General features: G+C 59.2%; 5 protein-coding genes across 14 annotated transcripts in view; 2 read left to right on the plus strand and 3 right to left on the minus strand.

Annotated features, from left to right (window-relative positions):
• Positions 1–6,413: 6,413 nt before the first annotated feature.
• Positions 6,414–34,622, plus strand: PDZD4 (PDZ domain containing 4). Of its 3 annotated transcripts, none has more exons than XM_036120459.2 (8): positions 6,414–6,751; positions 28,192–28,445; positions 29,464–29,554; positions 30,002–30,100; positions 31,006–31,068; positions 31,383–31,484; positions 31,792–31,902; positions 32,054–34,622. In XM_036120459.2, the coding sequence occupies exons 1-8, from the start codon at positions 6,692–6,694 to the stop codon at positions 33,569–33,571; spliced, it is 2,298 nt and encodes a 765-aa protein (XP_035976352.1). In that variant the 5' UTR covers positions 6,414–6,691; the 3' UTR covers positions 33,572–34,622. The 3 variants fall into 3 exon arrangements, with proteins under 3 accessions (XP_035976352.1, XP_035976353.1, XP_035976354.1); XM_036120460.2 differs by having other exon boundaries at positions 28,192–28,427; XM_036120461.2 differs by lacking the exons at positions 28,192–28,445; positions 29,464–29,554 and having other exon boundaries at positions 6,416–6,751.
• Positions 34,623–36,941: 2,319 nt separating this feature from the next.
• SSR4 (signal sequence receptor subunit 4) lies at positions 36,942–41,156 on the minus strand. Of its 3 annotated transcripts, XM_078064238.1 has the most exons (7): positions 41,074–41,156; positions 40,724–40,800; positions 38,714–38,832; positions 37,899–37,973; positions 37,643–37,732; positions 37,271–37,336; positions 36,942–37,111 (listed from the first exon to the last, which is right to left on the minus strand). In XM_078064238.1, the coding sequence occupies exons 1-7, from the start codon at positions 41,154–41,156 to the stop codon at positions 37,007–37,009; spliced, it is 615 nt and encodes a 204-aa protein (XP_077920364.1). In that variant the 3' UTR covers positions 36,942–37,006. The 3 variants fall into 3 exon arrangements, with proteins under 3 accessions (XP_077920364.1, XP_035976372.1, XP_035976371.1); XM_036120479.2 differs by lacking the exon at positions 41,074–41,156 and having other exon boundaries at positions 38,714–38,829; positions 40,724–40,967; XM_036120478.2 differs by lacking the exon at positions 41,074–41,156 and having other exon boundaries at positions 40,724–40,960.
• On the plus strand, positions 41,080–50,944 carry IDH3G (isocitrate dehydrogenase (NAD(+)) 3 non-catalytic subunit gamma). Its single transcript, XM_078064239.1, has 13 exons — positions 41,080–41,235; positions 45,111–45,167; positions 45,473–45,484; positions 45,716–45,813; positions 46,242–46,354; positions 47,554–47,614; positions 47,713–47,845; positions 47,986–48,119; positions 48,454–48,556; positions 48,646–48,792; positions 50,240–50,334; positions 50,418–50,478; positions 50,743–50,944. The coding sequence occupies exons 1-13, from the start codon at positions 41,155–41,157 to the stop codon at positions 50,842–50,844; spliced, it is 1,197 nt and encodes a 398-aa protein (XP_077920365.1). The 5' UTR covers positions 41,080–41,154; the 3' UTR covers positions 50,845–50,944.
• A 41-nt stretch (positions 50,945–50,985) lies between these two features.
• SRPK3 (SRSF protein kinase 3) lies at positions 50,986–55,812 on the minus strand. 2 transcript variants are annotated; one of them, XM_036120466.2, is made up of 15 exons: positions 55,676–55,812; positions 55,463–55,593; positions 55,154–55,262; positions 54,933–55,020; positions 54,646–54,733; positions 54,142–54,248; positions 53,895–54,060; positions 53,766–53,791; positions 52,927–53,056; positions 52,600–52,845; positions 52,382–52,482; positions 51,898–52,005; positions 51,759–51,828; positions 51,586–51,678; positions 50,986–51,445 (listed from the first exon to the last, which is right to left on the minus strand). In XM_036120466.2, the coding sequence occupies exons 1-15, from the start codon at positions 55,798–55,800 to the stop codon at positions 51,261–51,263; spliced, it is 1,773 nt and encodes a 590-aa protein (XP_035976359.2). In that variant the 5' UTR covers positions 55,801–55,812; the 3' UTR covers positions 50,986–51,260. The 2 variants fall into 2 exon arrangements, with proteins under 2 accessions (XP_035976359.2, XP_035976358.2); XM_036120465.2 differs by having other exon boundaries at positions 51,586–51,828.
• Positions 55,813–57,350: 1,538 nt separating this feature from the next.
• The window catches only part of PLXNB3 (plexin B3), a 12,697-nt gene continuing 4,992 nt past the window's right edge, over positions 57,351–65,055 (minus strand). For 2 of the 5 annotated variants that reach the window (XM_078064237.1, XM_078064233.1), the window contains 23 exons: positions 65,013–65,055; positions 64,660–64,811; positions 64,260–64,386; positions 63,608–63,738; positions 63,175–63,351; positions 62,871–63,066; positions 62,500–62,739; positions 62,253–62,414; positions 62,018–62,169; positions 61,790–61,890; positions 61,487–61,710; positions 61,171–61,349; positions 60,805–60,871; positions 60,282–60,609; positions 60,001–60,104; positions 59,824–59,917; positions 59,333–59,511; positions 59,013–59,173; positions 58,674–58,821; positions 58,403–58,488; positions 58,259–58,334; positions 58,067–58,141; positions 57,351–57,776 (listed from right to left, as the gene is read on the minus strand). The exon at positions 65,013–65,055 is cut by the window's right edge and continues 127 nt beyond it. In XM_078064237.1, the coding sequence (XP_077920363.1) occupies positions 57,672–57,776; positions 58,067–58,141; positions 58,259–58,334; positions 58,403–58,488; positions 58,674–58,821; positions 59,013–59,173; positions 59,333–59,511; positions 59,824–59,917; positions 60,001–60,104; positions 60,282–60,609; positions 60,805–60,871; positions 61,171–61,349; positions 61,487–61,710; positions 61,790–61,890; positions 62,018–62,169; positions 62,253–62,414; positions 62,500–62,739; positions 62,871–63,066; positions 63,175–63,351; positions 63,608–63,738; positions 64,260–64,386; positions 64,660–64,811; positions 65,013–65,055 (3,307 nt within the window). In that variant the 3' untranslated portion in view covers positions 57,351–57,671. The remainder of the gene's footprint in view (positions 57,777–58,066; positions 58,142–58,258; positions 58,335–58,402; positions 58,489–58,673; positions 58,822–59,012; positions 59,174–59,332; positions 59,512–59,823; positions 59,918–60,000; positions 60,105–60,281; positions 60,610–60,804; positions 60,872–61,170; positions 61,350–61,486; positions 61,711–61,789; positions 61,891–62,017; positions 62,170–62,252; positions 62,415–62,499; positions 62,740–62,870; positions 63,067–63,174; positions 63,352–63,607; positions 63,739–64,259; positions 64,387–64,659; positions 64,812–65,012) is intronic. The other 3 variants (XM_078064235.1, XM_078064236.1, XM_078064234.1) reach the window with 3 other exon arrangements.

Below are 65,055 nucleotides of genomic sequence, written 5' to 3' on the forward strand. Positions count from 1 at the left end.
TCTGGGAAGGCTTTGTATTTGTTAGGATTTTCTTCTTCTTTTTTTTAAATTGAAGTGTTTTTATTTTATGTATAAAGAGTTAGCATTAAGGTACATATCTTGGATATCTGCAGTTAAGGTAGGTCTCTTGGATGACCCATTCAAGGAAGTTCACTTAATCCAATTTAATGAAGCCTGTATCCTTTGTGTGCTGATGGAAATATTGACCGCACACATTGAGGCTGTATTTCCAGATCAGATGGTGCTGGGTTGAGCAGACGTGGCAAGACCCTGGCCACATTTCCTCAGATGGCTTCAGTAGAGTTGCTGGTGACCCATTTTGCTCTCGGATGCAAAGAGGAAAAAGGCTGTTAGGATTTTCTTTTTCTTTTTCTTTCTTTCTTTCTTTCTTTCTTTCTTTCTTTCTTTCTTTCTTTCTTTCTTTCTTTCTTTTTCTCAAAGATTTTATTTATTTATTTGAGAGACAGAATGAGGGCGAGAGAGCATGAGAGGGGGGAGGGTCAGAGGGAGAAGCAGACTCCCCGCTGAGCAGGGAGCCCAATGCCGGACTCGATCCCGGGACTCCAGGATCATGACCTGAGCTGAAGGCAGTCGCTTAACCTACTGAGCCACTGAGGCGCCCTTTTTCTTTTTCTTTTTTTTAAGGATTTTCTCTCTTTTTTTGACTTTTTAAAAAATTTTTTATTTAAATTCAATTTAGTTAACATATAGTGTATTATTAGTTTCAGGAATAGAATTTACTGATTCATCAGTTACATGTAACACCCAGTGTTCATTAGATCAAGTGTCCCTCTTAATGTCCATCACCCAGTTACCCCTTCTCTTCACCCACCTCCCCTCCAGCAACCCTCGTTTGTTTCCTATAATTGAGAGTCTCTTATGGTTTGCCAATTTTTTTTAGGATTTTCTGATTGCAAAAAGAAACTGACATTAACTCAGGCAAGAAGAGGGGTGTATTTGGCATGATGCTGAGCAGATCACTGAAATGGTGGAATGTTTGATCAAACAGGTCTTGGGATGCACAGGTGTGACATGTTTGGAGTGTGGCCCAGAGCAAGAAAGGATCCTGCAGAAGGTCTGGTCTGCAGTGCAAGCTGCTCGGCCGTTAAGACACAGCCAACCTAGAGCCTCAAGAGGATCTGTCCATGGTAGATAATGATGCTGTGAAGAGTCTGTGGGAAGCCTCAATAGAAGGATCCAAGCACAGATCCATAAAGGTCTGGAGCAAGGCCCTGTCTTCGGTGGCAGAGCTACTTACTATTCAAAAGGCAGCTTCTGTCATGCTACTGGGCTCTGGTACAGACTTAGACGCCGACCATGGGACATCTAGTACCTATGTGACTGGAGCTGCCCATCGTGAGCTAAGTATTGGCAGACTCACCAAGTCATGTGGCCAGGCAGGCACAGAAGCAAGATGGTGAAGATGGCACCTTCAGGACCAGGCCCAACTGGAATCAGAGGCTCAAGTCAGGTACGTGGTCCCGTAGTCCAGACCCCAGGTCTTCTGCCTCCATCACACTGGTCCTCCCCCCTCAGCTAGTTCACACCTATGCACTCATGAGTGGTGGGGGCGGGAGTCAGGACGACTGACTGATGACAGGGAAACATTTAGACCTGGTTTATTGGAGGGTCATCTTATCATGTCGGTACTAGTAAAAACAGACTGCTGCCTAGCTACAGTTCCATTCAGGGTGGCCCTAGGGACAGTGATGAGGAGAAATCCTCCCAGTGAGCAGTACACTTGGTTTTCTACTTGGTAGAGAGAGAGAAATGGCCTGAGATAAAGATGTCCATGAAAAATGACTTGGAAGATTGGTCAGGGACCTAGGAGGAATAAAATTGGAAGGTCAGTAAAAAACATTCTGTACCCAATTCCAATGTGTGGTGGGAGTTTTTCCAGAGCACCAAGCAATTCTTATCCACCATGTGGTGTCCTATAATTTAGCTTAATTCTGACTATATCTACCTGGAGACAGCATCAGATCCCACTAGTTGAGCATTCACTCTTTTAAGACCTCACCCCACTTCAGACACCAGTCTCAAATGTAGGTTTTTTTTTTTTTTTTAAGATTTTATACTTATTTGACACACAGAGAGAAAGCACACAAGCAGGGGAGAGGCAGAAGGAGAAGGAGAAGCAGGCTCCCTGCTGAGCAGGAAGCCCGACCATGGAGGACGATGCAGGACTGGATCCCAGGACCCTGAGACCATGATCTGAGCCAAAGGCAGACGCTCAACCGACGGAGCCACCCAGGCACCCGTCAAATCCAGGTTGTTACTTGGACTTCCTACGGACTGGCTATAAATCAGAGGTCCCAAGACTCCCTCTGCGGGTTGGATTAATTTGCTGGAGCAGCTCACAGGATGCTTACTAGATCACCAGTTTATTATAACTCAGGAACAGCCTGACTGACAAGGTATGGGGAAAAAGCACAGAGCTTCCATGTTCTTTCCAGGCATGCCACTCTCCCGTACCTCCAACTCAGGTCTTCAAACACTGTTCCTTTTGGGTTTTAAAGGAGGCTTCATTACAAAGACATAATTGTTTTTAAAAGATTTTATTTATTTATTTGAGAGAGAGAGTGAGCAAGCGAGAGCACACGCGAGCAGGGGCAGAGGGAGAGGGAGAAGCAAACTTCCCACTGAGCAGGGAGCCTGCCCCGGAGCTTGATCCCAGGACCCCAGAATCATGAGCTGAGCCGAAAGCAGATGCTTAACTGACTGAGTCACCCAGGTGCCCCTACAAAGACATGATTGATCAGATCACTGGCCACTGGCCATTGATTCAACCTCCAGCCCCTCTTCCCTCTGTGGAGGTCAGGGAAGGAGGACTGAAAGTTCCAACCCTCTAATTATTCATTTGGTTCTCCTGGCAACCAGCCCCCATCCTTTGTGTGGTCCCAAAGTCACCTCATTCACATAACAAAAGACACCTTTATTGCTCTCCTCACAGGAAATTCCAAGCGTTTTAGGAGCTCTGGGCCAAAAACAGGGACAAAGACCAAATATATATATTTTTCATTATAAATCACAATGTTACAATCAGAGACCAGAAGGTTTGGAGGAGAGGTGTGTGGTGATATCTAATGTACCTAGGGGAGTGCATAAGAAGGGTACGTGGATTCCTGTGTCTCTGCCAATGGCCCCCAGCAGAATGGGAACTCAAACTCAACCACCAGGCAAATAGAGGAAACCTTGTGGTGGAGGTCAGCCAGCTTCTCTCCATGGTGCGATGGATCCATGAAGGCAGTGGTCTTGGTGCAAGGGCTGGAGGTTCTGCACAGGTCGAAAAGGAAGGGTTTTCTCTCACCAAGGATGATCTTGATACTGCCACTACTGAATGCCCAACCCACCGGCAGCAGAGATCAATGGTGATCTCTTGGTATGATGCCATTTCTCAAAAGGACCAGCCAGCCATTTGGTAGCAGGAAGGTTACATCAGGATTCCTCCTATGTTGGAGGGGGCAGTAATTAGTCACACTTCGGATTTGGATTTGCCTTCCCTATGCACAGCATCTCTGCTGGCAGTCCATCTGAGGGCTTACACAACACTTGATCTATTGACATGGTATGCCACACAATACTTCAGAGCAAGGGACTCTTTTTCCAAGAAAGGGGGTGTGACAATAAGCACACGTGCATGGGAGCCACTGGCCCCGCCCTACACTGCATCACTCAAGCACCCAGAGCCTATTGAAGGCTCAGCAAAGATTCTGCCTCGGGAAAGCACCCTGTGGTGTTGGGGGATGTTACTCCATAATGTGACAAATGCAGTGAATTAATAGTCAATACATGGTGCTATGAACCAAGAAGTGGGAGTAGGATTGGCTGCTCTCCCCATCATTTCCAGTGACCCATTTGAGGAATTGGTGTTTCCTATTTCTGAAACCTTAGGCCTTCCTGGGCTAGAGGTCCTGGTTCCTGGGATAGGGGCACTGCTTCTGTCAGGGGTCATGGTAAGTGTTCTGTTGAACTTGAAACAAAAGTTACCATCTGGTCAACGTAGGCTCCTCATGCCCATGGACCATCCAGCCACGAAAAGATTGTCATATTGGTCGGGCAATTGATCCTGTGTCCATTAGGAGCTAGCATTGCTGCTCTCTAAGGAGAGCAAGAAGAATGCCTGCAACTGAGAACATTCAATAGAGTGTCTCTGTGTTTCGTAAATAGACAATTGCACAACTATGGCCTGACAAGGAGGAAACCAATGAAAGGTTCAGACCTATGTAGGATGAAGATCCGGTTGAGCCCTCCAGGAAAAAAACCTAGACTGGCAGTGATGCTTTCCAGGGATGGGGGAAATCTAGAACGGGTGATGGAGGTATGGTCAATAGTAAAATGGCCACAGAGTCTTCCCATTCGTGTATTCGCAGACATTTACATTCCTATGCAATGTGACTTTGTCACTCCTCCCATCAAGAAGCAATCTATGCGGTCCTTGAATCTGGACTTCGCTATGTGTGGTAGGTAGAATTATGTCCTCCAAAAAGTTCAAGTCCCAATCCCTCGTATCTGTGAATGTGATCTTATTTGGAATTAGAGTCCTTGTAGATGCAACCAAGTTAAGAGGAGGTCATGCTGGAGTAGGGTGAGCCCTAAATCCAATGACCGGTGTCCTTATAAGAAAAGGGAAAGTTGGAGACACAGAGGAGACCCAAGGGTTAGAAGGCCACGTGAGGACAGATGCAAACACTGGAGTGATGCAGCTACAAGCCAAAGAACAGCAAAGATTGCTGGGAGCCACCAAGAAGCTAGGAAGAGGCAAAGAAGGATCCTCCCCCAGAGCCTTCAGAGGGAGCATGGCCCTACCAACACCTTGATTTTGGACGTGGAACCTCCAGAACTGTAAAAAACACATTTCTGTTGTTTTAAGCCACCAGCTCTGTGGTCCTTCATGGTATGGCAGTACCCTCTTTGGGCTTGGGGCAGACAATTCTGAGATGCACTCTATCCACCTCCTAGCAAGGTCAAGTCCCAGCGGCTCTGAGTGCCCACCAACTTGAGAATGCACCCTTGTACTGGCTTTCATCCCGAGACCACCGTCCAACATAAGCAACCTGTACACCAGCCCTTGTCTCAAGGTCTGCTTTTCCAGACACTCCTATCTCTTCTCCAGACTCGGAGCGGGCCCACCATTCCGGATTCCTAGCTTCTAACCCAGGAGTCAGGGAGGAAGAAGGGCTTTGGAGGGGCCTTCCCCAACCGCTGCCGTGGAATCCAACAGCTCTGTGTGGTTAATGATTCTGTCACTTGCCAAAGCCTGGAAATGAAGCGTGCGGCAATTTAATCAAGCGATCTTCTGCAGCCAGGGGGCTTGGGCTCAGCAACTCTCCCGGGCACCCCATGGGGAGCCACCCCGATGCTGCTTTCCAGGCAAAGGCCTTCTCTCCCCAGGCTTGTCCAAGAAGAGAGGGCAGGCTGTGGGAGAGAAGAGGAAGAGATGGAGGGAACGTCAAAGCCGTGGGCTGGGGCTGAGACACAGGTAGGCAGGGGACTCAGGTGGGCCAGCTCTGTGCGCGCGCTAGGGTCCCAGGGCATCCCAAGCCATGTGGCGGGCTCTCCACCACCTCTCGTTTCCCCATTCTTTTTATCTTATTTTAACAAAGGTGTCCATTTAAACGACAGCGAGGGAACGGCTGAGTTGAAGGAGAGAAGCGGTCATTAAAGGGAAGTCGGAGGAAGGGGTAGAGGTATTCGGCCTGCAGCGTGGAGGCCCCGGGAACTGGGCCGAGACTGCGCCCCCCTCCCGAGGCCCCGAGCTCTCTGGGCGATCCCGGGAGGCGCTTTTCCAAACAGGACCCCTGTCTCCCGGGCCCGCCCCGCGTCGGCCGCGCGTCCGGAGCCGAGAGCCGGGAGACCCGACGCCTGCGGGAGCGGGGAGCCAGGACGCCCCTACCACCCCAGCCAAGGCCCCGCCCCCGGCTTGGCGCGCCGGCTCCCGCGGCCCCCGCCGCTCGCGCTTCCACCCCGCCCAGCTCCCCTCCCCCGCGCGCGTGCGCCCCGTCCCCGCGCCCCTCCCCCCCACCCCCGCCGCCGCCGCCGCCGCCGCGGGCGCGCGCGCGTGCTCGTCGTCCCGGGCGGGAGCCGGAGACTGCGGGGCCGACTGCGGGCCAGGGAGCGGGCGCCGGGAGCGCCGTGAGCGCGGCCGGGCGAGGCGGGAGCGTGGGCGCGGGCCTGGCCGCGGGCGGGGGCCGCCGCCGCGCCGCCGCCCCCCAGTCGGCGGGCCGGGCCGCGGCGCCGAGGGCGAGGGCCGGGCTCCCGGGGCCGGTGGCCATGGGTGGGAGCCGGAGGCGGCAGCGGCAGCGGCAGCGGCAGCGGCAGCGGCGGGCCCCGCGGGCGGGGAGGCGCGCGGCCCACGGCCCCTGACGGCCCCCGGCGGCCCGGCGCGCCCCCGCGCCTCCTGGGGGGCCGTCGCCCAGCAACGCCCGGCGCGCCCGCCCATCCCCCGCTGCCCTTTTTTTCCTGGCCGGGTGCGAGGGAGCATGCCCGCGCCTGGCCTCAGCCGGCGGAGTTAACCCGAGGGGCGTGGAGCTGCCCCTCCCTCGGGGGCGTCCTCCCCTCCCCCGCTCAGCGGCCCGCCCCCTGCACTAGGGTATGGCCCCCGGCCCCGGCCCGGGACCCGAGGTCCCGCACTCCGGCCGGTGAAAGGCGTTTTCCCGTTCCCGCCCTCCTCCCCTCGCTGGCCAGCACCATGGGATGTAATATGTGTGTGGTTCAGAAACCGGAGGAGCAGTACAAAGTGATGCTTCAGGTAGGGGCCGCTGGGGCGGGGGGCGTGGGCGCCACCTGGGGAAGAAGCTGGTCGCAAACCCGGGAGGGCTGAAGGGCTCGAAGAGGAAGAGGTAGGGAGCCATTCCTGCCCTCAATTTCTGGGGCTGCTGGGTGTTGGCGCTCCGTGGGAAGCAGTCACAGATGGGGGGAGCTGCGTGGGGATGGGGTGTAGGGCGCATCCCTTGGGCGCCCGGAGTAGATGGGGACGTGAACCCTGGGTCCAGATCGGCCTGGGTCCGGAAGTTGGGCTCGGCCCGGTCCGGCGCGCTTGCACCCCGGGCCCGGGAGCCCGGAGGCGCGGTGTTGCCGGCGCCCGCGCGGGATGGAGGTTGCATAGCAACGGGCTCCGTTCCCTGCACACGCTCGCCCCGCTGGACCCAGGGCGGGGGAGGGAGCTGGGCACCCGCGGCGCTGGGGGCGGCCAAATCCAGGGCCCGGAGGGCCAGGGGCGCAGGAGCGCGCGGGCGGTCTGGGGCTGGGGTGCTTATCCCGGCACCCACTCCCCGCTCCGGCCCTGCCCAAATGGTGGGCTCCCAGGCTGGGGTACCGCGGGCTCAGCGAGGGGAGGGCTGTCTGCAAGCAGCGGTGCCCGGCTCGCTCCCTGCCCTGCGGGGCCTCGGGTCCAGAGCCGCGGGGGGCGTGGACCGGGCGGTGTTCGGCGGGGCAGGCGGGGAGACGCCCGGCCGCGCGCTCGGAGCCCAAGCCCAGCCCGGTGGCCCGGAGCCGGGCTTCCTTGCTTGTGCGTGGCGTGACTTCGTGAGTGCGTGCTTGTGCCCCGTCTGTGTGTGCGCGGAGGCTCCTCGGGCCCCGCGTGTGTGTACTTTCTGTGTGCGCTCAGAGAGGTGTGTCTAGGGAAATGGCCCGCATGGTGTGGCCTGAGACGCCCCCGGGGCTCAGGGGAGGGAGTTCAAGGTCGGAGGGAGTCGGGACCCAGGGGCAGACCCGGCGCAGACAGGTATGCACTTCAACTCCGGGCTTATGGGTCAGGACTGGGGAGCAGGCGCTGGTCCGTGCGGTGTTGGCTGGGGGCAGTGGAGTCTCCTTAGAAGAATAGGGGGAACTCCTGTAAGCACCCGCGGGGGCGCGGTGTGTGGGGGGGGGGGTGGGGGAGGAATCGGCGTCTCGGGGGGGGGTGGGGAGGCCGCGGGAGCCCAGCTTCGGTGCTGTGAGCCTGGTTCTGGCCACTGTGAGCGGGAGGGGGCACGACGGGGACTCTTGCTCTGCCCTGGCCGCGCCGCTCCCTCCTCTCTGAGGCTCTGGGTGCCGGGGCGCGCCCTGCGCCTTTCCCGCTCGCTGCCCCTCGCCTTTCTTCCGTTCTCGCCGTGCGCCCCCGGGCTGTGCCGCTCGGCTTGTTCCCGCTGTCTGGAAGCCGTGCCTGGCCATTGTCATTGCCCGCTCGTGGAATCGGGCTCGGTAATCACTCGCGCTGGGACCGAAAGGCAGTCCCTTGGAATCCCAGCGGCGGGCACCGGGGCTGCAGGCGGAAGGTCGCGCTGCCCTGGTTGGTTGGTGACGCCGTGGGATCCCACCCTCACGCCTTCCTTTCTTGGAATTATTCCACCAAATGTCAAGCGATTCCAAAGCTCTTGGCTCTTGACTTCCTCACAGAGGGACTGAGGTAGTATTTCATTTAAGGCCGACCTCATGGGGGTGTGTGGAAAGCGGAGGGCGACCTGCGCTGCCTACAGGCTTGAAATGAGCCGGGTCGAGGGGCGACACTGAGGTGACCCTTCTGGCTCCCCCTGGCAGTGAGTGAGGGGAGGCTGCCACAGTCGGGGCTGGGACTGCCTTCAGGGAGGCTCCATGGTGGAAGAGGGCTTGAGATGAACCTCGGCAGGAAAGTTCAGAGCCAGGCTTTCCTTGAGAGAGAGCCCCAAGCCCTGGGGAGATAGGTCCCCAGGAGGAGGGGTCCGCATGCCAGCTGCCCTCTCTGGGGACACCGCTCCCTTTTAAAGCTCCTGCCGAAGTTTGGGCAGAATCAGAGCCTGGGTGCGCTTTTAAAAGAGGAGTGATCCTTTAAAATGAAGGGGAGGGGCGCCTGGGTGGCTCAGTCCCTTAAGCCACTGACTCGATTCTGGCTCAGGTCCTGATCTCAGGGTGGTGAGATCGAGCCCCAGCGTGGGGCTTGTGTGCTGGGTGTGGAGCCTGCTTGAGATTCTCTCTCTCTCTCTCCCTCTGCACCCCCCCCAAAATAAATAAGTAAATAAAATAAAATTAAGGGGAGACAAAAGAAGATTGAATAAAAAGGAGCTGGAAAGCAGGGAAAACCATTAGTGGTCCCAGATGACCCCGTTTCTGGGGGCTGGAGTCCCGGGCACAGCGGGGTGAGCATTTCCTGGCCCAGTCCGGCCTCTTCTCAGAGCAGAAAGAAGCTTTTGTCCCAAAAGACCAGTCAGACCCCTTGCCTGGCTCCCGTACTCCCCTAAACACTGGTACTCCCCTAGCCTAAATGGTGCTTCTCGCAGTCCAGTCTGTACCTGCCTGTGGCCTCCGCACCTCACGAGAGTAAGGGACCCGGGTGGGGCACGGTGCAGCCCAGAGAAATGCACATGCACACCTACACCACTTGCCAGGGGACTTCCTCGTGCCTTACGTTCTCCAACCCCCAGGTTAAGAACTCCCAAGTGTCTGTCCTACCCTTGAGTTCCAGGCCCTTTTCTCCTGATGGCACAAAACAAACTACAGCTTTATCGAGCATACCCTGATAAAGTGTGCAATCGGTGGTTTGTCATATATTCAGGGAGTTGTGCAACCATCACCACTATCTCATTCCAGAACATTGTCATCACTCCAAAAAGAAACCCTGTCTTTAGCAGTCATGTACCCATTTCCCCCAACACCTCCTAGCCCCTGGCAACCACTAATCTCTGTATGGATTTGCCTGTTCCAGACATTTCATCTTAATGACCATAGGAACCATACAATACATGATTTATTTTATGTGCGGCTTCTTTCATTTATCATGTTTTCTTTTTTTAAAATGTTTTTTTTTTTTTAAGTACTCTCTACCCATCCAATGTGGGACTCAAACCCATGACCTGAGATCAAGAGTTGCACGCTCTTCTGACTGAGCCAGCCAGGCACCCCCTAAATTTCTTTTTATTGCTGAGTAATATCCTATTGTGTGGCTATACCACATAGTATTTATCCATTTACCCATTGATGAACACTGGGGTTGCTTCCACCTTTTGACTATTGTGAATAATGTGGTTGTGAACATGGGTATATAAATATCTGTTTGAGTCCCTGCTTTTATTTTATTTTTAAAGAGATTTTATTTAATTTTTTTATTTTTATTTTTTAAAGATTTTATTTTATTTTATTTTTTAAAGATTTTATTTATTTATTTGACAGAGAGAGAGAGACAGCTAGAGAGGGAACACGAGCAGGGGGAGTGGAAGAGGGAGAAGCAGGCTCCCGGCCGAGCAGGGAGCCCGATGTGGGGCTCGATCCCAGGACCCTGGGATCATGACCTGAGCCGAAGGCAGACTCTTAACAACTGAGTCACCCAGGCGCCCCTAAAGATTTTATTTTTAAGTAATCTCTACACCCAACGTGGCGCTCAAATCCACAATCCTGAGATCAAGAGTCACGTGCTCTGCGGACTGAGCCAGCCAGGCACCCTCAGTCCCTTTTAATTTAATAGTTAAATTAAAAATAATTTAATTTTTTTGGGTATATACCCTGAAATGGAATTGCTGGATTATATGGTAATTCTGTTTCATTTTTTGAGGAGCTGCCGAACTCTTTTCCACAGGGGCTGAGCCACTTTACATTCCTACCAGGAATGTAAGAGGGTTCCACTTTCTCCACATGCCCCCAGTGCATGTTTTTGATTATAGACATCCTACTGTGCATGACGTGGTATGATTGTGGTTTTGATTCGCAGTTCCTGAGTGATGTTGAGTATCTCTTCATACATTGTCCATTAGTATGTCTTTTCTGGAGAAATGTCTATCTTTATGCCAGTACCACTCTGCTTTTACTATAGCTTTGTAAGTAAATTTTATTTTCTTTAATTTTTAAAATATTTATTTATTTGAGGGAGAGAGATAGCGCGCATGAGCAGGGGGAGGGACAGAGGGAGAGGGAGAAAGAATCTCAAGCAGACTCTGTGCTAGGCAAGGAGCCTGATGCAGGGCTCAATCTCATGACCCTGAGATCATGACCTGAGCCGAAACCAAGAGTCCAACATTTTAACCAACTGAGCCACCCAGGTGCCCGTTATTTTTTTAAAGATTTTTTGGGGGGCGCCTGGGTGGCTCAGTCAGTTAAGCGTCTGCCTTTGGCTCGGGTCGTGATCCCGGGGTCCTGGGATCGAGCCCCGGGTCCGGCTCCCTGCTCGGTGGGAAGCCTGCTTTCTCCCCCTCCCACTCCCCCTGCTTGTGTTCCCGCCCTTGCTATCTCTCTCTGTCAAATAAATAAATAAAATCTTTAAAATTTTATTAGATTTTATTTATTTATTTGATAGAGCACAAGCGGGGCGGGGGGAGCAGCAGAGGGAGAGGGAGAAGCAGGCTCCCCGCTGAGCAGGGAGCCTAATGCTTGGGCTCGATCCCAGGATTCCGGGATCATGGCACGAGCCGAAAACAAGAGTCAGATGCTTAACCAGCTGAGCCACCCAGACGTCCTGGGAATTGTTTTCTTAACTTCCTTTTCGTCTTTCTCATTGCCACTGTGTAGAAATGCAGTTGATTTTTATATATTGATCCTGAATGCTGCAACCTTACTCAACTCATTTATTAGCTCTCATTGTTTCTTAGTGGATTCTTGAGGATCTTCTATATGTGGGATTATGTCATGAGCAAATAGAGATACTTTTACGTCTGCCATTCCAATCTGGATACCTTTTATTTCTTGTTCTTGCCTATTTGCTCGGGCTAGAATCTCCAGTACCGTGTTGGAAAGAAGTGAGAGCAGACATCTTTGCCTTGCTCCTGATCTAAGAGGGGAAGCTTCCAGTCTATCACCAGTGAGTTAGAAGTTAGCTGTAGGTTTCTCATAAATGCTCTTTATCAAGTCAAGGAAGTTCCCTTCTATTCGTAGTTTGGGTGTTTTTATGATGAAGTGTTGTTAGACGTTGTCAAATGTTTTCTGGGTGGCTATTGGGACGCTCCGTGGCTTGGGCCCCTTATGCTACTGACGTGGCCCAGCACCGCGCGCTAAGTGCAGCCCCGCAGAGCCCCAGCCCCACTTCCGTCCCATCAGTATTGAACCAGGCCAGTATTGAACCGGGCGGGCGCTGGGGTGGGGGCGGGGTGCCACACACCAACAAGCTCGACAAGCTCAGAAAGGTAGAAGGATCTTGGGGGTGGGCGGTCTTGCACGTTGAGTTAGGAAGAGGCAGCAACCAGGTGCCAGAGGGTGAAAGGTGGGCAGGAAGCGGAGTCAGCACCAAGGCGCACGATGCCTGCTGAGAGCCCTTCCTGGTGCCCTTGCAGGCTGGGGGCGCTGTCCTGCCCTGGGGCACCTTGACCCCTTTGTCGTGGATCTAATCACACCCCACTCTGTTGGGCTTCTCTCTGCCTCTTTGTCTTTCCCCTGCCACCCCAGTCTTCTAGATCTTGGTGCCCCCTCTCTGACACCATCACATGCTTGCTGGCCGGCCTGGTGCACAGGAGACCTATGTGACAAAGGAGACTAGCCCCTGGCCCACTGCACCCATTCCCTACAGGGCTTGGCCAGACCTCTGCTCTTCTCCCTTCTTTCAGCCTCGAGTGACTCAGGACCACCATCCGGCTCCCCTCTGTCCACATCCAGAGAGGTCAAAGGACAGCCCTCCAGGTCTCCTTGTGATGCCCCCCCCCCAGGTCTTTTTTCCTCAGGCTCCTGCTGGCGTAGCCCCCGCCCCCACCCCGCTGTGCCAGCCATCCTTCCTTGTGCTGAGGATCACAGACCCCCCCCCCCCCCCCCCCGGGCCTTTTTGTAATGGGAGAGACTGGCGGGGAACAAAGAGGCAACAGTTGGGGAGAGAAGGGCCCAGTGTGCTGCAAGAGCAGGGTGGAGGGCAGCGGGCCCACAGCTGTCCCCTCTCTCCATCTTCATCCTCCGTGGCGGCTCCCCTCACCCTGACATGCTCCTTGCCCCTTGAGTGGGGGCTTCCTGTGAGCAGGATTTGGTTCTTTTTTTTTTTTAAGATTTTATTTATGTATTTGACAGAGAGATTGACAGCGAGAGAGGGAACACAAGCAGGGGGAGTGGGAGAGGGAGAAGCAGGCTTCCCGCCGAGCAGGGAGACCGATGCGGGGCTCGATCCCAGGACCCTGGGATCATGACCTGAGCCGAAGGCAGACGCTTAACGACTGAGCCCCCCAGGCGCCCCAGCAGGATTTGGTTCTGTCATTGTGTCTTGCTGCTGAGTGCCCTGCCTGTCCGGAAGTAGGTAGGCCCTCTGGAAGTAATTGGAGCACTTGAGTGGGGCACTGAATTCCAGTAGCCATCATCTACACAGGATCACCATGTTTTTCCATTGTCTCAATATGTTAAAGTGCCCTTCCTCCCTTACCTCAGTTCCAAGGACTGCCTGAGCCATCGGGGTAGAAAATTCTAGAAAATGCAAACTAATCTACAGTGACTGGAAGGCAGATCAGCATTTGCACGGATGGGCGGAAGGGAGGGATGACAAAGGGGCATGAGGATACTTGAGGAAATGGTCACTATCTTGATTGTGATGATGGTTTCACAGGTGTATATTTACAGAACTTTAAAGTGTTATGCTCTAAATATGTGCATTTGATTATATGGCAATTATACCTCAGTAAATCTTTAAAAACAAGAAATACACGTAACACACACACCAAAGGAAAAACACATGAGAGTACTTAGCCCAGCATGGGGCTCTAGTGGGGTTGGGTGGGTCTTTCCCTCCTCCTGTTTCTGGGTCCCCAAAGGGAAGACAGTACCATGTGGGAATAAAGAGTGCCTGCCTCCCAGGGTCATTGCCATGGGGAAATCAGCAACCTTTGCTCATCTGGCACTGGGTCCCCTGGGATCTCATTTGGCTAGGGGGTGGAGTTGTTGCCATCAGGCCATTTAGTCAGTGGTTAAGGCGTGGCAGTTGGGTGGAGACAGCCTTACTCATGGACATGACACAGTTAATGTCCAGTGACAGAAGAACGTTCAGTATTATTCTGAGGATTTCTGTATGTGAAAGAAAGGAGAGAAAACTTTACACAGGAAGAGGAGCCCCTAGTTGTGAAGTGTAAGGTCTAAGATTAGTGAGGAGCCAGAGGAGGAAAGACTGAGAAGTTGGGGCTCAGGGGCTTCTTTGTAGTGCAGCCTGCCTCTTGCTCATGCTTGCTTTGAGCAGCGGAAATGAAGAGCATCTCATAAAGAATATCATTCTGATTACTGCTAGACTTGGATCATGCTCTTGGGCCAGTCAGGTTAGCCCAGAGGTGGGCGGGTGGATGTTTTTAGTTGTGAGCTTACACCCGAAGGTTGATCTTTTTTTTTAAGATTTTATTTATTTGACAGAGACACAGAGAGAGAGGGAACACAAGCAGGGGGAGTGGGAGAGGGAGAAGCAGGCTCCCGGCCAAGCAGGGAGCCCGACGCAGGACTCGATCCCAGGACCCTGGGATCATGACCTGAGCCGAAGGCAGATGCTCAACGACTGAGCCACCCAGGCGCCCTGGTCTTTTTTTTTTCTTTTTTAAGATTTTATTTATTTGACAGAGAGAGAGCAAGTAGGGGGAGCGGCAGAAGGAAAGGGAGAAGCAGGCTCCCGGCTAAGCTGGGAGCCTGATGTGTTGTGGGGCTCAATGCGTCGCGTGGCTCCATCCCAGGACCCTGGGATCATGACTTGAGCCAAAGGCAGACTCCCAATCGGCTGAGCCACCCAGGCGCACCCCCCGCCCCCTGCAAAGTTGATCTTGATGATGACCTCAAGAATTGCTTTGCTTTTTCACACAGGCCATCTGGGGTATCCTTCCTTCCTAGCCACTCTTTCCAGGCAGACTTCAGAGGTGCCCTGAGAGACCTGCTCTCACCTAGAAAGGCAGGGGGGCCAGGGCTGGTGGATCAGATTTCAGCAGACCCTGGGTGGCACCACCATCCACTCAACAGCTTTGGGGAGGGAAGGGGTAAGAGGGAAGGAGAGACCCTTTGAGTCACTTGTCTGGTGTCCGAACCTCATTCAGGTATGTGTGCATCCTCCCTGGTTCCTTGAGGGGGTGCTCTGGGCCAGCACAACTCAACCCTAAGGCCCTTGTTAAAATGCAGAACCGGAGCAGGTCCAGGGCCTGAGAGTCTGCATTTCTCACAAGCTCCCAGGCCACGTCCATGCTGCTGGGCCTTGCACCAACCACACCAAGAGCAAGGACCTCAGGAAGGAACTCAGGGTAAATCAGTGAAGCCCTGAATCACATCAACATGACCTAGGAAGTGAGTTTGCTACAAGAGACAAGGCATCACCTGAGACCTACCAAATCAATTTCCAGGGGTCTTTGCCCCCCTGAGGTTCCCAAGGGACATACTGTGTGCTAGCTAAGCAAGCCTCCTTTCCCATCGCCCACACCCTCACCAACACACAATCAGCTCACCTGGGCGCCCAGACATACACACCACTCCCAAACTACTAAAAAGGGTTTTTTGGTTTTTTTTTTTAAAGATTTTTTATTTATTTATTTGACAGAGAGAGAGACAGCCAGAGCAGGAACACAAGCAGGGGGAGTGGGAGAGGGAGAAGCAGGCTTCCCACTGAGCAGGGAGCCTGATGCGGGACTCGATCCCACGACTCTGGGATCATGACCTGAGCCGAAGGCAGACCCTTAACGACTGAGCCACCCAGGCGCCCCTAAAAAGGCTTTTGAGAGGAAGCCCTCCCATGCTTCCTTTTCTTTCTCCTGCCCCTGGGCAAGAAGGGGTGGGCACAGTTAGGGGCTTGGATGGTGTGGTTTGTCCAGGTAGCCACGACTGGGGCCATGCTGTTCGCTGGACCAGTCACGTGATGGTGGAATGTACTGCTGTGCCCTGCTAGAATTCTTACAAATTAAGGCATTTCGTAGCCACTGATGCAATTCATTTAGGCAAGGATCATCCTCGGATGGTAAAACCATTACATAAAGGTTGTCCGGAACAAGATGGTCACAGGGTCTCAAGGTATTACCCCAGGTGACTTGTAAATTAGGAAGGGAAAAAGAGAGACCTGGCAGCCATGATTTTGACCATGTGACTAAACCAAATCAAGCATCCCCAGCAGTGGGACGACCTGATGGTGGGGAGGGGGTACTACCCAGCGATTTGTCAAAGCACTTAAGCTGAATCTAATGAGGGCAGATCCAGACTCAGGCGTTGTGCAAAGCAGCTGCCCTGGACTCTTCCAAGAGGTCAATGCCATGAAAGTTAAAGAAAAAAGAACCTAACAACCAAATGTAATGTGTGTGGTCCTTGATTGGATCCTGGGTCCAGAAACAAAAACAAACAAGCTGTAAGGGTATTAGTGGTGCATTTGTAGAGATGTGGGGGTGGCTGATGATTACATCAGTGCTAAATCCATGAGCACATTAAGGGTGGTGTGGTTACTCCTGGAATGGGAGCATTGGTGTTGGCATCTTGCTTGCAAAATGTGTGTGTAGAAAGGGGAGAGCAGGTGTGGGAATGTGCACTCCGGGGGAGATCTGCCTGAAGGGAATGCAGGGACGTCCCTGTGGGTTGACCATTTTCAAAATCCAGAGTTGGGAAAATAGGAGTGAGGACTTGTGCTGGGCCATTGAAAAGACAGAGCCTGCTCTGTCGGTTTGGGGGTCCCCATAACACTCGTCTGAGCCTGGGAAGCCAGCGACACAGGTACATCCAAAGTGTCCCTTGGACACTCCTGTCAGCAGAGCTGAGAGCCATCAGTCAAGACTCGGGGCTCCAGGGCAGAGGGCAACTTCCGGTGTCTGTTTCCTTGTCTGTTTCTCCATCCCCAGAGTGGGGTTAGGAGAGTCCTAATGTAGCAGCCTTGGTCCCCACTAGACATCTACGTAGGTAACCCCCTACTCCCCGCCTTACCACGAGTGCAAGGGGCCTTTCGCAGGCCTCCGTGGGGTCGCAGGCCCCGCCCGGCACCCAGTCGGGGCTCTTTTCTCGGCCCCGCCCGCCCGCCCCGACGGCCCGCATCGCGGCAGCTGGGAAGTCCGGCGAGGGCCTCCCGGGGAGCCCCGCACACACGCGCCAGCCTCCCTAGGTCGGGGCCCGGAGACTCGCTCCCGCCGAGGGTGGGAGAGGACTCGCGCCCAGCGCCCGTGCGGGAGACGACGGCCAGCCCTGCTCGCGCCGCCGCCGCCCTCTTTGTCTGCTGCTCAGGGCCCGGGGGGAGGGGGGAGGGGGAGGGGAGAGGGGCGGGGCGAGCGCGCCGGGGCCCCGCCCTCCGCCGCCCGGGGCGCCGCCGCTTCGCAGTCGGGGGCGGAGCGGGCCCGGCGCCTTCCCCGCGGCCGGTCGGCCCCTGCGGGATCGCGACTGGCCGCTGGGATTCCCCCGGAGCTGTCGCGGGCCCCCGCGTCCCCTCGTTGCCCCTGTGTCTCCTTCACCTGCCGCTGGTGTTTCTTCTCTTCCCCCGTGTTCCCCGCGCCTACTCCCAATGTCCCCCAAGGTCTTGGTGCCTGCACTACCCCCCCCCCCCCCCGCGCTCTTTGGCCTGAACTTTCCCTCTTGTCAACCTCCCATCAGCATTCAGAACGCTCAGGTGTCTCTCCCGGTAAAACCCAGAGGCAGCGCTCTCCGCCAGCCCCCAGCCACTCCAACCCCATTCTCTGCAAAAGTTCCCGAGATCACACCCCGCCCAGCCCAGCCTGCTGAGTGTCCCCCTCTGCGCTGGTCCACCTCTTCTTAACAGATGCCCCTCGATGCACTGTCTTGTTCAGCTTTCCTCCTTAGCTTCTCTCTGGCTGACTGTAGACTCTGGGTCTCTCTCTCCAACTGCTTAATGTAAGCGTGCCTCATGGTCCTTTGTGGGCCTCTTCTGTCTGTATTCAATCCCCCGTTAGCTCCTCCATCTCATGATTTTTATTTATAATTTATTTTTATGTTAAAGTAATCTCTAGCCCAACATGGGGCTCGAACCCACAACCCTGACATCAAGGGTCGCATGCTCTACCGTCTGAGTCGGCCAGGTGCCCCATCTCAGGCTTTTTTTTTTTTTTTTTAAGATTTTATGTATTTATTTGACAGCGAGACACAGAGAGAGAGCACACAAGCAGGGGGAGTGGAGAGGGAGAAGCAGGTTCCCTGCTGAGCTGGGAGCCCAGAGAGGGAACACAAGTGGGGGTGGGTGGGCGGGGCAGAGGGAGAAGCAGGCCCCCTGCTGAGCAGGGAGTGCGATGTGCGATGATGTGCGACCCTGGGATCATGACCTGAGCCGAAGGCAGACGCTTCACTGACTGAGCCATCCAGGCACCCTGCTTTTTTTTTTCTTTAAGATTTATTTATTTATCTTCGAGAGAAAGATGGGGGCAGAGGAAGAGGGAGAGAGAAACCCAAGCAGACTCCCTGCTGAGAGCAGAGCCCGCCAGGGGGCTCGATCTCACGACCCTGAGATCAGACCTGACCCGAAACCAAGAGTGGTCTCTCAACTGGCTGCACCACCCAGGCGCCCTCCCCCCCATCTCATGGTTCGGGACACATGTAGGTGGAGTGGGGCATCGAGGATGTTTGCATGTCTCAGGAACTTTAAATCCGAGAAAAAATTTCCATTAATAAAACATGCCCATTTCCCGTGTTTACCCCAACCCCTGCATCGTCCACAGTGATCCTCACCTTTCTTGTCTCTGTGGATCTGGATGGCAGTCTTATTTTTATTGTGGGAAAGTCTATGACATCAAATTTACCATTAGTGACATGTACATTCGCATCACCACTATTTCCAGAACATGTTCATCACCCCAAAAGGGAACTTCATACCCATTAAGCAGGCACTCCCCGTTCTCCCTTCCCCGGGCCCTGGCAACCACTGCCACCTCCATCCCAGGCCAAGGCACCATGATCTCTGGTCTGGGCCACTGTGGTTCGCTGCTGCTCTTTCCCCTGCCTCCACTTGGTCCCCTCCTGCACGCTCCTCAATAGAGGCCGGGGCGATGTGTGCACATTATTCTCTGGAGAGCGCCAAGGGCTTAGCACTGGCTGGAATGTTCTTCAAAGTCCCTACCGTGGGGGGCTCCTTGTCATCATTTAGGTCTTAGGTCAAGTATCCCCGGGGAGGCTGTCCCTGCACACTCGATCGAAAGCAGTCCCCGCTTTAGCATTTTCGACCACATAACTCAGTGCTCTGAATGCAGTCCAAAACGGCCTTACTTGCCTGTTTCTTGCCTGGGTTCCGCCCCCGGCACTAGCCTCCCTGAGCACAGAGATCACGTCTGTCTTATTCATGGCTGTTCTTCCTGTTCTCCCAGTGCTCGGCGGGAGACGGAACACGTCTTCCTTCCAGTGGTTCCCAGCTGCCTGGGGACACAGAGGGTCACTTGTGCACCCATAACCCCTGTGCTGACCTCATCTCCTGGGCTCCCTTGCCCCGGACCTTCTGAAACACAGCTTTGCCCCCTCCCCCTCCCACCTTCCAACCAGGCTTGAAGCAGTCTGCCTCTCAGCTTCCAAAGGGTGCCCTGGGGCAGAGGGGAGCCCGCCCTGCTTCCGGGGCTCATTCTCTACTGTCTCCCTGCTCCCTGGAGAAGCCGCATGTAAGACCACACAGGTCTGTCCCAAGAGTCCCTTGTCTTGAGCCCCCTGGAACGAGAGAGACCAGTGGGCAGTGGCCCAGTCGCCCAGATCCATCCCCACTACAGCCTCTGACATCCCCCCTCACCTTCCTTGCTCACTCCCAACACCCCTGATTGTTGGAAAGTTTTTCCCCCGTTACAACTCCCCCACCCCCACCCCACCCCCTCCTTTAGAGCCTGGGTTGAGGTAGGTCCCTGCCCTAACTTGTGTCTTGTCTCCTCACCCCACTACCTGATTGGCTACTCTGTGCCTGTCCACCCCCTGGTGGGGAAGGGTCCCACCCTTGTGACCTGGCTTGCATTGAGGGGCTGGGGTGGCCATTGTGTGTGGGGTGGCCGCAGGCTCCTTGTGAAGGCAGACCTGGGGGCCTGTCTGCTGTGCCTCCCTGCCTCGTTGGCTGGTGCTTATGGGGTCAGTGCTCCCCCGACCCCAGGGGCCTCCTGTCCTCTTCTGCTCAGACGCTGGGGCCCACACCTTGATCACCCACCTTAGAGGGAGCCAGTAGGGGGCCGGCAGAGGGGGGCTGCGCTGGGGGAACGGGGAAGGTGTCTGCTCAGTCTTGCTCCCGGGCCTGAGGCCCATTAAGCCTAACTGGCCGGCCCCGTGGTCAGGCCAGTCTCCCAGTGGCCCCTGGGGTGGGCATGGGGCGGGGCCCTCGTGGCCACCTCCTCTAGGGGGTGGGTGGCTGTGATTCATTCCCCCCCCTCACCTGGAGCCCACAGCCCGAGCGTCCCCCCGGGGCTTCCTTCACTCCCTCTGGAACTCCAGGCCCCTTTTTTGGGACACCTGGGCCGGAAATGGAAGGCAGTAGAGGGAGACTGCCGTCCCATCCTGGGCTGCCCTGGAGCCAGGAGAACAAACCAGTCACCTGCCACAGAGTCTGGAGCCTTGGGGAAACTGAGAACAGGTCAGAATATATCATGGGCTAGATTGCTTTTTGTATATTTTCTCTGTGGTTATAAAAGCGATGTTCATTGGAGAAAATACTAGAAAGAACAAGAGAAAAGAAAAGTCACCTATAAATACTATCTCCCATGAATTTTCTTCCAGTCTTTAAAGAAAGTATTGTGTTGAACACATATGCACATACCAGTGAATGAATATATGTAACATACACCCAGATCCGTGCTCCCAGAATTGAGGTCGCACTGGTCTAAACAGGTCTTTTTGCTTAATATTTTATCATGAGAATTTTCCAGCAATGGTGTTTTTTATTTTGCAGTTCATAAACATTTATTTTTTTTCAAAAAGTATAGCCAGGGCGCCTGGGTGGCTCAGTCGTTAAGCATCTGCCTTCGGCTCAGGTCATGATCCCAGGGTCCTGGGATCGAGTCCTGAGTCAGGCTCCCTGCTCGGCTGGGAGCCTGCTTCTCCCTCTCCCACTCCCCCTGCTTGTGTTCCCTCTCTCGCTGTGTCTCTCTCTGTCAAATAAATATATAAAATCTTAAAAAAAAAAAAAAGTATAGCCATGTTATATAAAGTTTGGAAAAAAAGGGGAAAAATCTCAGATTTCCCTCACACAATGTTTTTATATATTCTTTTCCAGCCTTTTTCCATAACCATATTTTATATGGTAATCATCCTAGTTCACATGTCATTTTATATCTTTTTTAAAAAGATTTATTTATTGGGGTGCCCGGGTGGCGCAGTCAGTGAAGCATCGGACTCGGTTTCGGCTCGGGTCATGATCTCAGGGTCGTGAGATTGAGCCCCACGTCAGGCTCCACACTCAGTGAAGTCTGCTTGAGTTTCTCTCTCCCTCTCCGTCTGCCCCTCCTGCTCCTGCTCTTTCTCTTTCTCTCTCTCAAAAATAAATAAATAAATCTTAAAAAAAGACTTATTTATTTATATGAGGGGCGGGAGGGGCAGAGGGAGAGTCTCACGCAGGCTGAGCGTGGAGCCCAACGCCATGCTGGATCTCCTGACCCTGAGCTGAGACTAGGAATCCGACGCTTCACCCACTGAGCCACCCAGGCGCCCTATTATATCTTTTTTGAGAAAAAGACATTTTACTGGAAGACTTTGGGAGGGCAGCTGTATGCTTTAATGAAGAAGACACTTAATGCCTAAGATTGTTGTGAAGTTGTTGGCATTAAAAATAATGCTGGTACCTCACTGAGTTAAACATAGATGGAGCGTAGGGCCTGGCACTTGCGCTCCTAGCCCAGAGATTTGAAAACGGGGTCTCAAAAACTCGCACACAAATATTCATAGCAGCGTTATTCACAGGTGGCCAAAAAGTGGAAACAACCCAATGTCTATTGACAGATGAATGGGTAAACGAAATGTGGTCCATCCATATAAAGGAATATTATGGGATACAATGGATTATTATTCGGCCATAAAGTACTAATGAAATACTAATGCTTACTGCACTATCGATGAACCTAGAAAATGTGTTAAGGAACGATGCCAAACACATCAGAGCACGTATTGTATGATTCCATTGATATGTGGACAGAAAAGAGAGTGGTGGGCGCTGGGGCTTAGGGTAATGTGGAGAGAATGGGTAGGGTCACCTTTTGCAGGGACGAAAATGTCCCAGAACGAGATGGAGGTGATGGCTGAAGAGCAGTGTGAAGGAGCTAAATGCCCCTGAAGTGTGCACTTTCAGATGGTCAAACGGCAAATTTTATGTTAGGTGTATTTTACCACAACAAAACTGCTCTGGCCATCCCTGTAATTCACATGGTATCTATTATTATTATTATTATTATTTAAAATCTATTACTTAGAGCAAATTTATTGGATCAAAGGGTATGATGAATATTTTCAAGATTCTTCATGGTTATTGACAAATTCTTGCAGAAAGTTTACCATTTTACAGTGTGTAAGGTTCAGACCAAGAGTGCGTGACTGGGTGACAGGGTCAGCCAGGGTAAGGGCTGCTGAGCACCCTGGAGTCTGGAGGTGGCCACTGCCCTTGGGGCCTGTGGAGGCTGGGCTGGCAAGGTGCTTCAGTGCCTGGGGACCTAGGGCAGTGAGTGATCCCCTGGTGTGTAGACGGGAACCAGGCCACCTGGGCCACATTTGAGCAAAGGGGTGCCTCTAAAGCTTGGGTCCCCTCTCCCCACAGTGGAAATGAAGTGACTTCCAGCTCACCTGGGATTGCATTAGAGCTGTGGGTCTCAGGTCAGCCCACTTGGGCTCATGTGGGCAGCAGGAAATGGATCCGTGCTTGGAGGGTTCCTGAGTAGTGAGTACAAAGTCTATTTCGGGCGAGGCAGTGCTTGAGGGTTTGCTTGCTCTGCAAGCACGCTATGAAACCCAATAGGATTGGCTGCCAAAAGATGGTTCCAGCTAAGGCAAAGAATGATGCCCGGCACATGGCAAGGCCAGCCCAGCCTGCCCCGCAGTGCTAGAGATGAGAGTCATCAGGAACTGGGGTGAGGGAGGATGTGGGACATTCAAGTGGGCTTCAGGCATACGTGGAGTATTAGAAAACAAAGTGGATTTCTTCTGGATTGTTCCAAAGGAGGGAGGTTTGTACTTGATGAAGGCACCATCTTCTAATACTGAGAGGTTCTGACAAGGGGCCGAGCCAGCAGGTATTGCTCTCCCTGAACTGGAAATGATGTTCCCAACGTGATCCTAATTCTGGATTCCTTCTGGATATAAGAAGGCACCCTGGGTCATGATCTCATGATCATGGGGGTATTGGGACGATCTCATGATCTCAGGTCTTGGGATCGAGCCCCCCCCTCTCTCGTCCTCTTGTCGGCTGTGCTCCCAGTGGGGAGTCGGCTTGGACAGTCTCTCCCTCTGCCCCTCCCCCCACCCGAGTGTGCATGCTCACTCTCTGTGTCTGTCTCTCATAAATAGACACATCTTAAAAATTTTTTTAATTAAAAAAATTAAAAAAAAAAAAAAGGCGCCCTGGCCTGGTGGGAGAGAGACACAGAAGCAGAGCTGAGGGCCACCTTGGAAGCCTGGGTGGGGCCCCTCAGGGCCTGGCTTCCCCTCCAAGCTGAGGATGAGGATGTGCTTGCTGTCTGTCCTCTGGCCCATGCTGAGCCTTTGACCTCCGCCGGGCCCCCTCTTGCCTTCTCAGGCGGGAAAGTGAATGAGTTTTGCAGCCAGCCTGCTTGGCAGCCTGAGGGGAGTCAAGTCTCAGGGCTGTCAAGCCATGCCCACATGCTGGGTCTACTAGGGTCCCCTCTGTGCTACGTGCTTAGCATGCCCCGCTTTCTCCCTGGGTGTCCGCTGGGCCTTTCATGGCTCCCTCAGCATGTGTCTGCTTCCCAGCGAGTGTCTCTGGCCAGGGATGGATACACCTGGGCACCTGTCCTTGAGTGGGTGTAGGTGACAGGAGGGGGGCAGGAAGTGATGAGCAGCTATTGAGGGAGGAAAGAAGGATACATGAAGGAGAGGGAATGATATAGGCTGACGTTTAGAGCTTAAGTGGGGAGGTGGCAGGGGGCGGGAGGGGAAGAGAAGACCCTCTAGAAGAAGGGGGTTCAACACAGGGTCATAGACCTGCTCCTGTTACCACCAAGCCCTACCGCCCACCCACACAAGCCACCCACTCCCTGATCCCCACACCCACCCCCTGCACAAAGGCCACCCTCACACAACACTCTACCTACACCTCTGTGCCCGTTCCTACGCGCCCACACTCACATGCCCTCTGCCCTCACCCCCTCCCACCCTCAGGGCACCCCCTTCCCAGTAGCCCCAACCCTTGCTTCTATGGCAGGGAGCGGGTTTCTCCCACGGGGCTGCTCAGCGCTGCCCCACAGAAGGCGTGCCCCGGCCTCCCCACTCACCGCCGCGGGCCTGGGTTCCTCACCCCCCGGGCCTGCGCTTCCGCGGCTTCGACGAGCCCTGGGAACACAGCCTGGCAGAGGCGCCCGCAGAGGGGCCCGCGAGCGGACCGGAGCTGCTCTTCTTAGTACTAACAGGTCATTTTCTCCCGCGGACCTAGCCCCCCGAGTAGGGGACTGGCCTCCCTGCCCGTGGCTGCCCCTCCACGAGCAAGTGTTCTGAAATATTTCTCGAGTACAGAAAAGTCTGGCGCATCAGTTTGGCATCGGGCGCGTACTGCCACCCACCTCGATTTTGGCCCGTTGGTCTCAGCATTTTTTCCTTAAAAAGGCAGATTTGAAGCAGCCTGTGCACGCCCATTCCTGACCCCATTCTTTTCCTTCCCTCGCCGGAGGGATTTGGGTTTGTCATTCTGATGCACGTTTTCTCCTCTTTATGCCATTAATGAGCAGGAATGCTTCCATATACCACACGCAGGAACAGAGCATGAGCTTTTGATGCGTTCTGCCCATGGTGGGTTCTTGGGCTGCTTCCAGGGTTGGCTATTAAGACGATGCTGCTCACAGCCCGCGGCTTGGTTTAGGCTCCCTCTTCTGTTTGCACTGGTTTTCCTACCGTGTTTGTATTTTCTTAGTGTTTTGTTGGAATTCTTTACAGAATATTCTGGATAATCCTTTATCAGTTCTATGCATTGTAAGCATCCTCTCTTAGCCTGTCTTATCTTTTCACTGTGTTTCTGTCCCTTGTTCGGAAGTTTTACTTTTAACATAGTCAAATTTATGTCTTTTCCATTCTTGCTTTCCCATTGTTTATCTTAAGAATTCTCTATTCCAACATCATGGACATTGTTCTCTCACCTCCACGGTAGGCAGTTTTGCTTTGTCCATTTAGGATTTTGATTCCAGTTTGGATTGTTTGTCAGGGGCCTGGAGTGGTGGCAGCAGGGGAGGGAGGTGGTGAGCGGGAGTGGGTCTTGGTGTCTTGGTGGGGAGAGCCTCTGGGCCTGTGGAGACATTTGCATGTGACTCAAGGTGGGGAATCTGAGGGCAAGCCGGCCTGGGTTCAGACATGCTGAGACTGGAGCAGGCACCTGTGGTCTTTCTGTAACCCATGATGGCAGGACGAGGGCAGGGCTCGAGGCAGAGCACTGGGTCGGTACTGTGTGCCTGGCCCCAGGCTACTTTGCTCATCACCCCACACTTCCCCACCTTGCCTGTAGCCCTCACCTGCTCTGGGAGGGGCTCATTTCTAACTTGTCACGGCCTGTCTCTGCCCCACTTATCTTCATTAGCTTGGGAGCACCCACTGACTGAGGAGGAGGAGAGAGGAAGCTGAAAGAGCACGTGGGTCAAGGGGAAGGCTGCTGGGCATCCCAGGCCTCCCTGTGATGACCCCGTCTCTGCAGGTGCCCATCCTCTTCTTGACGTCCCAGCCCACCCTGCATTCCCCTCCCCACTAGCTGGGCCCAGTTTCCATAGCAACATGGCCGCAGGCTAATCAACAGATTCCAGGGAGAAAGACATTCCTGCATTTCTCAATGTCACCTGAGCCCTCCTATTGCACACTTGTGGCCCTGCTGCGGGAGTTTCAGGGGGACACGTAGCCCTTGGAGATCTTGAGGACAGGCCAGCCCTTCTGCATTTTAGGGAAACCCTTGACTTAAGGGCAGTGGGGAGCTGGTCAATGTCCGAGACAAAAAGCCCTGGTTTGGAGCAGTTGCTGATTTCCGTGGTGTAAATACCCCCACCGTGGCCAGCGGCATGATGTCACTCAGCACGGGAAGAGACGCACAGGCACACGCCATTATATAGCATCTCCTATCCCCAGACACGCTAGGCACAAACACGAGAGTGTAGTAAAATAATTAGAAAGTCATGAGCTTGGAGTACTTACTGCCTTTGTTTTCAATATAATGCATTCCATTGTAAGATTAGTCTATCCAAGTGTTGATAACGGCTGGCTCACGGATTTCCTGACAGCTTCACAACCGGCTCTTCTAGGGTCTTCCAGGCCATTCCTCACATTCCCTCTGTCTACAGCCTTTCCCACACTGCCCGGCCTGCAGCTTCCCGAATTCCTCCCGTGCATTCAGCCTTCACCCCCCACCCCCCGCCTTTATACTTCCTCCTCTCGGGCGGTATCGACCACATTCTCACACTTACCCTTAGTTGGCAACTAATACCTTCTTGGCAGATGCTTGTGTTCTTCCTTATGGTTTTCTCTATTTTTCAAATGTTCTACAATGAACCTGTGTTTCTTTTATAATTAGACCAGACTGGTTAAAAAATTTTTTCTGACCAGGGAAAGTTTGTGGAGAGGGGAGACATCAGTACTGAGATTCTTATCTACAAGGACACAATGAAGTAGCAGATAGGTAATTATTTGCTTTCCTAAGACAGACCTCTCCCTGGGATGACACCCAGGGGTTAGTCTGTTAGGTGGCAGCCTGGAGACAAGATTTTGCAGTTGGATTGGGCATCTCTCTGCAGAACTCCCAACCCCCTGAGACACCCAGGGACAGAGATGGCACTGTGGGAATTCGGAGACCGGGACAACCCGGCCACTGTGCCCAAGTGCGGCCCTTCTCCCCTCTGTCGGTGGGCAGGTGCTGGGTCTGCGGGCCCTGCACTCTCCGTGCTGACTGGCAGGGACTCACAAGCCTCCCTCTCTCTCCCTTTCTCTGATGCGGGCCAGGTGCCCCCTGCTCAGGGAGCCTTCCCTACCCCCTTCCTAGATGGGGTGTGGCCGGCCCTCTGCTTCCTTAGCAGCCTCTCAAAGGTCTGGTTCCATGGTTACCCACGGGGTGTAGCCATTTGGAGTATCCCCGCTGGTGCGTGTCCTCCCTGGGCCCAGAACAGCCCTTCCACGAGCTGCTGAGTGGATTAGGAGACCCTGCCATCCCCCTCCTCCAGGAGCTGCTTCCTGATCCCTATCTCCCACCCCTCACTGCTCTCATGGCGCCTTCCCTGAATGCTGGCTGTGTCTGTTTGGTCCTTAGTCTACTTGCCTCCACACCAAGGAGCACCTTGAGGTCACAGCTTGTGGTACCTGGTTCACTCGCCCCAAAGTGACCATCCCAGGGCCCAATGCATACAGGCTGCTGCAGAAATCAGTGGCTGGGCTGGGGCCAGCCTTGGGCCCCCCAAGTCCCTTGAGGGCACACCTTGCTCCACCCAGCTGGCCCCAGAAAGCACTCCACCCTCCACCCTCCACCCTCCGCACGTTGTGGTCCTGATCTTCCCGTGAGGCTTCACCAGGCCAGCCTTCTCCCTGGCTCTGACCACTATGCAGCCCAGTCAGGCTCGTGACCTTGACTCACTCCCTTCATTTTGCTGAACTTCGGTTTTCTCATCTGCACAATGGGTTGTTGAGGTCAGGATTCGGGGGAGATGCACATCAGTGCCCAAGAAATGGCGGTGGTCTTAGAAGGGTCACTTCCTTGGTACCTCCCTTAGGTTGTCTTGCCATGTCAAGAGGCTCTGTGTGTGTCACCTTTTCTCTTCAGCGACTCTGTCATTGCCTTGAGGACAGAGATCCTGTCCTTCGTGTCTGCGTACTCTTTTCAATCCTCCTGCCTGAACCCATTTATGGACTGACTCCCATTGGGAGAGGGGTCAAAGTCTTCCTCCAGCCCTGATGTCAGATGCGCAGTCATTGCCAAGGGGGACTCTCCGCGGATCTCCTAGTGCTCTGGCTTCAGTGCTGCCTGAACGAGAAGCAGGTCCTGGAGTGAGGAGGATGGAAGTGTGGGTGGCTCCTGCTGGAGGATGTTCTAGGGTGGGGGCCGAGCCCAGACCCAGTGCCTGGTCACGGGGGCTCCCTCATCCCCAGACAGCACTGTGTAGGGGTAGGGCTGAGAAGTGGGGCTCACCCGGGAATGAGGGTGGAGAGCACACTCGTTGGTTGAGGAGACTGGGGTGTGGGTCGGCGGGTTCTCACGGGGGCGTGTCTCTGCCGCAGGTGAACGGGAAGGAGCTCTCCAAGCTGTCTCAGGAGCAAACCCTGGAGGCCCTGCGCTCCTCCAAGGAGCCTCTAGTGATCCAGGTGCTGAGACGCAGCCCCCGCCTCCGGGGGGACAGCTCATGCCATGACCTGCAGCTGGTGGACAGTGGCACTCAGACCGACATCACCTTTGAGCATATCATGGCGCTGGGCAAGCTGCGCCCGCCCACCCCGCCCATGGTCATCTTGGAGCCGTACGTCCTGTCTGAGCTGTGAGTCGCCCTCAGGAGGGCCCCGGGCCCTGCCTCCGGAGAGGGCACGCCACCCGGAGGCTACGTTGCTGCAGCTCTGGGTGTGGCAGGGAGACCCTGACTGGCCTGCCCTCTCGGGCAGGAAGCAGGCCCCTTGGCTTCCAGAGCTGACTGTGGCATATCCAAGGGCTCAGCAACCTCTAGGCCTCTACAGCCTCAGGCTGGACATCAGCCAGTGAAGGGACCAGGGGAGGCTTCACACACAGGCTCCCTGTGGTGTCCACTCCCCAGGGCCAAGGGAGGAGCATCCTGGGAGCTTGCTCCTGGAAGGTTGAGGGCCTCAGCTCCTCCTCCTCCTCCATCCTCTCTTCTCCTCTGCCGTCCATCGTCTTCTGCCTCTCAAGCATCCCTCCTTGAATCTTCTCACATCCTTGTCTGTCCCATCCTCCCCCTGCTCTGAACTTCCTCCATCTCTTCGGCTTCTTTCTGGCCCAGTCGGAAGAAGGGCCTCTCATCCAGGCCTGGTGGCTCATTCCGCTAATCTAAACCTGTGCTGCAGAGCGGTGGTCCCGGGATCCCCTCCTCCACAGAGAGTGAGGCCCCTGGCCGCCAGCAGCCACGCTTAGCCTTGGGGCAAGGAGGGCTGCCCCTGGAGGTAGAGTGGGTCCTCCTCTACTCTCCAGCAGTCCTCTGGGGCCTGGATAACTCCTGGGGGCGTTGCATGAGCGGGGGGGGGGGGGGGGGTGGGGACCAGTGCCGGGTGGGAGGGGCACCTGCAGTTTGGAGAAGTTGGTACCCTGCCGGCTGGGCTGGGCTGGGCGACAGGGTGGGATGGGGTAGGGAGAGCTAGGCATGCCTGTGTCCTCAGTGCAGACCCCTGCTCACTCCCGTTCAAGAAGCATTCCTGGTCTTTGCATGGATGCATGTAGCTCAGAAGGAGGGGCTCCATGCCGAGCTCACTGGGACCGGCCAGCCCGGGAGCTGGGGCGAGGGCACTAGAGGAGCAGATGGCTGGCCTGACCCCCCTTCTCCTGGGCAGCCCCCCCATCAGCCATGAGTATTATGACCCGGCGGAGTTCATGGAGGGCGGCCCGCAGGAGGCAGACCGTATGGACGAGCTGGAGTATGAGGTGAGCCAGGTGGCCAGGCCAGGGCAGGGATGGCTGTCTGCAGCCCAGCTCAGGCCTGGCTCCTCTTGTCCCCAGGCAGCCGAGCCTCGTGGCCCTTGCCGAAGCGCGGCTGCTTACTCAGGCTCACGGGTTGAGTCGGGGAGGGCATGGGTGAGGTCCCTTAGTCAGTCTGCGTAAGCGAGTCTGTGTCCCACGCATGTCTGTGTCCTGTGTGTCCCGTGTGTCTCGTGTGTGTCTCGGGCATTTCCTGGCAGGGGAGACCACGGCACACGTGCACCACTCGGGGTGGTAAGAGAGACCCTCCAAGCTGGAGGCTGGAAACTTGGCTCCGGGGGGCGTGCTGCTGGGGTTGGGGCTGGGCCGTGGCTGCCGCCCCCGTAGCATGCCTCCTCGCTCACACGTTTTGGGGGCTTTCTTCCTTTGCTTCCCCCACGGCCCCTGTGGCAGGAGGTCGAGCTGTATAAGACCAACCACCGGGACAAGCTCGGCCTGATGGTTTGCTACCGCACGGATGATGAGGAGGACCTGGGCATCTATGTTGGAGAGGTATGAAGGCAGGGTGCGGGAGTGGCTCTTCTAGGAGGCAGTGGGGCTCCACGCCGCCTCTTTGTGTGCTAGGACATCCGGGCTGGACGTGGACGGCGTCCATCTGTACGGCACCGGCAGCGGGGAGGGGAGGGCACGGTGGTGGCAGGTGCGGAGGCGGGGTCTGACCCACGGAGAGTCCGCACACCGTCCGATCCCTGTGGCCTCTCCATGCCGCCCAGGGCTCTGAGGCTGCCCAGAGAGCCCCGGCTGCCAGGGGCGGAGCCTACTTAGCATCACACGGGGCAGCTAGCGGCTTCGGTGTGTGTTCGGCCAGGCCGTCCTCCCCGGGCGACTTGTGCGCACGCTGGGCCGGTGAGCAAGGCTGAGGTCTGGGCCCTGTGATGCTAAGCCCCTCCTGGTACTCACAGGCTTGTGCTTCCCCACCTGTCCATGGCGGACACGTGTGTCCACAGGAGGGCGGATGGCTCGCCAGCTGCCCCCACACTCTGATCAAGTCAACCTTTGTACGAATATCTTACTGCCCATCGAGCCCCAGGGCTGGTGTGTGTGTGTGTGTGTGTCTGTGTGTGTGGGGGGGTAAGCGTTCGGCTTCCTGCGTTCACCCAGCCTCTGACGTGGAAAAGAACAAGCTTCCGTGCACAGGAGCGTACGAGTGCCAGCTGGGGGTGGGCCTGGGCCTGGGGGTGGTGGCAGGGGCTGGGGAGCTTTTGGCTGGCTCGTGCTGGGGAGAGGTGACTAGCCCGAGACCCACTGTTTTGTCCCTGCCTCCTGGAGCTCAGAAGCTTCCAGTCTGAGCTGAAGAGGGAGCAAGCAAGGAGACTTTCGTTTGCTTTGGGACCTCCCCAAGGTGAGGGGGGAGGTCCTTTCTACTGAAAGGTCCCCATGACGCGTCTGCCTTACAGGTGAACCCCAATAGCATTGCAGCCAAAGACGGCCGGATCCGCGAGGGGGACCGGATCATCCAGGTGAGTGGGCGGCGGGGGGGTGCGGGGAGGCCTGACGGAGGCCCCACACTCTACTGGCTGCTCAGTGACCTCTCTCCTGCTGTGCCTGAACCCGGGGCTGGGTCTCCTCTCCCGCACAACTGCCCCGGGGGGCTCCCAGGAAGAGGCCACATGCTCACTTGGTTTCCATCCTGTCAGAGCTCAAGAGCCTTTCCTAGGCCAGGGTGCTCTGCTTGGAGCTCCCTACGAGGGGGGTCCCTGCAGCTCCACCAGGGCAGGGCCCACCCCAGAGCCAGCCCTGGCATTCTTTGTGATGGTCCCTTGGCTTGTCGCAGATAAATGGTGTGGACGTCCAGAACCGGGAGGAGGCAGTGGCCATTCTGAGCCAGGAGGAGAACACCAACATCTCCCTGCTGGTGGCCCGACCTGAGAGCCAGGTGTGTGTGCGCCAGGCAGGATATTCTGGGACCCCTGACATCGGGCTTTCTGTGGGAGCTGCTGGTCTGGGACAACGGCACAGGCATGCCAGCAGCCTGGCACTGACGGAGGGTGGGTGGTGTCTTTGGGGCCCATTTCCCCTTGGGCCTCTGATGGCCGAGTGTGCCGGGGCCACCCTCTCCCTTGGGTTATTCAACTTCATTGAGACCAGGAGACCGACCGGGTATGGGACCTAAAGGTCATCGGTGGGGTGATGTCTGGGGCAGTCCTTAAAGCAGTGGGGACAGCACAGTTCTGTCTCTGCAGCTGGCAAAGCGGTGGAAGGACAGTGACCGGGATGACTTTCTGGATGACTTTGGCTCTGAGCATGAGGGGGAGCTGCGTGCACGGAAGCTGAAATCCCCCCCTGCCCAGCAGGTGAGGAAGGAGGCAGGGCGGGCAGTGGGGAGCGCCGGCGGGAGGCCAGGGGGCTGGGGCATGCGGGAGATGGGCTGGACCCAGAGGCCCCTCTGATTCCGACCCCGGCCTGCGGGACCCATACTGAGTGGGGCTCATCTCTCTGCCCCAGCTTGGCAACGAAGAGGAGCAAGGGGTCCCCGATGCGGGCACGGGCCTGAGCAATAGCCAGGAGCTGGACAGTGGGGTGGGCCGCACTGATGAGAGCACCCGCACCGAGGAGAGCTCCGAGCACGACCTGCTGGGGGATGAGCCCGCTAGTGCCGCCAACACGCCCGGCGCCCTGCGCAAGAGCCGCGACCTCCACTTCAGCATGGACTCGCTGCTGGCGGAGGGGGCGGGGCTGGCGGCTGGCGACATCCCGGGCCTCACGGACGAGGAGTACGAGCGCTACCGGGAGCTGCTGGAGATCAAGGGCCACCTGGAGAACGGCAACCAGCTGGGCCCGCCCTTCCCCCGAGCCTCGGGCGGCAACAGCGGCCTGGATGTGAACCGCAACGAGAGCCTGGGCCACGAGATGGCCATGCTGGAGGAGGAGCTGCGGCACCTGGAGTTCAAGTGCCGCAACATCCTGCGGGCGCAGAAGATGCAGCAGCTGCGGGAGCGCTGCATGAAGGCCTGGCTGCTGGAGGAGGAGAGTCTCTACGACCTGGGGGCCAGCGAGCCCAAGAAGCACGAGCTGTCGGACATCTCCGAGCTGCCCGAGAAGTCGGACAAGGACAGCACCAGCGCCTACAACACGGGGGAGAGCTGCCGCAGCACCCCGCTGCTCGCCGAGCCCTTGCCAGAGAGCCCCCTGAGGCGGGCTGCTGCCGGCAACTCCAACTTGAACCGGACCCCCTCCGGCCCCACGGCCGCCGCGCACCCCAAGGCAGCTGCCCCGCAGGGGAGCCCCGCTAAGTTCCGATCTCTCTCCCGGGATCCCGAGGCGGGCAGGAGACCGCACTCAGAGGAGCGCGTCCGCCGAAGCCCCAAGACGGGCGTGACCCTGGAGCGCGTGGGCCCCGAAGGCAGCCCTTACCTGTCCCGGCGCCCCCGCGGCCAGGGCCAGGAGAGCGAGCGCTACCACAGCTGCGTGCAGCTGGCCCCGCCGCGCGGCCTGGAGGAGCTGGGCCGTGGCCCCCTGGCTTTGGCTGCTGGCCCTCGGGTGGGCGGGGCGGCGGTGGCCCCCGAAGCACCCCGCATGGAGTGGAAGGTCAAGGTGCGCAGCGATGGGACCCGCTACGTGGCCAAGCGGCCCGTGCGTGATCGCCTCCTCAAAGCCCGGGCCCTGAAGATCCGCGAGGAACGCAGCGGCATGACCACGGATGATGACGCGGTGAGCGAGATGAAGATGGGCCGCTACTGGAGCAAGGAGGAGCGGAAGCAGCACCTGATCCGGGCCCGGGAGCAGCGGAAGCGGCGCGAGTTCATGATGCAGAGCCGGCTGGAGTGCTTGAGGGAGCAGCAGAACGGCGACAGCAAGGCTGAGCTCAACATCATTGCCTTGAGCCACCGCAAGACCATGAAGAAGCGGAACAAGAAGATCCTGGACAACTGGATCACCATCCAGGAGATGCTGGCCCACGGCACTCGCTCTGCCGACGGCAAGCGGGTCTACAACCCTCTGCTCTCCGTCACCACTGTCTGAGCCCCGCTGTGCTCCAGGGCGGGCCCTCTGCCCCAGCCCGGGTCCGGTGGGCCTCCCAAGACCCTGTCCCCTACTCTCCCTTAGAATCTAGTGTGTGTCTGTGTGTGTGTGTGCACAGGATTCTGTGACCAGAGAGAAGCCCCCAGGAGAAGGGACGCTTCTCTCCGTCGGCTACTCCCTGCTCTCCAAGTACAGCGACCACGGCGACAGCTGGCACGGGGGGGCAGACCTGTAGCAGGCGCCCCTTCAGCGTCGTGCGGGCCGCGTGTGCGCATCACAGGCCCAGGCACATGTACGTGCACACACACGCGCACCCCTCCAGAGCTCTCTGCGTGGGCACTTGGGGACAGGAGAGGCGAACTGGAAAGCAGAGGCGAGGAGGACTGTCCTAAGCACAAGAGAATGCCTGGCTTTGAAGCAGCCTCGCCCCCTGCCGGGAGCCTTGGTTATTTGTAGACAAAGGCAACCCTGAGTTTTGTGGTTTTTTTCCCTTTCTGTGCTTGCCAATTGTTGTTTTTCTGTTTTGTGGACCTGCTCCGGGGGCTGGCAGCTCCTTCAGGCAGCCTGACAAAAGTGGAACCCGCAGTGATGGCTGGGAAGGAGGTGGGTGGGGGGAAGGAAGAGAGGGAGGGCTGGGGCAGGGGGAGGGGAAGGGTTGGGGAAGAAGGGGAGAATGGGAAGCAGCTTTCTTGGTGGTCTCCACTCTGAGGTATGGGGACGGGGAGCCTCTGATGTGGCTTGTGAGGCCCACCCTGGGGGCCACTTCCTTCCCCGATGACCGAGGGAGAGCCAAGACATAAGTAGCAGGGGAAGACCTTGGTGACAAGACCCACGCCGAGCTGAGGGAGAGGCCTGGACCCGAGAGAGCCGGGCCCGGCCAGCTGGGCTGACATGGGAGAAGATGCTCTGCACCCCACTCTGCAAATGTGGACCAGGCCCAGACCCCAGGGCCCCTCTAGCTCACAGAGCCTCAGACTGGAGGCAGACAGGCTGCCCACCCCTGCCCCCCATCAGCATTGAGAGAATAAAGCAAGCTGCCTTTTTGAGGTGACTCTTGGCCTCTCTGTGTTCATTTTCATCGGGCTGGGGGAAGAGATGTGGGTTTTGGTGGGGGTGGCAGGGCGGGGATGGGCAAGGCATGGGCCAACTGAAAGCTGTGCCTCTGTGCTTTCTGTCACTGAGGAACTGCCAGGTCTTCTGAAGTCCCTCTTCTACTCTGAGAGGAGGCGTGACAGTCCCTGGAATTGTTTCAGAAGTGTGAGGTCACAGGGGCGATGCCCAGAGGCAGGCCCTGCCACCAGTGCTAAGCCAGGCCTCTGCCACGTGGATGAGGCCAACACTGGTCCAGCGGAACCCTTGAGAAGCGGGTTCTACCCTCCTCTACCCTCCAGTTCAGGAAGAGCCCTAGAAGGGGCACGGAGTTGGGAACTTATGAAAGGCAAACTACCCTCGTTTGGGGGCTCCCACAGTGCCCAGCACGGAGACTGCCGAGTAAATGTCTTTTGGCCAGATGGATGACCATCGGGGTGGCCACATAGGACCCTTCCGTGTTGGGAACTCCCAGAGGGGCAGCCAGATGCTCGAGATCCCATTCAGTGCAGCAAACCACGGGGCTTCTGCTAAGTGCCAGGAACCACGCTAAGTGTTGGGTGGGGTCCTGGGGCTCCAGCTTGGTGTGTGTGTGTCACCCCCTGGGCTGGGAAGTACAGCGGTGAAGGAGCTCAGTCTCCTGACACACACGACGCTGCCAGCAGCTGAAGCGAGCAAGGATGCATTAAGATTCTGTTGAAACATCAGCATAGGCCTCTCGTTAATTTCCCTAATTTGCTGAGATGGGCATGAGCTAGAAATCCGAGCAAGTGTTCCCAGAAGCCAACTGCTCTGCGGGGAAGGCTGGGCCCTGAGGGCCCGCCGCATCTGTGAGCTGCTGCCTGAGCAGCTGGGAGGGAAGGCCCAGCACATCCCAAGGCAGGCCTGGAACATCAGCGAGCGGGAAGGGAGGAAAGTGCTTGTCAGTGAGGAGCACATGGGAGCCCAAGGGGTGGGGCCTGGTTCTGGAGCTGTCGGCTTCCTCTGCCCTCTGAGGCCTCTGGAGTCCAGCACTGGGCACATCTCTTCCTCTGGAGGGGGATACGTGGGCCTCAAGCAGGCCTTGTGGAGAAGGATGGGACTCCAAGGGCCCAGTCCCTGCTGCAGGATACTGGCTGGAGGTCAGCTGGAGACGGGGGCCAACTGTTGCCCTGGCATCCCTCTCCAGTGGCTGGGGGGGCTCACCCTATGGGCACTAGAAGCACTCCATTCTCGCCTTGGGGGAGAGGGGAGCACTGGAGACCCAGTGCTCTTGGGATGTGGGCCAAGACGGGCCCATAAACTGGAGTCCCTTGCCATGTAGAAGCCAACACTGGGACTCTGGGAAAGGTGGTACCGGGAGGGCTAGCAACCCTTAGCTACTGATGCCCTGGAACAGTGACTTCACATTTGGGTCCTACTGCCATTGAGCAGAATCAAGAGCCACTGAGCGGCCAACAGCTGCCATCGTCCACCCTGTCTGCCCCGCACAGGCTGTTGGCAGAACATGGGGACCCTTTACTCCCTGGCAGTGAGGGAGGGGGCAGCAGGCATCCCTTGAACTCCAGAAAGCCCACCCACCAGTACTCCTAGCCTGGTCCCATCAGCAGCGGACTCAGCCCCAAGCCTGCTGTAGCCCTGCCCTTGGGAGTAAGGAGCCAGCTCTTCCCCAGGGCCTCTGAAGTGAGGACACGCTGGGAGGCCACAGAGGCGGCGGGGTGTAGGGCACGGACCGAGCGCTACTCAGCTGCTTGGCTAGCGGCTTCAGCTCCGCCAGGAGCTAGGCGCCACCCCCCCCCCCCCCCCCGCACGGTGTTGCCTGGCGACAGCAAGGGAAGTACTCGCTCCCACCCAGGACTCCACCCCGGAGGCATTCTGAAGGCAGCTGGGCCTGCATCTACCCCTGCCGTGATTGCTGGACTTCAGGGGAGTTGGGAGCGGCCCGGCCTTCTCTGGGCAGTTGCTCGGCCAGCAGCTGGGTGAGGGCAGGACAGGACGGGGCAGTCCTCTCTGCCCGAAAACAGCACGTGCAGGGCGGAAGAGCAAGCCCAGGCCCTGCCCAAATCCGCGCAAGCAGCCGGGAGAGACAGGAGGCAGACACAGGGGGCGGCGGGCAGGGAAGGCTGAGCTGGAGGCCAAGGAAGGAGAGCCCGCGATGGCAGAGTGCGGAGCGAACACACGAGGCTCAGGAGCTCCAGCCCCGTCCGCACTCAGTGCCTGCGCTGTCCAGGTGAATACGGGCGCCCGCTGCCCGGCTCTGCCCATGTGTAGAAGGCACGACAACGTGAGTTAGGACCCCCTGTCCTGAATACTGGTTAGAGCCAGCAACTGTTTATTGAAAGTAGCAATAGCCCAGGGGTGCCACCTTCAGGCCTGGATGTGACTCTTGGCGCTGAAGGCCAGGTAGTAGATCACTAGGCCGATGGCTGCAGCCAACACCTCGGTAGAGACCCAGGGCCCGTTCCAGGTGCCCTGCAAGAAAGGAGACCAAAGCCAGCTCAGGGGAGAGCTGGGCGGGGAGCCAGCCAGCCCCAGTCACTCTCCCCCTAGGGCACGAAGGCTCAAGAAGGGCGAGGCTTGCTGTGTGCTCCCTGCTCTCCCAGACACAGGCAGCCTCTGCAGCCCACTCACCCGATGGTCCACACTGACTGTGAATAGGGGCGGGATGACGGAAATGTCCTCGTTATTTCTCTGAGCCTGCAAGGGAGATGCTGGGGTCAGGGGTGCTGCCAGGTGGGGTGGGGAGGGGTTGGACAGGCAGTAACGTTGGCCCGAGTCATGGAAGAGAGGAGAACCGGGCAAGAGAGGAGCATGGGAGGTGTAGTGACAGGTGGGGCGAGTGGTCAGGAAGGTGCCCACCCGGCCGTTCTGCTCTGCGAAAGCGAGGCCCCTACTGGCCTGGAGCTTCGGTGAGAAGGGGCTGCAGGGTGGAGACGGCTGTGGAAGTGGGGGGTGCTCTCCCTCCTGGAGGCCTGGGAGGGGCTCCAGGTGACGGACCCTCACCTTCCTCAGGAGGCTGTAGGACTCCTCATCGAAGAATCTGACCTCGTAGGTACCTGCGTGGGCGCTCTTGTGGTCTAGGCTCCAGGATACCTGGGTTGGGGATGTTCGGCAGCGGTGGGTGCAGTGGACAGTACCGCCACCAGCCGCCTGCGTCACAGAACCTCAGTCCTCCTCCACTGGGCCGCCCCTAGGGCTTCCAAGTCATGCCAGGGAGCAGGCGGCCTCCCCTCAAAATGACAACTATAGCATCCCTTACCTGATAACGCCCCACATCCTGGCCCCGGGTGACGGGAAATTGTTTTCCACTGACATCAGCATAAAGAGCCATGTTCTGGGAGAGGGAACAGAGAGAGTCACCTTCTCCCCTCTCTGGCGCTCAGCAGAAGCCCCACTGTGCTGCCCACAGCAGCCCCCATGGCCTATGGGCAGGGAGCACCACGGGAGATCCACGGAGGTAGCCTGCCACAACCCAGGGCCGTGCCAGGAAGCCAACACCCACCGATGCTGTTACTGCCTCTCTGCAGGTCTCCCCTGCGGGGGGGCACATACCCGCTGTGGCCTAGCCTCCCTAACCTACAGCAAGCCTGTTAACTGTGAACAGAGGCAGGATGGCTAAAGTGTACTCGTAATGCCTCTGAGTCTGGAAGCGGGTGTTGGGGTCAGGGGGTGCCCAGGGAGCCACCCAAGGAATGTTGTACCCGGACCAGAAGGGCCACGCCTTGGCAGAGAGCAACGAGAAAAGGGGTACAGGAGCCTGGGGGCTAAACTCCTGCGGTTTCTCACTTCGGCGTATGCTCTCATCAGGCACAGCAAGACGTCTACCTACGTTTTCGCACCTAGGCAGAGCAGATTAGGAAAATGTTCTTTTAACACCTGCTTTAAACAGTCTGGCCTAGCTGTACCCTGACCTCTCTCTCCTATACCTGTAAGTCAAGATCCTCATTCTCCCTGTCTGCATGGGTACATGGGTCTGACCCCATCAACTGCCAGTGAGGAACTGATGCCCCAGGTCCCAGGCTCACTGCCTGCCTCTTGCCCCAGCACCTGCTGGCTGAACCCCCACTGCCTCACCTGGACCCTGTTCTTGCACGTCAGGGAGATCTCCACGATGAAAACAGTCTCAGTGGAAATGACGGCATCCGAGGTGGTGTAGTAGGAAGGGGTGATCTGGGGCTCCACGCAGGCTTCTGCTGTGGGGAGGAGGTAGACGTCTACGTAAAGCCCAACTTGTATGTGCTGGGCTAGGGGGCAGAAGGGACCACCCAGACCCACTTCCCAGACCTTGTCAGCTGACACACAGAGCCCTTTGCAACCTGTCTGGTGGGCTGTGGGAGACAGATAAAAATGCTTAGTCGGAAATGCAGCAGTAAGGGGGGCGGATAGGGTGGGATGGCCCTGAAGGCAGGCTGGGGATGTGGGATGGATAGAAAGGCTTTGTATAGGTGGAACCTAAATGTGAGGGCAAAAGATGAGCAGGGGAGAGAGAGGGAGGAAGAGAGATACAAAAAGTGTGTGTTTATTGGGGGAAACGGCAGCAGCTAGATGGATTCACTGCACAACTGGTACCTGTGCCTGCACCTGTGGACAGGGAAGCCACGCAGTGATTTGGGGCTCCAGCCTGCCTTGGAGCACCCCGGAAGCCCAGGGGGCAGACGGACTTCTATTCAGAAACATGCATGGCCCTGGACAGTTTACTTGAGATGAAGGGGTCTCTGCCTCCAGCCACAGTGGATAGAAGGCCAAGACTGGACCCAGCATTGCCCAAGGGAAGGAAATGGGCACAGCTTGTCCCCTTTAACAGGGCTGCCTGGAGAGAAGGACGCCGTGCCTCTGCCACCGCCATGCTGCTAGAGGCCTAACTCCTACAGGTTCTACGGAACGCACTGCCTAAATCACAGGGTGCCAAGCAGATGCTAGCAGCGGGGAAGTTCTCAGCCAGCTGCTCTCCGGATGTGAGCTGGCACAGCCACGCATTAGACTGAGACAGAGCTTTGGGTCTGAGCAGCAGGAGGAAGATGCCTAGGAACATCAGTGGGGGGTGGTTCTCAGGAGCCACGTCTGTGTCCCACTAAGCCTGGCCGTTTTCCTATGGACCCTGTGGAGCACCAAAGGGTTTTACAGCCAGGTTTGTCCTTTCCAGACATCACTGGCTACACCATGGGTAATTCCCAAGGAGCAGGTGAGGAGGGTGCAGGCAGGAAAGGCAGTTAGGCTGATGAAACACTCCAGGCACCAAAGGCTCTGACCCGAGCAGGGCAGGTAAAGTGAATGTGTAGAAGGCATCCCGGACCCAGTCTAGGCTCCCCAAGCTTAGCGCTGGTTCTGGCAAGGAGCTTCACCTAAACACACTTCTGGACTCCAGTTTGAGCTCAACCCTGCCACCAGGTGTTAAGAATCTCTCAAGAATGCTCACTGATCTGACTGTGGCTCGGCTCTGCTGAAAAGCCCCTTAAGAATACCCCAGGGCCTTAGGTGAAAAGTCAACAGTCCGGCCTGGCACCCGAGCCCTCCGCCCCTCCCAACCCCTTCTACCTTTTCTTCCCTCTTCTGCTGCTCCTATCTAACTGGCCCGCGCTCATGGTCCCTCTGCCTGGCACATCTCTGCTTCCTCTCCTCACTTACAGCTCCCTGCCTGGGGAGGCCTGGCCCCACCTCACCGGGTCGGGTGGCTCCTCTCCCACCAGCCTACTTTCTCACTCCGGTCGCCCTGCGCTGCAGAGTTTTGCTCTTGTCCGACCCCCGCTCCGAGACTGGGAGCTCCGGAAGGGGAGCAGGGACGTGTGTCACTTTCCCTGCTGGAGCTGGGAAGCGGGCGCACGGGGCAGGCTCTGGGACTCTTCCTCGCGGGAGCAGACGGGGGGGGGGGGGGGAGCTTTGGCTGTTTCTTCCAGAAGCCTGGCTGCTGGGTAAACGTGTGTGGTGCAAGAGCGCGTGGTGGCCTCGGTCGCCGCGCCCCGAGGCCACCTGCCTCTCGGAGGAAGAAGGCCCAGAACCCTGCTTCGCCCGCACCCCTCCTCCCCCCACGCACCACCAGTCGTGGGAGAGAGGCTCGCCAGAAAGGAGCTCCGGCCAGGCCGCTACCTGAGCAGCAGGAGAGGCCGGACAGCAGGAGTAGCGCCAGGACGCCGAGAGATGCCAGCGCCGCCATCGCCTCTTCTCTGCCGAGAGAAAAAGAGAGCGACTCCCCTGAGCACGAGGGGCAGACGAGGAAGCGCGTCGCGTAAGCAGCAGTGGCAGCCAATCAGGCGCCGGCGGGCCGGGCGGGCCTGTGACGTCGCTGGCGGCACTGACGTGTCCCCTCCCCTGACCAGAGGCCCAGGTGGCCGCCCCATCAAGATGGCGCCGGCGGCGGCGGCGGCGCTCTCGGCGCCGGAAAGGGGCGTGGGAACCGGCGCGGCCCTGCGCGTGCGCACTGCTGGGTCCGTGCCCACTTCCGGCACGTCGCACCCATCCTAACTCTCGCGAGAGGGGTGTCTGCGTGTCTGAACGAGCGGCTGCTCTCACTTTCCGTCATGGCGCTGAAGGTGGCAGCGGTCGTCGGCGGCGCTGCGAAGGCGGTGCTCAGACCGGCCCTCCTTTGCCGCCCATGGGAGGTGAGAGGGGCAGCGGTCCGCGGGGACAGCCGCAGCGCTTGCTGGGCGGGTCCGGAGACCGCTGGCTTGCAGCTTGTTTTGGAGCCCGATTGGCTGTGGGCCGCGCGAGGGGCGGGGAGAGGGCTACGCGCCGGAGGTGATTGGCTGTTTTCTCCGCTGTCAGTGAGGGGCTTGGGTGAAGTTGGCCCTTGTCCGGCTTCCCCAAGGGTCTGCATCTTGGGCGGGCGGGGGGAGCTCCGGACAAGCGGGGAGAGTGGGCAGCAGCGGGCCGAGTGTCACCTCCCTAGTGTCATGGTGGGAGCCCTCCTGAGGCGGTCACGTGTCCCGGCCCCCGTCGTTCTTGCCGCCTTAGGAATCCGGTCCCCAGCCCCAGTTCGTCCTCGGGTTTTTTTTGTTGCGGACCGCCTTGTCACTTGTCCCAGTGGAGTTGGAGAACCAGATTTTGCCAGCACCCCCGATACCACACCCCACCCCCGGACATTTTTATAGCCCCAGATGTCTTTTCCCCGCAGCCTTCTGGAATGGGAGGGAGCTAGATTTTCTGAGACTGATGAGGTGGGAGGCCGTGGGGGCTTTGCTTCCTCAGTTCTCCGTTTAGGATCTTGTTTATTCAGGTCTCATTCCTCTTTCTTTACACACTTAGGCAAGGATAATTTAGTCCCTGGGTGGATCGGAAGCCTTCCGAAGCATCAGAGAGCCGGCACTGGCTCTAGGGTCAAGAGGTATGACCTCCAGGCCTAGTTGCCCCCACTGATCCACAGTATGGCCACCCTCCTGTCTCTGGGCTCCAGTTTCCCCTCTGTCTCAAAGGATCTAGCCAACCCTGACCTTCCAGAATCCTGTGAGTTTGCTGACACTCCTTGTGGATGCATCTGATATGCTTCTGCCTTCTGACCCCTCAGGAAGGCAACCCTGTGGCAGCTTATACTTTATGAAATTCTGATTTCTCCAAACTTGCTGATGAGGGGCTTTCCAGAGGCCTGGCGGTTCTGGCAGCTAGGCTCCCATGGGGTCTTGGTGAAGACATTTGTCTCCTCCCTGACCTCTCCTGTGTGTGCTTGTGTCCATGTTGGGGGTGGGGGCAGGGGACACTTGGTAGCTGGGCAGTGCCTTGCCCTGAGACTGGTTGTCCTGGGTATGGGAAGCTTTAGAGATGAACCCCAGGTCTTTGGTCCCACCATTTGGGGTCTTGTGGGAAAATATGCAGCCACCATTGGTACTTGATCTAACAGAACATGCCGAAGAAAGAAGTCTCACTAAGATTTGGAGTGTGGGAATCCTTTGGCAGGAACACATACCACCCTGGACTCCTCTCTTTCTGTGGCGCTATCAAAGGATGACTGACAATCCATCCTCCTGCTTAATGAATGAGCAGTAGGCCTGTGCATGTATCCCATCCTGCCTTAAACTGGGCTTCTTTGATGGGTGGCTTCACAGGGCAGCATGGGTGTGAGGCAGAACCCGTGTAGCCCCCTGAAGGAAGAACGTGCCTGTATCTGTCCAGAGCAAGGTAGGGAAGTAAGTCTGTCTTGAGAGCTCTCTGGGTCTTTGGCTAAAGCCTGAAGAAACCTCTAGTATGGGGACCAGGTGAAGGAAGGGTTCAGCTCAGGTGGTGATGTGATCCAAGGGAGGGGGGTGGGGGCGGTTGCCCAGATACAGAGCTGGGTGCGGGTGGTGGCTCACCACCATGGCTGAGTTACTTGCCTAATGCCAGTGGACTCCCAGGAGGAATTACTGCTGGGAGCCATAGGGGTCTACCCAGTGCCGAACACCGGCCTAAGGAGCTGGTGGGGTGAAGAGGTGGGTGTGCCCTGTTGGGGACCAAATGGCTTGCTGCATCCTCCCAGCAGCCACAGAAAGTGGGCATCTCTATTCTGTGGGTTTCAGGTGAGGACAGGAAGCTCAGCAAGGTTAAGCTGTTTGTTACCAAAAATAGTGGATGGTGGATTTGGACCGAGGCCTCCTTGGCCCCCAAACCCACCATCCCTTCTTCCATTTTCTGATGTGCTCATTAATTTGGGAAGTGTTTCTTATGTCCAAGCTCTGGACCAGGCATTCTGCTAGGTCTTGGGATGACAGTAAGGAGCTGGTCAGACATGGCTTCCACTCTTAGGAGTTTAGGAGTTGGGGAGGGAGCAAGGCAGTTGCTAGGGACAGCCTAGGGAGATTGTGGTTGGTGGGGGAGGGAGTAGGTAGGGCTTTGGGAACCCAGGGGGACCTACAGTTCCACAGCCTTAAGGCATCAGGGAAGGCTTCCTGGAAGAAGCCTCCTTCCACAAGTCCTATCAAGAGCCTACAAATAAGATGAATCCAGATACTGACAAGTGCTGGAAAGAAAAATAGGAAAGCCGCCAAGTGTGCCTGTCGCTGCAGATCCAGGGACCACATCGGATGAGCTGATACCTGGAGCCTTTTGTCCTAGTAGTCCCTCCCTTTCTGGCCCCTGGCTTGGGTGGGGCGGGTGACCGGCACACCAGTGCTGCCCGAGCTGGTGCAGGTGGGTGCCTCATGAATACCAGCCAGGGAGACGCCAGGAGGTGGTCAGTCTCTGCCTGAGCTTTCTAGATTTCTAGCAGGAAGGCATGGCTCTTTGCAGAATGGCCACAGTGACTATGCTATTGCCTGGAACACTCTGCTGCTGTCCCAGTAGGCAAGTGGCAGGGCACCTCCAAGTGACGAAAAGGACCTTGGTTCTGTCCCTTCCTCTTTGGATTGAGGGACACCTGGATGTGTTCCCAGGTGGGGCGTAGCAGGGAGGAAAGTGTAAGGACCCGTAGCCCCACTACAGTGGGGCCTGGGACACAAGCTTCTACCTCCAGGATAATGTGGGGACTCTAGATGGATCACTTCTCAACACCTGTCCCCTTTGGCTCGGATGGCTTTTACTCCGAAGCTGTCAGACATGGCTTTGGTGTGGCCAAACGTGGCTGTTTCTGAGTTAGGGGGTTGGGGACACTCATCTCCTATGTAGGCCACGAAGCAGTTTTGCAATCCTTTATGAAAGCCTTCTAAGAGATTGGAGTCTGTTATTCTATTTTTTTTTTTTAAGACTTTATTTATTTGTTTGACAGAGCGCGCGCACGTGCAAGCAGGGGGAGTGGGAGAGGAAGAAGCAGACTCCCCACTGAGCAGGGAGCTCGATGTGGGGCCCTATCCCAGGAGCCTGGGATCATGACCTGAGCCGAAGGCAGTTGCTTAACCAACCGAGCCACCCAGGTGCCCCAGGAGTCTGTTATTCTTGTAAAAATGGTTGGGTTTTCCGTGCCACGTTTGCTCTGGACTTGTGATTCTGGAGGGCTGTTCCCTGCAGTGCCAACAGTGATTGTCTCTGGGTGGACAGGGGGCTGGGTGCTCTCTTTTCCTCCTGATCTCTGTGTCAGGACGGTATGCTGCTTTTGCAATAAGGAAGAAAAGATTTTAAAAATGGTAAAATGATTGTATTGATGGCCCTGTGGTTGGTTATAATGATTTCCCAATTGTGCCACGTTTACTGTGCCAACTTCTCCGTGTTATAGACAACAAACGTCACTGAGCAGGAATAATTGGGTGAAAAAGAATCAAACAACAAAGGAGGGGGAGGGAGACAAACATTTCTTCCACCACTGACTGCGGGGCTGAAGGCAGCATAAAGGGTCGCGGCGCCCCTCCATGGTGCCTTGGCCGGTGGCGCCCCTCCGTGGTGCTTTGACCCGCTGCTCCTCAGGGGATGGAGGCTCTGGATGGTGGGGTATGGTGGAGGTGAGGGGATGACGCGTGGCACCTGTCTGGGGATGGTGGGGATGGTCCCTCTCCCCTGCCAAGACTTCAACTGGCCTTTGCCAAATTGGCTTTCCGGGCTGGACAACAACTGCTGGCATCTGGGTTCTCTTTGCCAGGTTCTCAGTGCCCGTGAGGCCCCCCGGAGGAGCGTCTCAGTAAGTTCCTGCCAGAGTGTTGCGTGCATGTGTGTGTGTGCTCGCACGTGTGTGTACATGTTTACGCACGTATGCCCCGTCTGTGCACATGTATGTGTGAGCAGGTGTGTGCGTAGAGGCGTGTATGTGTGTGCTGTGCCTTCGTTCCCTGGCCCTCCACGTCCTTCCCTCTGAGGCATGGTCTCCAGAGGTAGCCCACCCCTCCTCCTTACCCGAACTGTACTACACAGTATCCCTGGGGAAAAGGCCCCGTTCCCTGGGCACAACCTTGTTCTTCCAACCTTGGCTGATTGGTGTCTTCTTCCTTCCTGTTCCCCCTCTAGCAACAAACAATTGTAAGTATTTTTCTCATCTGCCTGGTAAGTTTTGGGGCTTTTAGTTGCTTTGGGATTGACCCAAGTCCAGGCGGGGGTGGGGACTGCTTCTGCTGCTGCCCTTCTGAACAAGGAGCCCCCATGAGCAGCCCTGTCTGGGGTGGGGTGGGGCAGGTGGGGTAAGATACCCCGAGCTGGCACCTCATGATTGGCTGGCCCATTGGGCCCACTTTCACCCTCCCCTCCTTCCAGCCTCCGTCGGCTAAGTATGGTGGGCGGCACACAGTGACCATGATCCCGGGGGATGGCATCGGGCCAGAGCTCATGTTGCATGTCAAGTCTGTGTTCAGGTACACAGCCCCTGGGCCCGCCTCCTGCACCCCTAGGGGAGGTTGTACCCCAGGCCCACCTGGGGGGGATGGCTTGAGAACTGTGCCGAGAGGGGCAGTGAGCCCAGGAGCCCACTGGCTGGGGCTTCGCCTGAGCACCCAGTGAGCCAGTGGCAGGAGAGCCATGCGCCCAGGCTTCTCGTCCCTGTGCCTGTGACCCTGTCAGGCTGGCCTGGGCCTGGGGAAGGTGCCACCAGTCCTGCTAACGGTTGTAGAGTTCAGGCGTCTCTCCATGAGTTGGCGCAGGCGGGCCCAGTCTCCTCTCAGCCAGAGCCGGGTCAGGGTGGGCGGCAGTGGAGAGGCCTCTGCACCCAGCGGTCCAGGCAGGCTTCCTAGAGGACGCAGGGGGGGCGCCTGGGGCCAGCCACCTTGACCCAGTTCTGCCCCAGGCACGCATGTGTGCCGGTGGACTTTGAAGAGGTACACGTGAGCTCCAACGCTGATGAAGAGGACATCCGCAACGCCATCATGGCCATCCGTCGGAACCGTGTGGCCCTGAAGGGTGAGTTCGGGGGGCCAGGATGGGACACCATGCACGATTCCTCTCACTTCCAAGCTGATGCTTGTCCCTGGGGCCGTCCAACTGTGACTTCAGGGCTTTTCTGGCTAGGGAGGACCCTTGTGCTTGGAGAGTGAACAGAAGCTTCTGGGGTCCTGTCCGCGCTGCGATTTTGGGATCTTGGTGGCAGTAGACTCTGTGGGAGCCTGTTCAGTAAAGGGCTTCCTCCCACTCCCTTCTCCCCTGGGGCAGCCCGTCTGCTGGGGTCAGCTGTGACCCTCAGAACCTTTTTCATAAACCAGATGTCACAGAGATGCAGTTTTTGCTCTCCACCCGCTGCCTCGGCTCCAGCCAGCACAACTGTGGGTGTCGCAGACAGGAATTTTAGCCCTTCCTGAGTTTGCCGTGGTTTGGTACGCATTCTTAAACTCTTTGTATTACTCATTTTGTAAACTAGAGCCCATCACCTGCTCTGTGTGAGCAAAGCTGAATCCAGCTTGAGCCCCAGGCCCTGGCAGTCCGGAGGAGGGGCTGACGTGGCAACTGCAAGGTGCCTAAGACACTGGGCAAAGGCAATGTAGGCAGGGTGTGACTCGGAGGGGGTGATGGCCCCAGGGGGCCCTGAGAAAAGCCTGCTCTACTTGGCACCCTCTGACGGACCGCCTTTTCCCGGCGACTGCTGGCCCCCTGCTGCTCCTGTTCTTTTTGCCCTGGGTGCAGCCCAGGCCAAGCTCTAGTGTTTCCCAGACAGCCCCCACCTGCCCCTGAGCTGGGGCTCAGGTGGCACCTCGACATGGGGCCTAACAGTGACGCTGGCCAAGGTCACATTGCTGGCGCCAGCCTGGCTAGCCAGCCTGTTAGTAAGCAGGAGTGGTCACTTTCTATCCAGCCAGACCCTGATCTTGCCATTTCCTGCCCAGGGTCTGGCAAGATCTCTTGGCTAGCTGCCAACCCTTGTCCATTCATTTGTTCATTCATTCAGTCCGTCAGTATTTGTCAAGTGCCCCGCCCTCCGTCCTCACAGGGCTTACGGTGGATGTTACACTCGGGCGTTCTGTGAAGTCTTCCTGCTGGTGAAAGCCATCTTCTGCCTGGGTTGGAGCTGCCTTTGGCACGCGTTCCCTTGCTCAGGAAGGGGAGTATGGTGGCGTGGCTGAGCCTGGGGGCCCCCTCTCCAGCCTGTCTTCTTTCTGTCTTGGCAGGCAACATTGAAACAAACCATAACCTGCCACCATCCCACAAATCCCGAAACAACATCCTTCGGTGAGAACCCGGTGCGCGGGGTCGGGGCTCAGTGCGGGTGGAGCGTGCCAGCAGATAGTTGTGGCATTGGCCAGCTTTTCTTTTCTCTGTGTCCCCAGCACCAGCCTGGACCTCTATGCCAATGTCATCCACTGTAAGAGCCTGCCAGGAGTGGTGACCCGGCACAGGGACATAGATATCCTCATTGTCCGGGAAAACACAGAGGGCGAGTACAGCAGCTTAGAACATGAGGTGGGTGAGGCCTGGGCTGTCCCCTTATCCCCTTGGGTCGTGGGGGCTGGGGATGAGCCTGGCTAGGGTCTACAGTAAGGAAGGCCAGACCCAAAGAGAAACCTGTGCCAGAGGGTCTCTTCTCTCTGTCCCTGTCCCAGAGTGTGGCTGGAGTGGTGGAGAGCCTGAAGATCATCACCAAGGCCAAGTCCCTGCGCATTGCTGAATATGCCTTCAAACTGGCCCAGGAGAGTGGGCGCAAGAAAGTGACAGCCGTACACAAGGCCAACATCATGTATGCCCCACCCCTGCTGTGCTCCTGCCCGTTCTGCAAGCAGTTGTGAAACCGCTGAATTGCACACCCTCCTTGGGCCTGCTCTCAGGGACTTGGGGCCCAGAACGCCGGCCGCCCACTAAGGGGCCGTGCTCAGGGCTCTGCCCTCTTGCCTATTCCCTAGATGCGGGTTTACCACAGTGCACACTTCGGGGAGGGAGAGTGGGGTTATGCCTGTCCTACAGACAGGGGACTGGGTAGAGGTTACAGCCCCGCTTCTGTGGCCATCTGCACGCCCCATCCCTCCAGGGGACTACTAACAGTGGCCAAGCTGGTGTCTTATGCCCCCTCCTAGGAAACTGGGCGATGGGCTGTTCCTCCAGTGCTGCAAGGAAGTTGCGGCCCGCTACCCCCAGATCACCTTTGAGAATATGATCGTGGACAACACCACCATGCAGGTAGTTAGCCTGCTGGGCTCCCCGGCCGCCTGCCTCGGTCACCGTGGGCTGCCCGTGCTCAAGCTCCTGTCTGTCTCCTTGTCCTGCAGCTGGTGTCCCGGCCCCAGCAGTTCGATGTCATGGTGATGCCCAATCTCTATGGTAACATTGTCAACAATGTCTGCGCGGGACTGGTCGGGGGCCCTGGCCTCGTCGCTGGGGCCAACTACGGCCACGTGTACGCTGTGTTCGAGACGGTGAGTGGCGCCCGGGCTCCTGGACCCTTTGTGCCATATCGCTCGCGTATCATCCAGTTCACTGAAAGTGTAAGGATCCAGTGCTTTTAGGTTATTCAGAGTTGTACAACCATCACCACTATCTCATTCCAGAATGTTATCATCCCCCCAAAAAGAAAACCCTGTACTTGTTAGTTGTCACTCCCGTGCCCCTCCTCCCAGCCCCTGGCCACCACTCATCTGCTTTCTGTCCTTGTGGATTGGCCTCTTCTATTTTCTGTAAACAGAGGTTTTTTTTTTGCCTTTTTTTTTTAGAATTTATTTATTTATTTTATTTTATTTATTTTTAAAGATTTTATTTACTTATTTGACAGAGAGACAGCGAGAGAGGGAACACAAGCAGGGGGCGCTGCAGTGGGAGAGGGAGAAGCAGGCTTCCTGCTGAGCAGGGAGTCCGATGCAGGGCTCGATCCCAGGATCCTGGGATCATGACCTGAGCCCAAGGCAGACGCTTAACCAACTGAGCCACCCAGGCGCCCCTTATTTATTTATTTTAGAGAGAGAGTGTGAGCGCACGCTTGCGGGGGGCACAGAGGGAAAGGGAGACTCCACGCTGAGCATAGAGCACAACGGGGGGGCTCCATCTCAGGATCCTGAGATCATGACCCGAACCAAAATTAAGAGTTAGACGCTTAACGGATTGAGCCACCCAGGCATCCCTACAAATGGAGTCTTATACCACATGGGCTTTTATGATTAGCTTCTTTGCCTTGGCACAGTTTTGTTTTGTTTTTTTTAACCCCAGCGTAGTATTTTTTTTTTTTTAAAGATTTTATTTATTTATTTATTAGAGAGAGAGAATGAGAGAGAGAGCATGAGAGCGGGGAGGGTCAGAGGGAGAAGCAGACTCCCCACTGAGCAGGGAGCCCGATGTGGGACTCGATCCCGAGACTCCAGGATCATGACCCGAGCCGAAGGCAGTCGCCCAACCAACTGAGCCACCCAGGCACCCATCAGCGTAGTATTTTTAAGGCTTACCCACACTGTAGCACGGCTCAGAGCTTCGTTCCTTTTGATGGCTGAATAATATTTCATCATATGGAGAGACCACATTTTGTTGATCTATTGGTTAGTTTCTATTTTTAAGTCTTTTTTTTTTTTTAAAGAAAGGGAGGCAAAATTTACGTAACGGGGTGAGACCGCTTAAAGTGAGCAATTTAGGGGTATTAACTGCACGCACAGTATCGTGTAACCGTCACTTCTGTCAAATTCCAGAGCATTTCTGGCACCCTGAAAGGGGACTCCGGCCACATTAGCAAGTACTCCCAATCCCGGCCCCCGCCCCCGGCACCCACTGATCTGCTTTCTGTCTCTGTGGATTTGCCTGTTCTGGGTGCTTCACACCAGTGGACTCACACACTCTACGTTCTTACCTTCAAAACCACCACCTTTGTCTGGTCCCTTCTAGGCTACAAGGAACACGGGCAAGAGTATCGCCAATAAGAACATTGCCAACCCCACAGCCACGCTGCTGGCGAGTTGCATGATGCTCGACCACCTCAAGTAAGCCACTTCTTGATGCCCAGCTGTCAGCCCCCGGCCAGCCCCCAGGCTCCAAGGGCTTGAAAGCTGCTCTCCCTCCTTAGGCTCCATTCCTATGCCACGTCCATCCGGAAGGCCGTGTTGGCGTCCATGGACAACGAAAATGTGAGGCTCCTCTTCTCCCCTCCCCTGCCTTCCGCCCAACTCCCTCCCCGATTGGGGGTCGAGCCGGTGTGTCACCTGAGGGGCTGGAGGTGGTGACCTGGTGCTTCCTGCTGCCCCCAAGCGGAGGGTGGGACCAGGGCGGGTCAGGCTTTCTGGGCCTTAGCTGGTGGCACTGCCCTCCTGCCGGCAGTTGCGGCCCCCGCGAGCCATGGGAGACCACGGGCGGGCCCCTGGCGTGTGCTCAAGCTGGCGCGTGTCCCGCAGATGCACACCCCAGACATCGGGGGCCAAGGCACTACATCGGAAGCCATCCAGGACATCATCCGCCACATCCGCATCATCAACGGCCGCGCCGTGGAGGCCTAGGCCGTCCCTGGGAGCGCCTCAGCGCACTCCCCCTGCCCACTCCCCACACGCCGGCCGGTTTGGGTGGGCAGCCCCAGAATAAATCAGCTTCTGTCCCGGCTCTCGGCCTCGGCCGGTGCGCTTCTGTCACTCCAGGATGCCAACGTTTCAGTTCACACTTTATTAAGAAAAGAAATACGCACACTTCCCACTCAGGGCATGTTGTGAGGGTTGGGGGCAGAACGAATTCTAAACGGTGGGCCTGGCTCCAGCATCTCTCTGCCCTGCCACGGGCTGTGAGGAAGCTGGCACCCAGTAGGGGGGAGGAGGGCAGCTCGTGCCGGGTGGCAGGAGGCGTCCCGCTTTCCCTGAAGGCACTGGGAGGGGCTTGAGGGTGAGCCAGGCTGGCCTCAAGCTGCACAAAGTGCCCGTGGGGCCTAGGGGTTGAGCCAAGGGTGCTGGAGGCAGTCGGCCGCGCTGGCCCGCTTTTCCGGGATGTATTCCATCATGGGCAGCAGGAAGGCGCTGAACTGCGTGGCCTGCTCCAGGGGCCACTCGTACTTCTCCATGAGCACCTCGTACAGGCCCCAGTGCTTGAGGTTGTGGATGTGCCGCAGCTCTCCTGGGGGCGGGTCACGGGCCGTGTGTTAGGCCCTGCCAGGAAGGCCTCTGGCTCTGGGAGGCAGTGCTCCCCCTGCTTTGGAACCTGTGGTCCCTGCCCTACCGTCTACATCCAGGCGAACTGAGCCTGTTCGGCCCTACCTCTCCGGTTGAAGAACTCTCGGGAATAGCGGCCTGAGAGGGCGAAGGCTGGGGGGATGTCTCCCAGAAGCTCCACAATGTGGGCGATGTGGTCTGTGGACAGAGAGGAGGCTGGGAGGCGGCTGGGCATCCGGGAGGCCCCGAGGCTGAGCCCAGGGCCGGCCTTCCCCTACCCTCGTCGCGACTGTAGTCTTCTCCAGAGTGAGGCTCGAATAGGTAGTCGCCGGTGGCCAGCTCGAAGGCCTGGAAGGGGGGAGAGGGTGAGGCTGCCAGCCGGCGGGCCGGCCCGAGGCTGGAGCAGCTGGGGCGTACCATGCACGCTGTGCTCCAGATGTCGGCCGGGGGCCCGTACTCCGCTCCGATCAGCACTTCCACGGCCCGGTACTGGCGAGTCTGGATGTCCTCGGTGAAGTGCTTGTGCTGGAGGCAAGGGGAGCCCTGGGGAGGAGCTGGGGCCACAGCTGGCCCGCCCCCACCGGCCCCCACCATCTCCCACCTCCTCTGGGCCATGTACCCAAGGAGCTCAGTGGGGTTCGCTCTGAGCCTCAGGGTCCCCAGAGGTCCCGAGAGGGACCGGCCTCTTCCCAGTGGTCCCCGCCCCTTGCAATGGGGTCCAGTTCCGCTGACTGGATGGGACCGATGCTGGTCTGGGCTCAGTCCTGGGTCTGCGTCATGAGGCAGACCCTGGGGTCTGGTCGAGTGGCACTGCAGGCCCCCATCGGGCTCCTCCGGAGCGGGCCTGCGGCCCTGCCCTCACAGCAGGGTGCCCAGCTCTGCTCTCCAGGCCAGCTCATACCACCCAGCAGGCGTTGCCCAGGTCTGCGATCTTGATCTTGATCTTGTCTGCATTTTGGGGCTCCAGGGGGTTCACCAGGAGGTTCGAGGCACCAAACGGTGCTGGAGAAGGAAGAGGTTGGGGAGAGACTGAGCTGGCCGGGCCCCACCCCCCAGCCCCGTCTGCCAGCTCCCCGCCACCCTCCCACCAAGCCCTCCCGCAGGCGCTGCCCGACTTACTGCTGGGGGACAGGAGGCCCCCGGTCTCCCGCTGGTTGGAGGAGCCTGAGAGGATGGAGCATGAGGCCGGAGAGAAGAGGGAGCCCGAGAAGCCTGAGGTCTGGGAGCCTGGGCTGAGGCTGCGCTCGCCCGCGCCCGCGGCCGCCGGGGAGGAGGAGGCGGGGGAGGGGCCGGCCCTGGCCCCCCCGGGGTGGCAGCCGGAAGAGGAGGTGGAGCCGCTGCCCCCCTCTAGCCTCGAGCCAGCGTCTGGGGAGATGGGCAGAGGGGGTGTGTGAGCAGTCAGCCCCGGTGGCCTGCGCTTGCCGGGCGCGCGCTCCGGCCCCTCACCCTCGGCCTGGGCCGCCGCCTCCATGGCCTCCAGCCTCTGCAGGTCCCGCAGCCGCTCCTCCAGCAGCCGCTTCTGTTGCTTCCGTTTGCGCCGCATCTTCTTCCTCTTGTTTTTCGACAGCTTACCGGTCTGCCATCAGAGCCAGGGTCAGCCCCGGGTTCGCGTCGCCCACCCCCTGACCAGCCCAAGCCTCTACCTGCGGCCTGCGCGCCTCACGGGGGCCAAGGCCAACGGGCCCCAGGGCTACTTTGTTGTTTTTTTTTTAAAGATTTTATTTATTTGACAGAGAGAGACACAGCGAGAGAGGGAACACAAGCAGGGGGAGTGGGAGAGGGAGAAGCAGGCTTCCCGCCGAGCAGGGAGCCCGATGCGGGGCTCGATCCCAGGACCCTGGGACCATGACCCGAGCCCCGAGCCAAAAGCATATGCTCCACCTACGGAGCCGCCCAGGCACTGCCCCCCCACCCCGGGCTACTTTGGATGAGTAAACGTGGTGCCCCCCACTCCAGCCCACCCCTTGGCACTAGCCCTTCACCTGCCTCCTGCCTCCCTCCCCCGCTACGCTCCCCAAAGCTCGAGTTTGGGGAGGAGCTGATGGGCTTGCCTCTGGCTGGGCGCTGGCCTCCCCTCCTGGCCCTAGATGCAGTGTCCTTCCACTGAGGCAGCCACCAAGGGCATTTTAGGGCATGTGACCCACCCTGTGTATCACCTTCATCCCGGGGGGTGGGGAGGCAGGGGGGCAGGGAGGTGGGGAGGGGGCGGGACCAGAGAGGCCGAGGAGGGAGCTCTGAGGAGATGGGGAGATGAGGCCCAGGAAAAGAGGGGCACCCCAACTTACCAAGACCTCCTGGGGGGCAGTGCTGACTGGGGGGGCAGGTGGGGCATTGGGGGGAGAGAAAGGAGCAGAGACTCAGGCAGGGGCTGAGGCCCACAGGCCCCACCCTGGACCCACACAGGCTCTTGCTACCTGTGGAGCGGGATGGGGGTGGTGCCCCTGACTGCTGCCACTCTGTGGCCTCGGTGGCCAGGCGCCTGATGTAGGCGTCACCCACACACAGCAGGATGTTCTCGGGCTTGATGTCTGTGTGGATGATCTTGCACTTGGTGTGGAGGTAGTCCAGGCCGTGCAGCACCTGCGGAGAGCCACCCCTGCACTCGAGCGGCCCTGTGCAGGCTGCCTCCCACCCTGCTCACGCAGAGCACGGGACGCTCACCTGCCTCACGATGCTCTTCACGCAGGGCACGGGCAGGCCCTGGTAGTTGGACTTGATGATCCACTTGAGGAGCTGGTGGCCCAGGACCTCCAGCACCATGCACACGTCTGGGGCTCGGAGTGAAGGGCGGCCAGCAGACACACAGCTGGGGCGCAGGCGCCACCCACCCGAGGCTCCGGTGTCACTATAGTGTCCCTGTCCCTCTCCCGTGTGCCAGTTGGGATGGTGACCTTCTGTGCTTATCCCTGAGACAGGGCACCGCCACAGAGGCGGCCCCTGCCATGTGGGGGGTAAGCCAGCAATGCCCATGGGTAACCAGTGTCAGCCTGGTCATCCACCCCCCTCCCCCCGCCACATAGACACAAACCCCCAAAGCGGTGGGCTAGTGTGTAGACTAGTGTCCCTGGGAGGGTAAGCCCCCGTCGTGCAGATCAGCAGACTGAGGCCCTAGCAGCTGGGACGGCAGCTGTTGCCACATGGCTCGGCTCATCGTGGGAAGGATACGGACTCCATTCACCCCTGAGATCCTGAAGTCATCGATGAGCTGGACAATGGTCTCTCTCTTGGGGTCACTGGGGTCACTGTCTCGGACCTGGAGCAAAGGGGCCACGAAGGGCTCCAACCCGCCCCGCACCAGCTGCTCCCGTCGGCACCCCCGGGGCACCTCTGGCCCTCCTCTCCCCCTCCCTGGCCTGCTCCTGCAGGTCCTCCGGGGCTCAGCCAGCTGGAGCCCGCCCCTGCGGGAACCCCGCCCTGCCCGGGAGCCGGGAGCCGGGAGGGAGGCGCCTCACACATTTCAGGAGCTTGATCTCATCCACGGCGGTCTCCGTGTAATGCCCCGCGCTCTTCACCACTTTCAGGGCCACGAAGCGCTTGCGCCTGCAACACGAAGGCCTGCATCGGCTGCCGCCCGGCCCGACCCATGGGGGCGTCGTGGTGGCCCCCCCCAAGCCCAGGGCTAGGCTCCTAGCTGACCCCGGGCCCTGGGTGGGGGGCTGGCGGGGGCACTTACTGGATGTCCCAGCAGAGCCAGACGGTGGAGAAGTGGCCCCAGCCCAGCTTGCGCACCACGTGGTACCGCCCATTGAACAGGTCGCCGATCTTCACGGGGTAGTAGCCGCCTGGCGAAGGGAGCCCAGAGGGCACGGTGAGCGGCGCGGTGGGCGGTGTTGCCTGCCTGGGTGTCCCCCCCCTCCCCGCAGAGCCCAGCCCCGCCGGCCCCAGGGCCCACGTGGGCCGGCCGCAGCACCCTCCTCCTCCCCTGCCACCCCTGTGTCCCTCGGCCGCCACCTGGCCGCCCACGCCTGAGGCCAGGCCTCACCCTTGCAGTAGTCCTTGGGGTCCTCCTGCTCCTCGTCATCGGAGCCCAGCAGCCCCTGCAGCATCCGCGGCGCGGGCGCGGCGGGGGCGAGTTCGGAGCCCGAGGACTCGGGCCCGCAGGAGGCCTGCGAGCTGCGGGGGGGGGGGGGAGCGGGCAGTGAGCGGCCGCGGCGCCGGGCACCCCCCCCACCCGGGCGCCCAGGCCGAGCCCTACCTGCTGCTGCTGCCGCTGTCCCCGCCGCCGCCGCCACCCGCGCTGGCGCTCATCCCGGCCGCGCGGCCCGCAGCTCCCGCGCCCCAGGCGGCTGCTCCTGTGGGGCCCGGCTGCGGCCCGCGCATTTATAGCCTCGGCCGCTGATCTCACCCGCCTTTATAAATAGCCTCCCAGCTGCTCGGCTGTGGGCAAGGTATGCGGCGGGGAGGAGGCGGTGCGGCCACGGTGGCCCAGGAGAGCCTGGCCCCCAGGACCAGCCGCCCCCCCCGCCCCCGCCCCACGGCTGGCATAGGGGGCCACGGTGGGGACGTGGCGCGACCCAGCCTCCACCCTAAGTCCCTGCACCAAGGGGGACCCGCACACGGTCCCACGGGGGGCCCTAGGACCAAGGGGGACACCCACGAGAGGATGCAGCAACCCAGTCCCTCGGCTCAGCCCCCATGCCCCAGGGGTGGCAGAGGGGGCCCACTGAGTGGGGACGTGTCAGCGACCTGCTTCCCGGGCTGAGTCCCCACACTCCAGAGCTGGAGTCAGCTGAGGGGGGCAGTGGACAGCCTGGTCTTCATGTTGAGCCCCTCCCCGCCCCCCCACCGCACATGCCCTACTGTACCAGTGACACTCTTGGAACATTCCCTGGCTTCCTGCTTGGCCCTTGTGGTAGCCTTTCCAAAGGTGACACTTCCCATTCCCGTGGGTACCCCATTCTCCGCCCCTTCTCAGCCGGGTTCCCACTTCTCTTGAGGCTCATTGACCCCTTAGGCTGGAGCTCTCCTCTCTCTGAACATGGTGTCTGTCACTGGGGATTCTGGCTGAATGAGTCAGGGGCATGAGCTGAAGGCAACTGGGTCCTCCCCCCGGAGGGGCCCGGACAGTGTCGAATCCTGGGAACCTGCCCGCTCAGGACTCGAGCGCTGACACCGTGTGGCCTCCCTCCCAGCTCCTTGTGGGAAGCACAGGGAACCATCCACCCTGGCCCTGTCCTCAGGGGTCCTCCTCTAGCTCTAACAGGCAGGCTGGTGACAGAGGGACTTCCGGGTCGGGCAGAGCCCTCTGGGGCCTGGGACTTTGGGGCCGCATCCAGGGGACCAGAAAGAGTCGACTCCCCCAGAAAGGGGTGGGTGGTGCAGAGCCTGGCTGGGTGAGGCCTACAGCTGGATGGACGGGAGACCTCTTTGGCCACAGAGTGGCTGGGTGTGGGAGGGAGGCGGGAAGGCCTTGGGCAGCTTAGGGTCCTACCCGGAGCCCGTGGGCACTAGTGTGTGTGGGCACTAGTGTGAGATTCCCGCGGAGGCTGAGGGGCACTTTTGCTCTTTAGAAAGATCACTCTGGCTGCGACCAGGAGGGAATGGAGGGGGACGTGTGTGGAGCTGGGAGTCCAGCTGGGGACTATCGGGGAGTCCGAAAGAAGCAGAGGGGGCTCGGCAGTGACTGTGGTTAGCCCAAGATGGGAGACACTTGGTCCTGTTGTCCCTGGGCCAGGAAAGAATTGGTAGGGAAGGGTGGGCATAGATGGGGGCGGGTGGGCCAGGGGAGGCGAGGGGAGAGAGAGCATGGCCTGGGGGTGCCTGATGATCCCTCTTCCTCAGGCACAAGTCACAGCCATGGGGCCAAGGGGAGGGCCAAGCAAGGGAGCACTGAGTAGACTCGCAGGGAAAGGCAGGGGCTGGGATTGGACTTTTTCTGAAAAGATGTTTTTCTATTTTATTTCCAGATGTGATTCTCCAGCAAGCAAATAAATACAGTGGGGGAGGTGAGGAGAAGAGGTGAGGACTACTATAAATTAGAAGGAAGCCCAGGTAGGGGAACAGCAGGGCGAAGGGCCGGTGGCTGGGAGGTGGCGGGGAGCCCCCTGGTGGGCACAACCCCCTTCCGCTCTCCGCCCGCCGGCCCCTCCTCAGTTGCTGGCTCCATCCAGGGGTCCTAAGGCACTGCGGTGGGAGGGCCTGCTTGATCCTCTCCAGGCTGGCGGGCCTTGGGCATCCGCGGGGGCCCAAGCTCACAGGTCAGTCACCTTGTTCTCCACCAGGGCTGCTACCTGCTGCAGACGGCAGGCCAGCTGCATCTTCTGACCCACAGGGTCCTCCTCCAGGGCGCTGATGATCTGCCAGAGCAGAGGAGGGCGCCTCGCTTGAGGCCTCTGCCCTCTGCCCATTAGCCCAGGGCCCCCCAGCCCTGAGTCCATCTCAGCAGCGGCTTGGGGATCCGGCAGAGGCCGCCCCAGGCCTCCCTGAGGCATCTGCACAGAAGTCACGCCTCTTCCCCAACCCGGGCCCTTCCTCCCCTCTGCCCAGATTGGCCTAGACACCTCCTTCCATCCCCAGGGAGATTCCTGGGGCCTCCCTCTGGGCTCTGGGGGCGTACCCCTCCCCCCTGGAGAACCCTGGGCCTCACCTGGTCATAATACCTGTGGATGTGGTTGTAGAGTTCTTGCAGAGCTTCCAGGCAGTGGGGAGCAGAGGTGTAGTTCTGGGGACCACACATGGAGGGGTGAGGCTCCAGCCTGGACCTTAAACCCCAACCCTCCCCCCTCCCCCCTGCACCCACCCAAAGGTGGAGGGGTGTGCCCCCTGCACCATGCCTCACCCCGGAGAGCTCGGCCAGAGCTGAGTTCATCTCCTGATAGCTGGCGGGAGAGCTCTGGCGGATGTCGGAGTAGTATCTGGCAGAGGGAGACACAGTTAGGGCCGGGCGGCCACCACCCCCCAGCCCTGATGCCCCAACACCTACCTCTCCACCATCTGCTTGTAGCGAGGGATCTCCCGGGCATAGAGCAGTTTGTTCACTGGGGAATCCTGCTCCGGGTAGGAGTGGGCCTGAGCGGGGAGGCGGGGGGGGGGTGCGGCAGGGGGGAGCTCCGGCCCTGTCACCCTGAATGCACCCCCAGTGCCCCCTCGCCCCAGCCTCCTGGCCCCCACTATGCGCCACCCCTCCCAGCCCCACTCAGGGCTCCCTGCTGAGCCCCCACGGCTTCCCCGGAGCCCTCGTCCTCACCCCTTACCCTGCCCACTTTATGCTCGGAGACAGTACAGGCGTCGATGAAGGTCTGGGCAATGACGGCGAGGATGGCGTCCACGTTGTCCGACACCCGCACGTCAAAGATGAGCCGTGGGTTCTTCAGAGCGTTCACCCAGAACCGCAACAGCAGGCTGGGGACACAGAGCAGCCGTGGGCACCGTCGGCCCGGGCCCCACACCTGAGTTCCACAGGGAGCTGTCTTGCGGGTCCGTGTCAGGAATGCAGGGTGGATGCCACCAAGCTTGGATGCGTGGGCCATGCCCTTACCCCTCTGCCACTCCACGTCCCGTCTGCATGGGCTGGGGGCTGGCGGGCGACGTACCTGTTCGTCTTCCAGATGTGCAAGGTCTCCGGGTCCTCGATGCCATGCTTCTCGGCCAGCTCGTCCAGGAAGTCAAACAGGTACTTGACGGCAATGGGCACGGGCCTGTTCACGCTGAGAATGGCCTGGAAGGTGTCATCCACGAACTTCTGCAGCGTGCCCTGCAAGGCGGGGGTGGGGTGGGGTGGGGGGGTCTGTGTGGGAGGCAGGTGTGGGCCAGGGCCGTGCTGCGGCGGGGGGGTCAGGCCACCTCTCTAGCTCTCAGGACCACGCCCTCCCCCACGGCTCAGTCAGGGGCCCAGCCCCCCAGCCACACCGACCTTCATGGAGAGCAGGCGGGTGAGGTAGATCTCCGGAATCGCCTTGGCCCGCGCCCGCTCGCGCTCCCGCTCCCTCAGGCTGCCGCGCCGCGCCTTCGCTCCCTCCGGCTCGTCCGAGGCTTTCACCAGGTGCCAGAGGCGGACCCCACCCTCCTCAGCATCCTCCAGCATGGGAATGTCTGACGGCCCAGAAGTCTGGCCTCAGTCCTCCGCCCCAGTCCCCTATCCCACACCGCTGGCTGGGGACACCTGGCCGCGGGGCAGGGTGGCGGGCGCCGAGGAAGGCAGGGGCAAAGAGCTCAGCCCAACCCCCCATGGTCCCAGAGCTCCCCAACCAGGACGAGCTGCTGGCCTCGTCCGCCCCAGGTCCTTGGCCCAGCCTAGAGGTTGGGCTCGCCCCCTGGCAAGGTGTGGGGGACACCCAGGTGAGGCAGACGGCGTGCCCGGGACTCCTGCCTGCCCACTTCCAGCTCTGGGGCCAGAGGACTCACTCTCCCCCAAGGGGCAGTTCTGGGCCAGGCTCTGGGAGACGGCACCTCCGTTGTGCAGCTGGGGGATGAGCCCCACGGTGGCTCCATCCGGGACCTGGCGGGACGGTGAGTGGAGGCTGGGCTCGTTCCCTGGCCGACTCGGGGGGGCCCGCCCCCCAGCCCCTGTCTGCCTGGCACCTTGTAGTGCTGTAGGGTGTTGAGTCGCTTCCAGTGGTTCTGGGTCACCGAGGTCAGGTCCTCATCTGACAGGGTTAGGTGGCCAGCAAGGCCCGAGCGCCACTCTGGGGGCACCCAGTGAAGCCCATTAGCCTGCAGCCTGTTCCCCGAGTCTGCACCGGCCGTGCATTCAAGGTGACAAGGTCGGAGCCCCCCCACCCCCAACCACGTGGAGCGGCGCAGGGCTGAGCGTCTCCGGGTGGGGACAGCCCCGTGCAGGGACGGGTGGTTGGTTCTCTCACCGAGATCTAGGGCGTGCACCGAGGGCCTCTGGGAGAAGGGGGTGCCCTTGTAGACTTGGTCCAACACCTTCTCTTTGACCTGGGTGATCGTGTCTGTGTCGAGCACCCGCGCGGGCACGCGCTGCGCAGCGCTGCTCCCCGCCGCCCCGCCGGCCCTGGGGCCCAGCAGCACCATCAGCGTCAGGGGCCGGAACTCCACGTCCTCCCGAAGCAGGCGGCTGTCGTTCAGGGTCCGTTTTGCCTTGCCGGTCACGGCGTCCACGGGGCCCTTGTCCACCTGGTACTGAATGGCCCGGAGGAGCACGTACAGCGGCTCCCCAGCCACCTCCTGCGCGAGGGGACAGGCAGGGGCGGTCAGCTGCGCGGAGGGAGGATGAGAACAGCCGGCGTCGGCCTCACCCCCAGCCCTGCCCGATCCCACGCCTCATGCCCCGGCGGGAATGGGGGCCCGGGTCGGTGAGGCCCCAGGCAGCAGCCCTGAAATGAGGCCAGGGGAGAAGGCGTCAGCCAGGGTGCCCCTCACCTTCAGAAAGGCATAGAGACAGACGGACAGCCAGTTGGTCAGCAGCTTCTCCACCATGGTCTCCGTCCTGCGGGGAGCAGGCCCCCGGTCAGAGAGCTGGTGCTGCAGGGACCCCGCCCCCCGGCCCCAGGCTGAGCTGGGCAAACAAGGGAAGGCAGAGCTTTTCCACCTGTCAGCCCTTCGTGCCCACGTCCCTGGGAAGGAGGCCCGTCCGCTTCCCTCCCGGTGGCTTCTGTCCTAGCCCACCTCCTGGGCGTTCCTGGCCCTGCCCACCCCAGGACCGGGCGGGGGTGGGGGAGGGTGGGGTGCGGCTCAGCGGGGAGCCACCACCCCTGCTTCCGGGCCCATGGTCCGGCCCCAGCCGACCTGCGCAGCATGAGCTTGGGGTTCTTGTGCACGTAATGGGCGGCCAGGTCACTCAGCAGTGTCCTCAGGATGTCGGTCAGGTACTCGAGCTTGCCGTGCAGTGCCAGGGACAGCAGAGAAGCCACGTGGCAGCGGTCCCGCTGGGAGAAGCCGGGCTGCTCCTCCAGGGTGTGGATGAGCTGGGGGCAGGGGCGCTAGCGCTCAGGGGCGTCCCACACATCGTCCCACCTTCGTGCCCGTACCTGCTGCCCGGCCCGGCCTGCGCCCAGCCCCCCTTCCATGCCCCTCGAGGCCCGCCCACCCGCACAGCTCTCACTGTGAGGAGGAAGAGCTTGCTGTTGAGCAGGTTGGAGAGCTGCGTGAGGCCCTGGCGCACGGGGCCACGGCGGCCCTCCTCCCCAGGCCCTTCGAGTGCTGGCTGCCGCGGGCAGCCCCCATGCCCTGGGAAGAAGACGCGCTCGGCGTAGGTGTGGTAGTCCAGGAAGGGGATCCCACTGGCCTCCAGGTCGCTGCTGAGGTCGGTCATCTCGGTCATCAGGTCTGCAGGCCAGGAGCCACTGACGTGTGGGCTCAGGCCCAGGTGGGCCCTCTGTGCCCCTCCCCACTGCCCTCTCCCCACCTGTGAACTCCTTGCGGCACTGGTCGCCCACGCCAACCTCCAGGTTCTCCAACTGCACCAGAACCTTCTGATAGTCCCGCAGGGCCTGCTTGCTCTTGTGCCTGCAGCCCCGGGGAGCCGGTGTGAGCCACAGGCCCGCGCCTGCCAGGGCCCCGGGCCACCCAGCTCTTCCGAACGCGCAGTGGGAAGTGTGCGCAGGCGCGTGCGTGACGGGGAGGAGCCTCGCACCTGTACATGAGGGTGAGGAGGAGCACGGCGGCCATCAGCACGGCAGCGCCCATGCCCAGGCCCAGCTGGGCCTCCACGGGGAAGGCAGGCAGAGCGGGCTCAGTCTCGTACTGGACGGGGCCCAGGGCCAGGCGCACGTTGCCCATCTGAACCTGACGGGGGGCGGCCAGGGTTCCTGAGCGCGGGCCTTCAGGGCCCTGGCCGCCAGCCCCCGTGCGCCCGGAGCCCGCCTCACCACAAACTGCGGCAGGGTAGCGGAGCCGTTGGCGGGCTGCGGGGCCCGGGCCGGCGGCTCACAGTACAGGTGGGTGAGCGTGAGCGTCTTCACCAGGCACTCGCCATCGCCGATGTGCACGCGCACTTCCTCCTTGCTGATGCCCAGGTTGAGGCCCTGGCCCTGGGGGAGAGAGCAGGGGCCTGAGCCGGGGCGCCCGGCCCACGCCCGCGGTCCCTGCACAGAGCCGGCCCGCGGGACCCCTCACCTCCACGTCCAGGACGTTGCCAGGCTTGAGGCGGTAGGGGCGGGTGGGCTCCTCGCGGCTGAGGGGGGCCAGACGGGGGTTGGGCTGGTACAGGAAGTCCTGGCCCCCGCTGGCGCTGGCGAAGTCCACGTGCACGCCGTCCAGGCTGAAGAAGACCCGCCGGGGGTGCGCCCCGTCGGGCACAGCGGGGCTGTGACACAGGAGGAGGCTGGACGAGTTGACAGAACAGACGGTGGAGCACTGCGAGGGACAAGGAGGGGTGAGCTGGGCCTTCCCGGCTCGCTCCCAGGGGGCAAAGCGGCTCCCCCCACCACCCCCCTCCCGGCCCACTGGGCAAGAGCAGCCCTGCCACCTGCCGGCGGGGTGCTCACCTGCAGCAAGCCCCCCTCGAGCCGGATACAAGCCCGGGGGGCCGCGGCAGGGGCCCCACAGCTCCTCCTCGGGGTCGGGTCCTGGGGCTGGGCCCCTGCCGCCTGCAGCTCTGCCGTGGCCTCCAGCCACACAGACAGCAGGGGCCGCTCGGCCACGTCCAGGCCCGTGCCCCTGACGCGGATCAGCCGCCCGCCCCTGTGTCAGGACACTAGTTAGCGGCGGGTGGGGGGTGGCGGGCGGCCCCGGGCCAGCCCCACGTCCCCGGCCGGAGCCGAGGCCGCGTGCCGCGGACTAGGTCCTCACCCCCGGAAGCTGACGCTGGGCTCCGCCGCCGCGAGCTGCGGGTTGGCAGTGTACTGGAAGGGGCTGGTGGGCAGCGTGCGCTGGGCGTGGCCGAAGACCACTCGAACCACAGCTTCTCCTGGGCTGGCCTGGGACATGGTGTGGCACACAATGGCCTCAGGACACACCGGCTCCCGGCTGCGGGGTGGGGACGGGTCTGGCATCTTGGGCTCGAGCCTGGGCCTGGCTACCTCACCAGAGACCCACGCTGCCTCCCTCAACGAGGGCAGAGACCATTAGGGGTGGGCACAGTGCCCATTGCTCTTGGACTTTGACGGGGGCCTTAGGGAGCCCTGAGTCCACTGCCCCCACGTACACAAGGAGGTGGCGAGGCCCCCAGGGGATAGCCCCAGCGGACGGCCAGCAGCTCGGGCCCGGGAGGAGAGGTACTCACATAGGACAGGGCTGTCCACCCACGAAGGCCCTGACGCTGCCTCCTGTCTGGAGGTGCTGCCCGTGGATAGTGAGCCGGGTACCCCCTGCCTGGGGGCCCCACCGGGGACTCAGGCTCAGCAGGATGGGGTCCTGAGGGACAGAGCAGGCTGGGGCAGCCACGGCGGCCTGGCCTGACACTTGCTCACGTAGGCCCCAGTCCCCAGGCGCTGCGGCTTTATCACGCGGGCCACAGCTGACCGCACCCTCCTCCCGGAAGCCTCCCAGCTGCCCTCGGCCCCCCGAGGGGGCTCTTCTTTCCTCACCGTGCCTCTGCCCCTCGGGACGGCCTCCTCCTCCACCACGGCTTACACCTCCCAGCTCCCCCAAGCCCTACGTCCAGAGATCCAATCGCCAACCTGGGGCTTCCTGGCTTCAGCTAGCGCCTGGAGGCGTCCCTGCTCTCCCTCAGGCCCCCCCCCCCCCCCCCGCCTGCTGCTCTGGCTGCCGGTCCTCCACTTGGTGGCGAGGATGATCACTCTGATCCCATGGTTTTCCTCCTGGACATGTGGCAGCTAGCCCTAGGCCAACTTCAAAATCCTCACCTAGGTTTCCCTCCTGCCCCTCCCTCCTACTATCCCCTGCATGGGGACCACCCTGGGGTGGGCGCTGACCTGGTAGGTGAAATGCTGGGTTGAGATGCCCGGTGGCCGATTCTTAATGGCCACTTGGATTGGCCCTGTGGTGCCGTTAGGAGCGGGGGATGTCACACACACAATCCTGGGGATGGAGGCCCAGGAGCTGCTCAGGGCTCCCGTGGACCAGACGCATCTTTAGCGGGAGCCGTGGGCCACCCGCCAGCCACTGCCCAGAACCTCCCCCCCGCCCCCCCTGCCGCCACCCCTCTCACTGCCTGCTCCCCTCTCTCTCCCTCCCCTGGCTCGTCTTCCTTTGGCGCTTCTGACCTGGGCCCGCGTTTCTTGGCTGCAAGCCCCCCTTCTCTCTGGGTAGCCGCTCTCCGAGGGCTTCCCCGGGAGGGCGTCCCTCAGCCCCCCGGCAGCTCGGATGCCTCACCGGGCAGAGGTGCGGTAGAGAGAGGGCTCAGGGCTGCAGGGGCGGCCGGCCACCTTCACGGCATCTTGTACCTCGGCAAGGTCCCGGCCCAGGTTGGAGCCCCAGATGGTGAGGGCCAAGCCGCCCTCGGGGGGCCCAGTCAGCGGCTCGATCTGCAGCAGGGAAGGGTGGTGATGGAGTCTCCCAAACCCACATCCCCTCGGCAATGGGGGTACCCAACCAGCCGACCGGCCTGAGGCGGGACAGAGCTGCTAGGGCTTGGGGGCTGGTCTGACCCAGCTGAGGTTAGGACAGTGGGGGCGGGCGGGGGGGGTAGGGCAGGTGGGGAAGAGGTGGGAGGGCTGGGGGCTCACTGTGTCGATGCTGGGAGTGGGACACAGCAGCTCCACGGCCCCG

Source organism: Halichoerus grypus, chromosome X (assembly GCF_964656455.1).
Source record: "Halichoerus grypus chromosome X, mHalGry1.hap1.1, whole genome shotgun sequence".
Taxonomy (NCBI): Eukaryota; Metazoa; Chordata; class Mammalia; order Carnivora; family Phocidae; genus Halichoerus; species Halichoerus grypus.

What these genes read in the sequence shown, in the direction of transcription:
- PDZD4 (XM_036120459.2), top strand. Translation starts at nt 6,692, where the DNA reads ATGGGATGTAATATGTGTGTGGTTCAGAAACCGGAGGAGCAGTACAAA. An exon ending in CCGTACGTCCTGTCTGAGCT is followed by an intron (nt 28,446 to 29,463) that starts GTGAGTCGCCCT and finishes TCTCCTGGGCAG; the next exon opens with CCCCCCCATCAGCCATGAGT. An exon ending in AATCCCCCCCTGCCCAGCAG is followed by an intron (nt 31,903 to 32,053) that starts GTGAGGAAGGAG and finishes TCTCTGCCCCAG; the next exon opens with CTTGGCAACGAAGAGGAGCA.
- IDH3G (XM_078064239.1), top strand. Translation starts at nt 41,155, where the DNA reads ATGGCGCTGAAGGTGGCAGCGGTCGTCGGCGGCGCTGCGAAGGCGGTG. An exon ending in TCCTTTGCCGCCCATGGGAG is followed by an intron (nt 41,236 to 45,110) that starts GTGAGAGGGGCA and finishes TCTCTTTGCCAG; the next exon opens with GTTCTCAGTGCCCGTGAGGC. An exon ending in TGGACAACACCACCATGCAG is followed by an intron (nt 48,557 to 48,645) that starts GTAGTTAGCCTG and finishes CTTGTCCTGCAG; the next exon opens with CTGGTGTCCCGGCCCCAGCA.
- SSR4 (XM_078064238.1), bottom strand. Translation starts at nt 41,156, where the DNA reads ATGACGGAAAGTGAGAGCAGCCGCTCGTTCAGACACGCAGACACCCCT. An exon ending in CGGCCTCTCCTGCTGCTCAG is followed by an intron (nt 38,833 to 40,723) that starts GTAGCGGCCTGG and finishes TCCTCCCCACAG; the next exon opens with CAGAAGCCTGCGTGGAGCCC. An exon ending in CCTACAGCCTCCTGAGGAAG is followed by an intron (nt 37,337 to 37,642) that starts GTGAGGGTCCGT and finishes TCTCCCTTGCAG; the next exon opens with GCTCAGAGAAATAACGAGGA.
- SRPK3 (XM_036120465.2), bottom strand. Translation starts at nt 55,800, where the DNA reads ATGCGCGGGCCGCAGCCGGGCCCCACAGGAGCAGCCGCCTGGGGCGCG. An exon ending in GGGCCTCCTGTCCCCCAGCA is followed by an intron (nt 52,483 to 52,599) that starts GTAAGTCGGGCA and finishes TTCCTTCTCCAG; the next exon opens with CACCGTTTGGTGCCTCGAAC. An exon ending in AGAGTTCTTCAACCGGAGAG is followed by an intron (nt 51,446 to 51,585) that starts GTAGGGCCGAAC and finishes ACCCGCCCCCAG; the next exon opens with GAGAGCTGCGGCACATCCAC.